Consider the following 72,089-nt stretch of genomic DNA (forward strand, 5'->3'; position numbering starts at 1 on the left):
ATTGGAAATTTTAAATGATGTCATACCTTTAAAAATAGAATTGGCGGAGCACTGAACACTCAAGCCAACGGGTTGGAGACAGGAACGTAGTATTACAATGTACGGGGCCCAGTTTTCTCCAGACATATTTTTTTACGATAGGAAATGTTCACTGAAAGACTGGTTGATCCACTTCCCCTTTTTGTCGTATTATAGTCAAATAAGGGTAATGTAGTCTGTATGAGAAGTTGAATGAAAAAAAAGGTACTCAAAGTTAAAACATACCCCCACCCCAACCATGCTGCCCCATCCCAACTACCACCAACACCAGCAAATTGGGTTTTGGAGATACTAGTAAGCCAATTTTCTTGTCTTTTTTTCTTCTTTTTTTCCTCTGGCTTGTCAATTAAAAAAAAAAATCTCAGGCTCCCCCCTCCCCTTTCAAAAGCGATGCTACTATACTTGCCTGGGAGATGGGATTTATTTATCTAGTATCGCAACAAAAAATGACTGTGTTCCCCTGGAAACAAGGACCACTCTAAAGTTAATATGTAGATAGTGGATTCCTGATCCCCCATATTGTCCTTCTTGTTTCAAACAGTTTTTATTACATCTGTGATTTGCTCGTAGGCATCTCCATTCATTATACTTATACTGAGTATTAATGTAGGTCTTATCCATCTAAACTAGTAGTTAAAAGAATATTGCAGATTATTATTAGATTTGTCAGTTTGCACAATTAGCATAAAGGTAAAAAAAGAGACTATGAATGGTACTCACCAGTAAAAGGGTTTTTATCATCATTTTCTAAAATAAGTGAATTGGGGAGGGGGAGGGGATTAGGAAGGTTAACATATCTCAGAGAGTAAAATATTATACAAATATGGACTCAATGCACGGTCAATATGCATTTATTATGACCCAGGCTGACAGATATTGACCTCAGATACATTGAGTATTGACCGAGGGCGCATATTGCATATTGACCGTGCATTGAGTCCATATTTATTTTATTACATAAATAATATTTTCCCAAATTTATTTATACAATGTATATCTTCCTAATGTTTACAGAGATAGTACTAACCATTAATAAGTTGAATGTAAATGTCTCAGAATTTATTGAATTTTACTCAGAGGAACTTGCTTCGGTAATAGATTTTAACCCATAGCATGATAATAACGCAAGATATCTATCTCCGAATAACAATGAGTACCCCCCCCCCTCCCCCGATTGAGAATCGCACTCGTTTACACTTGCAGAGGAAAATATATGCACTGACAAAATATAAAATATTTATGTCGTCTACGATAAGATACAATCATACATGACACGATCGTATTTATTTTCTTTAGTCTCCGTAATCGCGAAAACAGTGTCAAAACACTGCTCGCCGAGTGGAAAAGTCGAATTCAACCATAAAATGTTATGTGCTTAGTATTCCCGAAAAATGTTCACAGATATCCTTGTAATTGTTTTGTATTCCCAGTCTCAGAGTTCTTCACTATATCTTTTAAATTTTCCTCACCTACAACTTGCAATCTTGCGAACTTCCATGTCAATCGCAACTTCTCGGGCCTTTCCGACTAGCGGAAAAACGACCTCGACGCCATGACAACCCTCCCTTTTCACAATCGTTGAAATCAATGCATGGATACCTTTTATTTGTGGAATATGGACTTGAACTTTATACAATGTAATGATATTACTTAAAATATACTCTAACTCTGTCTATCCTATATTTGAATAAACAGGAAATGTATAAAATTTTTACATCCGGTGATGTCATTACATTCGAGGTTGTTTTTCCGACCTCTGACGGAAAGACCCAAGATGATGCGATTGCTTCCATGTGTGTCTAAAGCGAAAGTGAAAACGAGGCAGCTTGTGCGAGTCATTATTCGCTTTCAGCGGTCGTTATTAAAAGAGAATTACTTCGTATTGACCAATCAGATTACCGGATTTCACAAAGTTATACAATATATGATATAACAGTATAAAAGAATGATTTGTGGTCGCACAATCGATTGCGATTTTCTTAAAATATTTCTGCATATCACCAAAAAAGAGTTTAAACAAAATATTAAATGTGGAAGCTACTTTTCATGCATTGATTTTTAAAAATCCACTAAGTTTATATTTTGGGACATTCAGTTCAATTACGGACAAAACTCAGAAACGGTTCAAGGATATTTCGCCTATTAAATGTAACACCCTCTTCCAGTCATTACTATATGTCTTAGAAATTATTTTAAAGATCTCAGATGACGAATGTTTGTCTAAATTCCAGAAATATTGGATCGATACGCAAACGTAAAAAAAAAAAAATTAAAATTAAAGATTAAAAGCTGAAAATTAAAATAAGATTGAAATTTTAAACATTTTTGAAAACATGAAAACATAGGGCCTAATTTGTTTGGATCAGTAATATTAATCAAGAAAGATAAATGTATATGACATCCTATATTTTAACCTTCCAGTCAGGTGCTGGCAAGCTCCGCCATTTCTTATTTTCTGGATTCTTATTTGGACATACATAAATTGGTATTGCCTATTATAATGTATTGTTATACATGTGAAATCATTTGATTTAACTTAAGTTATTGTATAATTTACAATGAATAACATTGCTAGTGCTATGAAATAAACTAGACAGGTAAGATTATTTAGATACTGTATAGGTGAAAAGGTACATGTACATGGGTGTATCCTTTAACACACTCAGGTTGAAATTAAACTTTTAAATAAAAATCGGTATCACTATAAGCAATTTAAGTTTTAAGGTCACAATTTTAATAAATCAAGACATATTGATTTGTGAGAATATGGAATATATTAAATAATGAGTAGATGTAATATTTACTTTCGTTTTCGACCAAAGATATTTAGGCTTTGAGATGTTCTATATACATTTAATCAATGTCATATCATTCAAATTTTAGATTTCGACATGGATCCCAGCAGCAGTGCCCAGGATGTGATCAGATGTGACCTATGTGAGACAGCTATAGTACAGATGTACTGTGATTTCTGTCATGTCAACCTTTGTAAACCCTGTATTGGAGAACATATTTCTGATGAATATGACAAACATAAAATTGTCCCATTTCAACAAAGGAAATCCACCTTAATTTATCCACAGTGCAAAACACATGAAACAGAAAGATGTAAATTTCAGTGTGAAGAATGCAACACATCTGTGTGTTCTTTATGCATTATAACTGATACACATAAGGTGCATACCATTACAACTCTTTTGGAAATCTTTAATTCAAAGAGAGAAATCATAGGGAAAGATACTGAAGAATTAGAACAAATAATCTCTCCGACCTATGAAGAAATTGCCACTGATATAGAAATTCAGATTGCTAATCTGGATGGAGAATCAAATGAAGTGCTCATGACTATGGAATACAGCTCTAAAATCGAAGAATTAAGCAAACTTCCCCCTAAAGTTAAGATATCACTGCCTGTGTTCAGTCCAAAGTCAAAAGATACCGAACATTTTTATGCATTGTTTGGATCTTTAACACAATTATCCACCAGAAAAGAAGAAAATGGCTATACACTAAAAAAGCCAGAGACACTAACAAGAGAACTGCTGGAAGAACCAGACTGAGAGCTGATCACTTCTATAGATACTGGGTATGAAAACATCCTCAATGTTGCCTGTCTTGGTGAAGAAGAAATCTGGACAAGTGCACTAGTCAGTGATATGAAGTGCGTCAACATTCAAGGCTCAGTCATAAAGATAATCAAAACAAAATCAGGGGAATGTCCAAATGACATAGCAGTGACAGGTGATGGAGATCTAGTATACTCTGACTGGAAAACAAGGACTGTGAATAAAGTAAAGAATGGACAAACAGAGGTGGTGATCAGACTACAGGGTTGGAAACCTGTAAATCTTTGTGTCACCTCCTCTGGTGATCTCCTGGTTACCATGCAAAGTGAAAATAAAATACAATCCAAAGTTGTCCGTTATTCAGGCTCCAAAATGAAACAAACAATCTAGTTTGATGAAGAGAGTAAACCTCTGTATTCAGGATGTTACAAAGTCAGGTACATCAGTGAGAACAGAAACCTGGATATCTCTGTGGCTGACTGTGAAGCTGGTGCTGTAGTGGTGGTCAATCAGGCAGGAAAACTCCGATTTAGATACACTGGTCATCCTTCTACTACAAGGTACAAACCATTTAGACCCCGTGGTCTCACAACAGATTGCCAGAGTCAGATCCTGACAGCCGACTATAACAACCACTGTATCCACATCCTAGACAAAGACGGACAGTTCCTCCGTTATCTAGATAACTGTGATCTGAAGGATCCATGGGGAATATGTGTGGACAAAAATAACTGTTTGTATGTTGTTGAGAGGAGAGGAGAGCTTAAGAAAATTAAATATCTTGGATAGATTTATTCTATTTTGGTATATATATTGTGTTCAAAGATATACCTTTATGTTCATTACAAAAAAAGTCATTAAAATGCATTTCATACTTTTGAAACATGTACCACATATTTTAATATACATGTACATACCTAAGCATACTTGGGAAAAAATAATTATAACCATGGTGAAACAAGACTATTCGAGCTAGTGGAAAAAAGATAAATACCTCCGAAGAAACATGTACAAAACGGACGACTTCTTGGTGACTACATCAAAGATGAACTGTTAAGATTAAATATTTACTGTAAGATGACACCTCCTGGTCTGTCCAATAAATTTTCCATTGTTGTCAAAGCTGTTCTCTGGTTCTGCTTAAGAAAAGGCTGGATATTCTCCATATACTACAAAATCAGAGACTGGAGTTCATGGGGCAGAATGAAAATAAATTGTGCCAAAAGCAAAGCAAAAAAAAAAACAACATAAAATGTATCATTATATAAAAAAGCGCGATTTTAGATAATTGTAACATTAAATACTAGAACTTGAAGGTTAAGCGCCTCACCCACTGATAAGCTATACATGTGTTTCCTTTCCTTCATGGATTGATTTTTTTTATTGTTTAACGTCCTTTTGGAGATTTTTTCACACATTTGGAGACACCATCACTTGCTGGTTGAGATCGAGCTGCAAATTGTAACCTATACTCAGCACTCAGGGCCATTGAGCAGGGAGGGATCTTTTTCGTGTCAGCACATAATGCGACACGGGACCTTGGTTTATACTGTCTCATCTGAAGGACCGGTCTCCATGTCCCCCAGTGAGATTCGAACCCGCGACATGAGAATTGACTTCTTACTACACGACCCTTGAGCAGATGCTCTAACCGCTGCATCACGTGGGCGACCCTTGATGGATGACAGCTGTAAACACTATTTTTCTTCAAGTTCAATAAATGTCGACTTCTTTAGTCACACCGTTGTCCACTGTGGTAATTCCAAGGAGCTAATAGAACTAGGAAGCCTCACTCTGGTCATCAAAACTCGAGGTCCTCGCTTATAATTATACATGTATATAAATTGAAATATAGTTAATACAAATTTAGATCTAAATCTATCGTGGACCTCTCGCCTTAGAGACAATCAGTACCCAGGAAGTGTTCAGATATAATGTATATTCCATAGCTTTTGAAATATCTGCAAAAGGATCTACTTATCCAATTACACTTTAACTTAAAATTTGATACAATTGTATTTAATTGATATATTTTATTATAATGTCATATCCATAATTTACCTTTAAGATTTTGTTTCAGCAGTTTTCACGAACTGTCATTGCATGATAATTTTCTTTTGAATATAGAAATATGAACCATAATGATCGATGCAAATGACTTTTTTAATAGAAAAAAATCAATTATTTTGCACTGTCTTTATCTTTTCTTTAAGAGTTATCTGATATTGTATTCAGGAATTTAGAGATATTTAATTTCACACAAGGAAGTACGTCATTCAATATCTCATATTTTAAAATACATACTCTGATTAAAGTAAGCCTTTGAGTCAGATTTTTGCTGATAATCATAACATGGTATTTAATAGAAAGCAATATTAAAGTTTAATTTACAGATTTTCACACAGACTAAGCTGCATGTTTTTCATAGAACAGGTTACCTTGAACATGGTTGACCTTTTCTTTAAAAAAATACAATAAAGTGCTAAATCAAATGCCATCTTTGAGATTGAGCTTAGCATAAAGTTCGAATGACTTATGTATTTTCAATACACACGTAATTCACCATGAATTATTATTTGATTTTAATTTTAGTATTTGAAGTCATTTTGCTATTAAGGACCTTCAAAAATTAATCATCGCATTAAGTTTAAAACAATGTGAGTGTGCAAAGATTCTTTTATCATTCAAATAAGCCGTTACATAAGATAAATGGTTCTTCAAAATCATCCATTTATGTGAATTTTGTAAGTACATGATTTAAAGTGCTCTTACCGAACAAACTCTGTCAGCCAGATGTTTCATGATGTTTCAAAAAGCATTCTTTAATTTCCCTTTGCATTTTCAATATTTAATTCAAATTCTCAAATTAATTTATTTTAGATCATACATCAAAATCAATGATTTTAATTTCCACATGCTGTATTAACACCAATATATTGTTTCATTGCACTATATATCCTCATTATATACAATTATTGAACTTTCAATCGACATAACAATATCATATATTCTTTTGTATCCATCTATATGCTTTCATTATATAATAACATAGCAAATTTGTTTAGTCATACACCCTCTTGGATCCATCTCTCAAGTTATAATTCAAACACACCACTGATGTCATACACCCTCTTGGATCCACCTCTAAAGCTGTAATTCAAACACCCCACTGGCTCTCCTCTGACTCTTTATAATTTCTAATTAGATCCTCCTCTAGTTTGTCAAAGTGTTCTGAGATCCGGGGATGATTTAGAGTCTTGTCCAGACTGTATCGTCCATATCTCCACACACTGACATCAAAATCGTTTACCGAGTCCCTCAAAGACTCACTGACCTCAGGGTCGAACATAGAATCCCTCACACTGACCTCAGTGTCATGCATTGAGTCCCTTAAAGAATTCTTCGCCATGATGCCAACTTCCTCATTAGAATCAAACATGGGTCATGGAAGCAGGTTCACAACATCTGGAGAAAGAGTTTGATCTGCCTCTGTTCCATTTACTAAACTCTCAAGGTATCTGTCAAACTTTTGAGACTTCAGTTTTTCTTCTTCAATAGACAGAAGTTCAAATGTTTGCTTGGACTCATGAACAGTCTGAGGTAAAGGATACACAGTGTTAGACTTTTCCTTCTGTGCTACACTGGAGGGTCCAATTCAAGTTGGTATTTTTAATGCATGTTTACATGTTAATGACAAATATGCATCCTAACTGATTTCTGCGGTGGACAAATTCAACGTCTCATGATCCAGGATTTCCTTCAGAATATTACTGTTCAGGTACACAGATAACTAAGTTATTGTAACGGGAGATGAGTAAATGCAGAGAACCAGACCGGAATCGAACCCGGGCCCCCTGAAACTCCGCCACTGGCGATCGAATCCGGCTGACCGCAACATTCTTCCTTCCTTAAAGGTCTTTGGCCCCCATTCCTGGCAGGCCTCACACCCGTCAGTTCCAGCATGGTACCAAATGTAACGGGGAAGGAGAAAATGCAGCGGACCAGACCGGGATTTGATCCCCCCCCGACACTCCGCCACATTATCATGGCTTCTCTCTTAGCTTTCTGTTATGTCCGTCTTAATATCTCTGCTCAATTTTGCCTCAGCTTGCTTGTCCAGGGTCCTTCAAGAAAATAAGAATTCAATCACTTAAAAGAAGGCACTATATATTATTTATGGCAAGCCAAATTCACAAAAATGAGCTAAACCTAGTTTCACAATCGATAAACTAGGTTTATCGACTGTAAACTATAGTTTACAAACTGTAAACTATAGTTAACGATTCGTTAAGTATGGTTTTCATCTGTAAAACTATATTTAACGGTTGTGAACTATAGTTTACGAATGCTAATCTAAGTTTATATGTCTGTAATAAAACGTTAAAAATAGATTTTGTTGAAAAACATAGATGCATGTCTGTAAACTATAATTTACAATCGTTAACTATATTTAAGAGTAATAAACCATAGTTTACAAATCGTGAAACTGTATTTATCAGATTATCTATGTTTTGCGATCGTAAATGATTGTTTTTGGTGTTAAGTATAGTTTACAGTTGTGAAACATAGATTATCGCGTTAACTATGGTTTACAGATGTAAAATGTAGATTAACGTTGCTAACTATAGGTAACAGTCCGTAAACTATAGTTTACAACCGATAAACCTAGTTTATCGACTGTGAAGCTATGATTAGCTCATTTTTCTGAATTTGGCGCGCTAAACCTTTTTTCACAATTCATAAACTAGGTTTATCGACTGTAAACTATAGTTTACAAACCGTGAACTATAATTTACAATTCGTTAATTATAGTTTCCATCTGTAAAACTATATTTAACGGTTGTTAACTATAGTTTATGAATGCTAATCTAAGTTTATCTGTCCGTAATAAAACGTTAAAGATAGATTTTGTTGATAAACATAGATTCGCATCTGTAAACTATAATTTGCGATCGTTAACTATAGTTAAGAATTGTAAACCATAGTTTACAAATCATGAAACTGTATTTATCAGATTTTCTATGTTTTGCGATCGTAAATGATTGTTTTTGGTGTTAAGTATAGTTTACGGTTGTGAAACATAGATTATCGCGTTAACTATGATTTACAGATGTAAAATATAGATTAACGCTGTTAACTATAGTTTACAGTCCGTAAACTATAGTTTACAACCGATAAACCTAGTTTATCGACTGTGAAACTATGATTAACTCATTTTTGTGAATTTGGCGTGCCATAATTATTGTTGGGAATATAATAGACAAAATATTGAGATGGGAAATTAAGAAACACTGCATGAGGTCTAGAAGGTGTTTCACCCTCATCATGTGATGAGCTAATGATCAAAGCAATGAAGAATTCGATCATAAAGAAGGAAAAATAATTAATTGCCATCAAAAAAATAAAGTCCTTTTCTCTGCGACCGTTTGTGTCATGAAAAAAATTAATCAGTCAATTTTTTCAGATTGACATACTTTAAATTATTCTTAAGCTTTGTCTAAAATATTTTTAATCAAATGGAATCTAAAAGCGTGTAGGTTTCTTTTTAATTATGATTTTTTTATCCCATGTATTTCTAAAAATATTGGTTTCTATTATATGTCCAAATTTGCAATCCATTATTAAAATATTTAATTCTTTGTTTCGTTTCTTTCTGTGGTTCTCATTTAAATGAATCAAGAGAGATAACTCTAAATGACACCAGACCAGGAAGTGTTTACCTATGTTTACCTGACGACCATCTATAAATAACAATGTCCGCCATTACTAGAGTTTAATTTTGAAGAGAGATTCCCTGAATATTTTGTAATAAGGTACTCTTTTCTTTGTCTTCAATGTAAATAACCATGCATTTTATTATTTGATTACATCTGCATATGACAGAAGAACAGAGCTCTCTTGAGTTCTCCTTAAGCAAGGTTTTAGAACGAGTGTTTTCAAAATAATTCAATTGATGTCTTTTTAAAAATTAACATGTAATTCCCCCCCCCCCCCCCAAAAAAAAAACAAAAAAAAACTTGAATTTTCTATTAAAAGAAACCAATAAGAAATACAGTGTATTATACTTAAAGTTTCATGTACTTTAATATATATGAGAACACACATACAGTAAAAATAGTATAATACAAAATATGATACTTTATAGCTTTAGATCAAAAGCCATCATGGACCCCCACCACAGTGCCCAAGATATCATCAGATGTGACCTTTGTGAGACAGCTATAGTACAGATGTACTGTGATTTCTGTCATGTCAACCTTTGTAAACCCTGTATTGGAGAACACATTGCTGATGACTACAACAAACATCAAGTTGTCCCATTCCAGCAAAGAAAATCCACCTTGATTTATCCAAAGTGTGCAACACACCCAACGAAAGCCTGTGAATTACAATGCAAAGAATGTGACATTCCTATTTGTGCTATATGCTCAGTATCTAAAAGCCATAAGAGACACACATTGTCAACAGTATTGGAATTTTACAATTCAAAGAGACAAAACATTGAAAAAGATTTAGAGGAAATAGAAAACATAATTTCCCCAACATATGAAGAAATTGCCACTGATACAGAAACCCTGATAGAAGGCTTAGACAGAAAATATGAGAAACTTGCTATAGCCGTGAAACACCATGGAGAAGAATGGCACAAAGAAATTGACAACATTGTCAACAAACTAACAACGGAAATTACACAGATGAAAACCAAACACCAGGACATTCTGAAGAAACATCTTGATGAAATCAAACAGATACAATCAGATATTGAACAAACATTGTACAGCCTGAAAAAAGTTGAAGAATCAAATGAAATGGTTATAGCTATCGAATACAGCTCTAAAAATAAAGAGTTCAGCAATCTTCCTCCTAAAGTTCAGGTATCAATGCCCGCATTTAGTCCATGGACAACAGACAGAGAACAGCTTTACAAGTTGTTTGGATCTTTGATGCCATTATTCGTCACAACAGAAGAAAATGGCTACAAACAGAAGACGCAGGGGAAATCAACTAGAAAACTGCTGGAAGAACCAGAACTTATCACAACTATACATACTGGGCTTAAAACACTCCGCAGTGTGATCTGTCTCGGTGAAGAAGCAATCTGGACAAGTGAAGAAGTCAGTGATATGAAATGCTTTAACATTCAAGGCTCACTTACCAAGACAATCAGGACAAAATCAAGGGAATGGCCAAATGATTTGGCAGTGACAGGTGATGGGGATCTAGTGTCCTCTGATGGGACAGTGAATGAAGTGAAGAATGGACAGACAGAGGAGATGATCAGATTACAGGGCTGGACACCTCTCAGTCTCTGTGTCACCTCCTCTGGTGATCTCCTGGTTACCATGCACAGTGATGATAAAACTCAGTCTAAAGTTGTTCGTTACTCAGGCTCCAAAGAGAAACAAACAATACAGTTTGATGAAGGTACACCTCTGTATTCAGGAAATTATTTCATTAAGTACATTAGTGAGAACAGAAACCTCGATATTTGTGTGGCTGACTTCAAAGCTGGTGCTGTAGTGGTGGTCAACCAGACTGGTAAACTCCGATTTAGATACACTGGTCATCCTTCTGCTACAAAGAACGAAAAGTTTGTACCCTATGGCATCACAACAGACAGTCAGAGTCAGATCCTTACAGCAGTCTGTCTTAATAATTGTATCCACATCCTAGACAAGGACGGCCAGTTCCTCCGTTATATAGATAAATGTGATCTGAAGAATCCATTTGGTTTATGTGTGGACAAAAAAGATAACTTGTTTGTGGCTGAACAAAGAGGAAATGTTAAAAAGATTAAATACGTTCTGTAATGTGACACCACATGAAAATATTTATAGCCATGAATTTTTTTAAAAATGTTTGTTGGTCTGTCGACAAATTATCCTTGACCATAAAAATTATATAAGATGAAATCTTTTTTATTAAAACAATGGAAAGGATGATGTGACATGACTGCTATCTGGGGCCCCTATTTCTAACGACGAATTATATTTAATCTACAACGATTTTGATAGTTTTCAAACATGAGTGAATAAATACGACGCCTTTTGAATAGTTTCTAGTTCTGACACATTTTTATTATAAGGACTACTGCATTATCTATGATTTTCAGACCCTTTGACAGCAACATTCGGCCTGGTTTGTGACAGTTTGTTCTTTTTTGAAAAGAGAATAGGCGGGTGTTAGTACAATAGAGTGGTATGCATGCCCGAGGATTCTTCCTTATACAGCTATTGTTATTATTTCGTTTATAGAGAACAATTGTCCAATCAGATAACAGAACTTAAAACACACTGGTTTACTATATGTTTACATTTTATCATAGACACGTGGTTTAGGTCAATTTACAGATAATCTCTACCTTATTTCGAACTTTAATGGTCAGCCCAGACTGTTTATTCACAATAATATGCGTTGAATCACAACGTTTACCGTCTTGGGTCAAGAAATGAATTTATTCTTACATCAGAAAAAAAAAATTTTGTCGATCTGTTTATAATGGAAAAGGCCAGGTAGATTTTACCGATTTAAAAAAAAAAAAATCATGGGAGCACAGTTAGGTACAATTTTCTCCTTTCACATATAGGTAGATATCAATAAGATACAGTGACCAGCTAAAGAGAAAAATTAACCTACTTACGCTCGTATATTTAAAGAGCTTCAAAGAGTGGGGCGGGGTTAAAATTCAATGGGAATTGAATGTAACCATGGTACCCCTTCCCAAATGAAAGATATACATCTTCCAAATTACGCTTCGATTTCTGTTAAAAGTAGTATTTCATTAGGGTACACATATCAGTGATTATTGCATAAAAAAAAGTAAGTGTAAAAAGTTGGACATTTAATTTTTGTCATTTACCGGGGGCCGTAAGTCACATCATCATTTAAAAATTATGTAGTTGAAGAAGAGGCTGACCATAATCTTCACCCCAAGAAGCAAGCACCTGCAGTAAGGGGAGAATATGCATGCATTCTCCCCTTACTGCAGGTGCTAACTTCAAAGATTATGGTCAGCCTCGAGAAAACCAGCCTCTTCACTAAGCTGAAATATAAACTCAAGAGTATTACAGATTTAAAATCTCATTGCAATTTAAATTAATTCTTAGAATGTATTGTTTTTAAAGAAGTGGTATTTTCCATCATTAAACTACACTTTTTATGTAATATGGTTTTTGAAACAATGGCACATTAAGATTGCCTTTTTAATTTGAATGAAGAATATAATTCAAATAATAATCTTCTTTTAAATAAAATTTATTTTAAGTAAAAAATTGTGTAAATAATTCTTGATTTTGTTCATATAAACATATTCTGATTAAAGTAAGATTTTTTGCCAGATAGGCACTTACAAAGAAAACATGGTATTTTAAAGAAACCAATATTTTTTTCGTTTACAGATTATCATTCAGACCTAACTGCATATTTTTCATATCAGTACCAAAAACTTGATTGACCGTTTTTTAAAAATATTGATGTAAAAATCTAGATGCTATCTTGAAGTTTGAGCTTAACTTTAACTTCCGATGTGTTTTTAATACACATATCATTTACTGTGAATACCTTTTAAATTGACATTTGAAAAGACCATTTTACAGATAAGCAGTTTGCAAGGTTTTTGATTGTACATGAGAAGGAAAATATGAAACAACTGTGTAAAATTTCTTATCTCCTCCTCAAAAATTTTAAATTCAGAAAAGGGGAATTCCTAGTTGAATTTGTATGACTGATTCAGAAAGGTAAGTATCCAGTAATTTTCACTTCATTATTTCAAAGTTCAGTAAAACCGGGAGAATGTACATGTACAATGTCATAAAACAATTTAATTAATACACTGCATTTTTGTCGAAAAAAAAATCTTATCACTTTATGTACTTAAAATTATATATATATTTAAGCATGGTTTATGTCGGTGAGTTTTGGAAATGTACTAGTATACTATACTTTATGGCAATATTCCTTGCGTAAAACTTTGGAATTAAATATTTCAATGAAATAAATAAAAAGTACATTTTCTTAATTGCGAAATGTATAAAATGTGAAAGGGAAGATTTTTAAATTTCGTTTTAAAGTTCGTTAACGAACAGTAATCGACTGAAAAAAATATACACAATAAAAATATGTGAAGAGGGTATCAAACATGGATCCCTAGAAATATTCCAGAAGTGGGATCGGGTGTCTAGGAGGAGTAAACATCCCCTGTTGTCCAGTCACACCCACCGTTAGCCCTATGTATTGATCAAGGATATAATGCGTAGTCGGCAAATCTAGGCGTATACATCTACCCGTATAAACACAAAGGCCTAACATTTTAGTATGAAACAATTCAGCCAAAATAAGACTTGGTGATAACTTATATTTGCTGAAAAGGTCATTATTATATGATCATTCCTGTAAATACAATACAATGTATACATGAGCCTTAATAAACACAAACGCAATGTTTTATATTTTTAAAATTTAGATTTATTTAACTTAACATTTACGTTTTTGCGATTACGTACGGTACATTTCCACTTTCACAATCTCTCTCTCTCTCTCTCTCTCTCTCTCTCTCTCTCTCTCTCTCTGTGGAGGTATAAAATAAAATAAAAAACATCCTTGAAATCAATTGTTAACTTAAGATACTTAAGTTTTTACTAATAATGATGACTTAAGAGTCCTTGTACAAAAACATAAAAACAAAATGAAAATTTTATGATAATCTCAAACGCAAAATTAATTATCATAAATTTGTCTTCAGTAACATGCTCTTGGTCATTTGCACAAAAATACAACCCCTCAAAATCACATTCACGTTTGATATTAGAAAGGCTGTGTTAATTTCTTCATGATCAATAATTTCAGAAAGACTTTAACCGTATCAAGTTACTTGTCTCTGCAGCTGTACGAGTGTACATATTGTTCATGTCTGTACACATAAAAATACAAATGGTAGACATTTTTTTCCCATATTCGGTTATGATTTTAAATCTAGTCCCAACCAACTGCAAACTGTTTGATCACATTAACCTACTGTGAATCAGCGCCCTCTATGCAGAGAAAATCGTCCTAGTTTGACGAAATGGGGCATTGCTTTCCCACGACATCCATATTCGGTATTTCCAATTTTGGTTATATGATTTTAAATCTAGTCCCAGCCAACTGCAAACTCTTTGATCACATTAACCACCTGTGAATCAGCGCCCTCTATGGGGAGGAAATCGTCCTCGAATGACGAAACGGGGGATTGCTTTCCCATGACGTCCACAACAACAACTTTGGGCTCCCTGCCCGCCCAGGGCTGTGATTTGTAGCGATCCATGGCTTCCTTCAGACGATAATGCCCCTGTTCATCGTAGATCTTTGAAGTAAATAAAACGAACACGTTTACATCTAACTGTTTCCTAATTGCGTAATCTAAAGGTTTTGTCAAGTCTGAACTTTCAACGTCATGGATGAAAAGCGAATTTTCGACATTTTCAAGTCTGTCGTCTGGCGATATCGGTAGATAACTACGAATATCGGAAGACCCAAACGGTAAAACATGACAAAAATAAACATATCTGACGAGTTCTAACAGAATACCCGTAACTGCCTGGCGTGAGGTTATTTTAGCAGAAACTACGTAATCAGATGGTGATATAGTCATATCTATACCGAAAACCATTCGAACACCCCTTGCCTCAAAAATGTCGTTCTGTGGTTTCAATGACTTGTAAAAGGCTTCTTCAAGAGCACAAAGAATTGTTTCCGATGGTGTAAATATATTTCCGCGAGCATTCCTTTCTCCCGATTTGTGCTGGAAATATGCTGTAAGAATTTCAAAAGGATGCACTCGAACCTTATTCAGCAACCCAACATCGTTCAATTTTTGCGAAACTAAGTTTTCTTCTCCATTGTGCCTTTCGAATACCCTATTTGATGCCAAGGTATTCAAGTTGTGGATGACTGCATGAATTGGTGTATGTTGAAGCAGAGCATGCCATACATCAGGTTTGTTCAGGAATTCTTTCTTTACATGTTCATGGCAAAGTTGGTGTCTTCCAATTAAGTGAATGAGGCGAGCCTCGTCATTTCTTGCCCTGCGTCTTCGAGCTTCTTCCACTCCTTGTATGTAAGTCTGGACTGTTTCTAATTCAGGGGACCGATGATGGATGTTTAAATCGACGCCATTTGAACTATGGACGATGTATCCAAGTATATACTGCATTTCTTGATTGAAAGGTTTGACATGCGCAAGGCGTATGACATCTTTATGACTCATATTTCTCCTTTTGCGATATTTGGTCACGTGATATGCTAATTTCATCGGGCCGCCTGGGTAATTATTGTAGAGGTTAGCAATAGCTTTTCGCCTTGCACGTCCCCACTTCCTACCCCCAGCATCTTCTTGGGAAAATTTGATGAATTTTATGAGGTAGTCAAATATTCTGCATACATCTGGGATGATCTTGTTTGCCTCGCGCTTCGTCACTAAATCGATGGATGTCGAACAGACGGCTAGGGCACGAAGTATCCCATCCTGCTTTGCAGCTCTTCCCTCCAAACTGTACTGTTTGATAATACCAACAACATCTTTTCCTCTACCGCCAACAATTAACCTGAAAATGTTCAACCTAGTCAAATTGATTGGCACTTATTATTATAATATCGAGGAATACCATGCAGGCGATGGGTTCTTGCCAATTACTATCTACTTGGACTTGGCTAACACACTCCCTTTAACCAAGTTATGTATCCCCCCAACGCACCCACCCGCCAATGGATTTTTGTGTTTGGACTATGGACATATCCCTTCCCCCCTCTCTTTTTTTTTGTTTTCAATTTTTTTTTATTGGAACTTTTTTCTCTTTCAATTACCCCCCCCCCCCCCCCCAATTTTCAATTGGCTTCTGACGCCATTGCAATACATGATAAAGAGCATGGTTTGTTTTCTCCAAGAATTCAGTATATAATATACATGTAATGAATAACATGTTAAACTTTCTAGTTTTCACTTTAAGGATTTCATTTTTTCTTGCCTTTACAAATAACGTGTAACAGTCGCCAGCTTGGCGCAGTGGTTGGAGCGTCTGCTCGGTAGAGTCGCGAAGCAAGGATTTGATCCTTACTTCTAATCTCACTGTGGGACGTGTAGTCCGCAAAATCTGACATTTCCTGGCTTTTTTACGATTTTGATATTTTACATGCCAGGAAAACATGTAAAATATCAAATTCGTAAAAAAGCCAGGAAAAGTAAGATTTTTCGGACTATGGACGTGGAGACCGGTCTTTCGGATGAGACCATGTATAACGAAGTCCCCTGTCGCAGTAGGTGCTGGTACGAAAAAGATCCCTCCCTGCTCAATAGTCCTTAATGCCGAGTATAGGACTTAATTTGAAGCTCCATCGGCAAGTGGTGTCGTCTCCACATGAGTGAAAAAATCCTCGAGAGGGACGTTAACAACAAACAAACAAACAAAACAAACGTGTACATAATGATATTGAGGAGATGCGTTTTTCACTGATCAATATTTAGGCTATGTTTCAAGAGAGGCAACTCTAGCTGAGATCTTTTGTTTACCTTTACCTCCTAAAAATACATATTTTAAAAAAAATTCGAAAGATACATATGTAAAACGACTGTATTTTTTAAAGGAATAATTTTATATATCCAAAGTCACCCCTACTAATGTTATTGTGATTTAAATTCGAGACACGTGGTTTAGGTTGATCTATTCAAAGGTTATAGGGTAGAACCGGTTCTATAAATAAAATTGGCAGTAAACATAATATTGCTATAGCCAGTTTCTTTTGAAAACAAGTCCTGTAATAAATGTTTCCAGACCTATCTGAAAGACTTGCATGATTTTCAACAGAAAAGGGTGGCTAAAGGAGGGGGTTGTTAAAATAACAATATATCTTATACTTTTCGGCGAAAATTATAACTCACTAATGACCGATTCGCTGGTAAAAAATGTGCATTATCATTTACACTGACAAACCTTTGTTTGCCTTATATGGCTATTGTTATAAATGCAGAGGATCTTATCACGAGCAACTGACCAATCGTTGAATGAATAGCAACGTTTATGTCAAATACATGTTTACATTTTACTTCGAACACGTAGTTCAGGTCAATCTACGATCATGTTAATGGACTACAAAATTTAAAAAAAAATGTTCTTTACTAACAATATACAAAAATAAGAAACTATGAAAGATGTGACGGGCGTTTTTAATTTGTAGTTAAATGGAAAAAATGTTTAATAAAATTTAGTTTGTGTCTAGTTTAGAACACCAGCGCTTCGAGGGTAAGGAAAACAAGAAGCATCTCTTATGCATTTAAATGGACAAAACTTGTTTACGTTCGTGATCACGTGTTCGGCCAGGGAATTCACCTGGCAATTGTATTCACCGATAGTACAACAAAAGAATTAATACAGACGCAAATCGCTTTTGCAGTATGACTTTTATCAGAAACCTAGATTTCCGCCGTTTATTTAACAAATGAATTGTTTGTCATTACGAGCATGAAAATAATATTTTTATTTACCATAAGATTTTCCTTTTTTCAAGCGTACAATTCCTGTAGTATTCGTAGTAACCCATAATGCAATACTCATTCAGCTGATTGGTCAGTTAAAATCATGCTGGTGCCTCATTTGCTAATCTGACGCCAAAAAATATAGTCCCGGTTCCCATGCAAAAATATTTGTCCAAAAAGAAATTTTAATTCATGACTGCAGAAAATTGAATCATAGAGAATACTTATTTAAGTTTGAATGAATGTAAAAGAGATCGATTGATTAAAATACATTTCTGCAGACATTATCAGCTGATTCTAGGGTGGTGAAAACTGAAACGCAACATAACTTTTCTGTTTACCATAACTCCACGTGCTAGTCACTTCCTAGCCACATTTCGGTGAATAATATACCCTATCTCGCTGAAGTCTCGCTAACTCTCGCCAGAGCCACTGCCAGAGCTACTCTGAACTCATCGGGTTTTATAATTGGCAGAACACCGAAAAATAAAAGGTTCCGAACACATTAGTAGGGGTGAAAGTGTTGCAAGAATACTCGAAGAATGGACGATTCTCATAACAGCATGTAAAGTACTTTCGTTTTCAGTATCAACGAAAAACTACACATGATGCACCTTGAAATCTGCATGAATATCTCTTCCTTGTAATGGTATCTATTTAATCTTGAAAATGAACACAAAGAAAGCAACTTATTTTTAACTTTACCTTCGGAGGAAGCTGACATCGATTTTTGAAGTAGTGTGTGATACAGAATGGGGGCGATACACTGAGTTGGATCCTCCCAGAATTAGAAGCTGTTTAAGTCTCCGAAAATCCGACTCCGGTGGAATTCCTGAACGTTCCTCCATGTTCCATTACAATAAGATAAAAAATATACAAGAGAACTGCATGTTGTGATTTTATGTGTTGCACATTGTTGCTAAAAATATACTATTGGAAATTTTAAATGATGTCATATCTTTAAAAATAGAATTGGAGTAGCACATCTAGATCACCTGTACTTTATAAAAAGTCAAGCCAACGAATTGGAGACAGGCACGTAGTATTACAATGTACAGGGCCCATTTTTCTCCAGACATATTTTTTACTAGTATAGGAAATGTTCATTAAAAGACTGGTTGATCCTCCCCCACTTTTTGTCGAATTATAGTCAAATAAGGGTAATGTACTATGTATGAGCAGTTGAATTATAAAAAAAAAAAATAGTACTCAAAGTTAAAACATACCCCACCCACGCTGCCCCCACCACACTACCACTAACACCAGCAAATTGGGTTTTTGAGATAAGCCAATTTTCTTTTCTTTTTTCTTTTTCTTCTTTTTTTCTTTGGCTTGTCATTTTTTTTTTCAGTAAATTAAAAATAATCTCAGGCTCCCCCTCCCCTTTCAAAAGCGATACTACGTGCCTGGGAGATGGGGCTTATTTAACTAGTTACGCAACAAAAAATGACTGTGTTCCCCTGGAAACAAGGAAAACTTTAAAGTTAATGTAGATTTGGATTCCTGACCCCATGTTATCCCGTCTTGTTTCAAACAGTTTTTATTATAGCTCTGAGTTGCTCATAGGCATCTCAATACATAATAGATACTATTATACTGAATATTCAAGTAGGTCTTATCCATGTAAACTAGTATTTAAAAGAATATTGCAGATTATTATTAGATTTGTCAGTCTGTACAATTAGCATAAATATATAAAGATTTTTTTTAAACAGACTGTCAAATTTTGAGTTTTACTCATCAGTAAAAGGGTTTTAACATCCTTTTCTAAAATAATTAGTGCATTGGGGAGGGGGAGGAGGTTAGGAAGGTCAAAATATCCCAGAGAATAAAAAATAATGATGTAACAGTATATTAAAAGATTGATTTGTGGTCGCACGATAGACTACGTTTTGTTAAAATATTTCTGCATATCACCAAAAACTGAGTTAAACAAAATATTTAATGCGGAAGCTACTTTTCATGCATTGAATTTCAAAAATCCATTACGTTTATATTTTGGGACATTCAGTTCAATTACGGACAAAACTCAGAAACGGTTCAAGGATATTTCCCCTATTAATTGTAACACCCTTTTCAAGTCATTACTATATGTCTTAGAATTTATTTTAAAGATCTCAGATGACGAATATTCGTCTAAATTCCAAAAATATTTGATGGATACGCAAACGTTTTCCTTTCAGTGAAATTTATAATTAAAAAAATAATTATTATTATAACAAAAAAAATGAAAATTAAAATCAAAGATTAAAAGCTGAAAATTGAAATAAGATTGAAATTTTGTACATTTTTGTACGGATCAGTAATATTACTCAAGAAAGATAACTTTATCTATGACACCCTATATTCTATATTTTAACCTTCCTGTCAGGTGATAGCAAGCTTCCGCCATTTCATGCTTTCTGGATTCTTATTTGGACATACATAAATTGGTATTGCCTATTATAATGTATTGTTTTACATCTGAAATTATTTGATTTAACTTAAGTTATTGTATAATTTACAATGCATAACATTCCTATAAAATAAACTAGGCAGGTACATATAGATTATTTAGATACTGGGTGAAAAGGTACATGGGTTTATCCAGAAACACCCTTAGGTTGAAATTAAACTTTTAAATAAAAATCGGTATCAGCAATTTAAGTTTTAAGGTAACAATTTCAATAAATCACGACATTTTGATTTGTGAGAATATGGAATATAAATAATGAGTAGGTGTAATATTTACTTTCGTTTTCGACCAAAGATATTTAGGCAATGAGATCTATAATCAATGTCATATCATTCAAATTTTAGATTTCGACATGGATCCCAGCAGCAGTGCCCAGGATGTGATCAGATGTGACCTATGTGAGACAGCTGTAGTACAGATGTACTGTGATTTCTGTCATGTCAGCCTCTGTAAACCCTGTATTGGAGAACACATTGCTGATGACTATAGCAAACACCAAATTGTCCCATTTCAGCAAAGGAAATCCACCTTAATTAATCCACTGTGCAAAATACATGAAACAGAAAGATGTAAATTTCATTGCAAAGAATGCAACACCTGTGTTTGTTCTTTATGCATTACATCTGATACACATAAGGGACATACCATTAGAACCCTTTCGGATATTTTTAATTCAAAGAAAGAAATCATAGGGAAAGATACTGAAGAGTTGAAACAAATGATTTCTCCAACCTATGAAGAAATTGCCATAGATATAGAAGCTCAGATTGCTAACCTGGATGGAGAATATGATAAACTTTCAACAGCAGTGACAGAACATGGAAAACAATGGCACAAAGAAATTGACAACATTGTCAACAAACTGAAAAGAGAAATTGAAGAGATGAAAAGTAAACATATGAGCATTCTGATGAAACATTTAGATGAAATTAAACAGATAACAAGTCTTATTGAACAAACACTTCTTGAATTAAATAGAATAGATGAATCAAATAAAATATCTATGACTATGGAATACAGCTCCAAAGTCAAAGAATTAAGCAAACTTCCTCCCAGATTAAGAGTATTATTTCCAATGTTCAATACAAAGTCAAAAGATACAGGACATATTCATGATTTGTTTGGATCTTTAACACCATTAACCACCAAAACAGATGAAAATGGCTACACACTGAAGAAACCAGTGACGTCAACCGGACAACTGCAGAAAGAACCAGAACTCATCACTACTATAAATACTGGGTATGAGAAACTCCGTAGTATTTCATGGCTCAGTGAGGAAGACTTTTGGACATGTGCACATAAAGTCAGTAAAATGAAATGTTTTAACAGTGACGGATCACTCATTAAGACAATCGGAACAAAATCGGGGCAGTGGCCAAGTGATATAGCAGTGACATGTGATGGTGATCTAGTGTACTCTGATGCTAAAACAAGGACTGTTAATAAAGTAAAGAATGGACGAACAGAAGAGGTTATCAAGCAACAAGATTGGATACCTTTCAATCTCTGTGTCACCTCTTCTGGTGATCTCCTGGTTGGCATGTTCAGTGATGATGAAACACAGTCCAAAGTTGTTCGTTACTCAGGCTCCACAGAGAAACAAACAATCCAGTTTGATGAGGAGGGTAATACCTAACAAAAAAATACTATAGTTAACTATACTTAACTATAGTTTACTATAGTTAACTATAGTTAACTATAGTTAACTATAGTAAATCAAAGTGTCAAAGTTTTCGACAAAGTTTTTCAAAGTGTCAAAGTTTTCGTCAAAGTTTTTCAAAGTGTCAAAGTTTTCGCCAAAGTTTTTCATAGTGTCAAAGTTTTCGCCAAAGTTTTTCAAAGTGTCAAAGTTTTCGCCAAAGTTTTTCAAAGTGTCAAAGTTTTCGCCAAAGTTTTTCAAAGTGTCAAAGTTTTCGCCAAAGTTTTTCAAAGTGTCAAAGTTTTCGCCAAAGTTTTTCAAAGTGTCAAAGTTTTCGCCAAAGTTTTTCATAGTGTCAAAGTTTTCGCCAAAGTTTTTCAAAGTGTCAAAGTTTTCGATAAAGTTTTTCAAAGTTTCAAAGTTTTCGATTAAGTTTTTTGAAGTGTTAAATTATCCAAGTTTTCGATAAAGTTTTTAAAAGTGTCAAAGTTTTGATAAAGTTTTTAATAGTGTCAAAGTTTTCTATAAAGTTTTTCAAAGTTTCAAAGGTTTCGATTAAGTTTTTCAAAGTTTCAAAGTTTTCGATTAAGTTTTTCAAAGTATCAAATTTTTTGATAAAGTTTTTGATTCAAAGTTTCAATGTTTTCGATAAATTTTTTGAAAGTATCAAAGTTTTCGAAAAACTTTTTCAAAGTGTCAAAGTTTTTGATAAAGTTTTTCAAAGTGTCAAAGTTTTCAGCAAATTTTTTCAAAGTGTTAAAGTTTTCGCCAAAGTTTTTCAAAGTGTCAAAGTTTTTGCCAAAGTTTTTCAAAGTGTCAAAGTTTTTGCCAAAGTTTTTCAAAGTGTCAAAGTTTTCGTCAAAGTTTTTCAAAGTGTCAAAGTTTTTCAAAGTGTCAAAGTTTTCGTCAAAGTTTTTCAAAGTGTCAAAGTTTTCGTCAAAGTTTTTCAAAGTGTCAAAGTTTTTGTCAAAGTTTTTCAAAGTGTCAAAGTTATCACTATAGTAAATCAAAGTTTTCAAAGTGTCAAAGTTATAACTATAGTTAACTATAGTAAACTATAGTTAACTATAGTATTTTTTTGTTAGGGAACCTCTGTATTCAGGAAATAATAAAATTAGATACATCAGTGAGAACAGAAACCTGGATATCTGTGTGGCTGACTGTGAAGCTGGTGTTGTAGTTGTGGTCAATCAGACTGGAAAACTCCGATTTAGATACACTGGTCATCCTTCTGTTACAAAGAACAAATCATTCAAACCCTGCGGAATCACAACAGACAGCCAGAGTCAGATCCTGACAGCAGACGTAGAGAACCTTTGTATCCACATCCTAAACCAGAACGGACACTTCCTTCGGTATATAGATAACTGTGATCTGAAGAAACCAATGGGAGTTTGTGTTGACAAAAAAGACAACTTGTTTGTAGCCGAGTATAAAGGAAATGTTAAAAAGATTAAATATGTTGTTAACAATGGAGAAGATGAAAGCTTTATGCCATGTTAGTGTCAGTTAAGAAAGTCAATTCAATTCTTAGAAACTCTCATAAACAATGCTGTTCATCAACACATTTCTTTGTATTCAAGTAAAATTGATCATTAAAGAGAATAAAATGAACTTACGACAAAAATTCAGCGACCACCTCTCCTGTGATAGAATCATACAGGGATTGTGAGATTTCCATTAGCTTATCCACCTCAAGTTTTGATTCCTGTCTAATCTCTACAGTAGATTCATGATCATGTTGTCAATACCTTCCCAGAACTACGATGGCCGATATGAGCCTGTCTACAATACAATTACACGACCTAGAATTGATGAGTAACTTTCACTAGGTATCTAAGTATCTATACGACCCCGCTCCACAACTCACTATCTTAACCACTAAACTGAAAGTTTACTAATCACGACCAACGCTTTACGAAACACACTAGTTAAATTCACTAGGTTTTTCTTTCAGTGATTAACAAACGCAATGTTTTATATTTATTAAAATTAAAATTTATTTAATTTAACATGTAATACAATGTAAATCTTCGACCTTTTTGCGATTGCGTATGGTACACTTCCACAAATACAAAAATACAACTAATTTTATACATCCAAAGTGTTGCAAGAATTATACTTTAAGATTTATGGACAATTCTCTTAACAGCATGTAAAGTACTTTCGTTTTCGACATCAACAACAAGGTGTACATAGAAATCTGCACATCTAGCTGTTCTTTGTATTGATACTTATTTAGCTCTGAAGATGAATAAAGCAAGCAACTTATTTTGATTCAATATTTACCTGCCAATGAAACTGACATCGATTTTTGAAGTAGTGTGTGGTACAGATTCATTCTGAGAATGGGGGCGATAAACTGAGTTAGACCCTCCCAGAATCAGAAACTGTTTAAGTCTCCGAAAATCCGACTCTGGTGGAATTTCTGAACGTTGCTCCATGTTCCATTACAATAAGTTCAAGAATATAAAAGGGAACTGTTGTGGTTTATGTGTTCGTTGAGAGAATGCATGTTGCTAAAAATATTATTGGAAATTTTAAATGATGTCATAGTTTAGTTTAGTCCAAAAATAGATTTGGAGTAGCACATCTAGATCACCTGTACTTGATAAAATGGTTTGAGACAGGCACGTAGTATTACAATGTACGGGGCCCACTTTTCTCCAGACATTTTTTTTACTATAGGAAATGTTCAATGAAAGACTCGGTTGATCCACTTCCACTTATTATATTATATTACTTGTATTATAGTCAAAAAAGGGTAGTGTAGTATATGTATGAGCAGTTGAATTAAAAGGTACTCAAAGTAAAAACATACTACACCCCACCCACGCTGCCCCCACCCCAACTATCACCGACACCAGCAAATTGGGTTTTTGAGATAAGTCAATTTTTTTTTCTTTTTTCTTTTTCTTCTTTTTTTCCTTTGGCTTGTCAATTTTTTTTTCAGTAAATAAAAGGCAAATATCAGTTTCCCCTCCCTTTTCAAAAGCGATGCTACGTGCCTGGGAGATGGGGTTTATTTATCTAGTATCGCAACCAAAATGACCGTGTTCCCCTGGAAACAAGGACCACTCTAAAGTTAAATGTAGATTTGGATTCAAGATCCCCCTTATGTTATTCCATCTTTTTTCAAACAGTTTTTATTATAGCTCTGAGCTGCTCATACATTTCCATACATAATACATACTAGTATACTGAGTATTCAAGTAGGTATTATCCATCTAAACTAGTACTTAAAAGAATATTGCAGATTATTATTAGATTTGTCAGTTTGTACAATTAGCATAAATGTATAAAGACTTTTTTTAAACAGACTGTCAGTGGTACTCATCAGTAAAAGGGTTTTAACATCCTTTTCTAAAATAAGTGCATTGGGGAGGGGGAGGGGTTAGGAAGGTCTAAATATCTCAGAGAGTAAAAAATAATGATATAATAGTATAAAAGAATGATTTGTGGTCGCACAATCGACTACGTTTTGTTAAAATATTTCTGCATATCACCAAAAAAGAGTTAAAATATTAAATGCGGAAGCTACTTACTTTCATGCATTGATTTCTAAAAATATATTCAGTTTACATTTTGGGACATTCAGTTCAATTACGGACAAAACTCAGAAGCGGTTCAAGGATATTTCCCCTATTAATTGTAACACCCTTTTCCAGTCTTTACTATATGTCTTAGAATTTATTTTAAAGATCTCAGATGACGAATATTTGTCTAAATTCCAAAAATATTTGATCGATACGCAAACGTTTAATTTTCCTTTCAGTGAAATTTATAATTAAAAAAAAAATAATTATTATAACAAAAAAAAAAATGAAAATTAAAATCAAAGATTAAAAGCTGAAAATTGAAATAAGATTGAAATTTTGTACATTTTTGTACGGATCAGTAATATTACTCAAGAAAGATAACTTTATCTATGACACCCTATATTCTATATTTTAACCTTCCTGTCAGGTGATAGCAAGCTTCCGCCATTTCATGTTTTCTGGATTCTTATTTGGACATACATAAATTGGTATTGCCTATTATAATGTATTGTTTTACATCTGAAATTATTTGATTTAACTTAAGTTATTGTATAATTTACAATGCATAACATTCCTATAAAATAAACTAGGCAGGTACATATGGATTATTTAGATACTGGGTGAAAAGGTACATGGGTTTATCCAGAAACACCCTTAGGTTGAAATTAAACTTTTAAATAAAAATCGGTATCAGCAATTTAAGTTTTAAGGTAACAATTTCAATAAATCACGACATTTTGATTTGTGAGAATATGGAATATAAATAATGAGTAGATGTAATATTTACTTTCGTTTTCGACCAAAGATATTTAGGCAATGAGATCTATAATCAATGTCATATCATTCAAATTTTAGATTTCGACATGGATCCCAGCAGCAGTGCCCAGGATGTGATCAGATGTGACCTATGTGAGACAGCTGTAGTACAGATGTACTGTGATTTCTGTCATGTCAGCCTCTGTAAACCCTGTATTGGAGAACACATTGCTGATGACTATAGCAAACACCAAATTGTCCAATTTCAGCAAAGGAAATCCACCTTAATTTATCCACTGTGCAAAATACATGAAACAGAAAGATGTAAATTTCATTGCAAAGAATGCAACACCTGTGTTTGTTCTTTATGCATTACATCTGATACACATAAGGGACATACCATTAGAACCCTTTCGGATATTTTTAATTCAAAGAAAGAAATCATAGGGAAAGATACTGAAGAGTTGAAACAAATGATTTCTCCAACCTATGAAGAAATTGCCATAGATATAGAAGCTCAGATTGCTAACCTGAATGAAGAATATGATAAACTTTCAACAGCAGTGACAGAACATGGAAAACAATGGCACAAAGAAATTGACAACATTGTCAACAAACTAAAAAGAGAAATTGAAGAGATGAAAAGTAAACATATGAGCATTCTGATGAAACATTTAGATGAAATTAAACAGATAACAAGTCTTATTGAACAAACACTTCTTGAATTAAATAGAATAGATGAATCAAATAAAATATCTATGACTATGGAATACAGCTCCAAAGTCAAAGAATTAAGCAAACTTCCTCCCAGATTAGAGTATCATTTCGAATGTTCAATACAAAGACAAAAGATACAGGACATATTTATGATTTGTTTGGATCTTTAACACCATTAACCACCAAAACAGATGAAAATGGCTACACACTGAAGAAACCAGTGACGTCAACCGGACAACTGCAGAAAGAACCAGAACTCATCACTACTATAAATACTGGGTATGGGAAACTCCGTAGTATTTCATGGCTCAGTGAGGAAGACTTTTGGACATGTGCACATAAAGTCAGTAAAATGAAATGTTTTAACAGTGACGGATCACTCATTAAGACAATCGGAACAAAATCGGGGCAGTGGCCAAGTGATATAGCAGTGACATGTGATGGTGATCTAGTGTACTCTGATGCTAAAACAAAGACTGTTAATAAAGTAAAGAATGGACGAACAGAAGAGGTTATCAAACAACAAAATTGGTTACCTTTCAATCTCTGCGTCACCTCTTCTGGTGATCTCCTGGTTGGCATGTTCAGTGATGATGAAACACAGTCCAAAGTTGTTCGTTACTCAGGCTCCACAGAGAAACAAACAATCCAGTTTAATGAGAAGGGTACACCTCTGTATTCAGGAAATAATAAAATTAAATACATCAGTGAGAACAGAAACTTGGATATCTGTGTGGCTGACTGTGAAGCTGGTGTTGTAGTTGTGGTCAATCAGACTGGAAAACTCCGATTTAGATACACTGGTCATCCTTCTGTTACAAAGAACAAATCATTCAAACCCTGCGGAATCACAACAGACAGCCAGAGTCAGATCCTGACAGCAGACGTAGAGAACCTTTGTATCCACATCCTAAACCAGAACGGACACTTCCTTCGGTATATAGATAACTGTGATCTGAAGAAACCAGTGGGAGTTTGTGTTGACAAAAAAGACAACTTGTTTGTAGCCGAGTATAAAGGAAATGTTAAAAAGATTAAATATGTTGTTAACAATGGAGAAGATGAAAGCTTTATGCCATGTTAGTGTCAGTAAAGAAAGTCAATTCAATTCTTAGAAACTCTCATAAACAATGCTGTTCACCAACACATTTCTTTGTATTCAAGTAAAATTGATCATTAAAGAGAATAAAATGAACTTACGACAAAAATTCAGCGACCACCTCTCCTGTGATAGAATCATACAGGGATTGTGAGATTTCCATTAGCTTATCCACCTCAAGTTTTGCTTCCTGTCTAATCTCTACAGTAGATTCATGATCATGTTGTCAATACCTTTCCAGAACTACGATGGCCGATATCAGCCTGTCTACAATACAATTACACGACCTATAATTTTGTCTTTTTTCTTAAAAGTCTGTAGCGGTATATATATAAGTTTTTGTCACTATTTTTTACAATTACAATTCTTTTATTTAAAATTATAATTAGCATAAGTTACCTCTACCTGACGTTATCAAAATTTGCAGCTCTCCACCACTTTCATTAAATACCACAACCTTGATCTTTTGACTTTGTAGATTTCTATACCTATAAAAACTTTAACCTTGGCCATAACCTTTAAACGGTAAGGGCTAGGGCTTTCATATTTCACATATGTAATTCTTGTGATAAGACGCTTCATTGAATACCAAGAACTTTGACAATTTGACCTTGACCTCGGAGTTTGACCTACTTTTAAAGCCCGAGATAATAAGCACCGCCTTCATATTTACCTGGTCTGTGTTCCCTTGTCAATCAAATGAATTATGGTCCATCATTGGGTACTTAAAATTGATTGACATTTAGCTACTAGTACCTGTGTATAACTCTTTCACCTTGTTTGATACTCGTGGTCACCATCGAAATAACTTTCAGTCTTCTGATGTTTACCTCTAAATTACCAGCACAAGTAGGAAGCCATTTGATGCAAGCAATTTTAGTTTGATAATTATTTACAAACACGTCATTGAAAAATGAAAATTTTCCCATTGTGTTTTTATAAAATAAATCAAGATTGTGTAAAAATTTTCATTAATGAAAAGTGCATAGGTGATTGAAATCTTATCTTCACTCGTAAAAGATTTTTGTTTTGATGTTTTGCAAATATCATTTATTACTAATGACATTTTTTATTTACGATATCGAGATCTACATATTTCATGATGAAAAGAAGGCCAAACAGGCTGTACAGGTAATACTCATGGACTTCCTGTGTATACTGTTTGGGTATAGGGATTAGCGTTCTCTGTGGTCTGCACGACCGTCAATGCCTCGGGGTGCCAAGCATGTAAAATTTAGTCCCTCCCCTTACCTGAGAAAATCGTACGGTAAAAAATTTCGGCCTTTAAGATACAACCTTGACCATAATTTTTTGAAGGGTTAGGACTATGGCTGTCATACTTCACATATAAACTTCTTGTGACAAGACCTTTCATTTGATATCAAGAACTTTGACCCTTTGACTTTGGAGTTTGACCTACTTTTTAAAAACTTTATAACCTTGGCAATAACTTTCGAACGTTAAAGGCTTTGACCTTGACCCCGGAGTTTGTCCAACCTGTAAAAACGTAAACCTTGATCATAACCTTTGAACAGGTGGTGCAAGAGTTTTATATTTTACATTTGTATTTCTTGTGAAGAACTTTGACCCTTTGAAATTCGAGTTTGACCAAATTAATTTAGTCCCTCCTGTGGTGACACGGAAATTGTCCGTGTTGGTTTTAGATTTTATGTTCTGTTTTATACCTGTACTGTATTTCCGGAAAGACTTCACGTTTTGTTTCGGAGGCATATTTGCCCCTTTTATATTGTTTTGAAGGCCCAAAGAGTAAGTTTTTCCTTTGCATATTTGTAATCACATTATAATTATTGCATACGATAAGTCTTAACTGTTGTCTATACTTGATTTTTGCATATTTTTGTTATAAATCCTAAGTGCACAAACGCACATGGCATTGGCGTTAGGGAAAATCTGGATATGTATATTTATGTATCGATACTTTATCACTTTACTTTATGAATTATTTGGTTTGTATCAAGTTTGTATTAAGTTGAAAGGTCAAACAATGTAATACAGTATTGACTCTAGTATTTAGAAAGTCATAAAACAGATTTTTTATGTATTTTTCAAATTTGGCATAATGTATGTCATGGATTGTCATGGTGTTATCTCACTGATTTAATAACTGTTTATATAATTGTTTGTTTATGAATTTATTTGTAAGACGGCTGTTTTGTTTTGTAGTCTCTTACCCTCATGAGGAGGAGGCCAATAAACATCTTAAACACAATTAAGCTTGTTTGTGCACAGTAAGAGATCTGGACTCATCACCAAACAATGATGACTGACCTGTACACCGAGCGAGCGGAAGCAGGTGAAACATTGGAGTTAAAGAGAAGAAGACACTTAAGAACGCCAGCCCAAGAGGAATATGAACGTAGAGTGGCCAAATTTACAACAGAGTTACACAACATTAAGGATGATATGGATGCAGGTGCAGCGCACATTGATCAGATAAAGGATGATCCAAGCTCTCTGAAATCCGTTAGAGATTTAATACAGTCGTGTGAACAAGCATATACAGAACTTTCGTGCAAGTATGTTGAGTACCTCAGAACAGTAAGAACCGACGAAAGTGATAACGAAGAATCCTCTCACAACCTGATAAGACAAACAGTACTCTGTAAAGCAAGTTTGATGTCAAAAAGAATAGACTCTTTATTGAATCCCCCACCACCTTCCACTTCACATAGTCGTTCCTCTAGCAGGAATTCTGTGAAATCAAACATTAGCCTTTTAGAACGGAAGGAAGCAGAGCTACGTGCAGCTGTCGTGAAGAAGAAATTTCTTGCGGAAGAAGCTGACATTATTCGCCAGAAAGCGGAACTAGAAACAAAGCTGAAGGCGATCAAAATTGAAGAGGAGATAGAATCCAAACAGGCGGAAGTTAGTGCTCTTAAAGAGCACAGTCCTGAACTCAACCTCCCATCAGACGACGCTTTCTCACGCACACAGCAATACGTGGAAAGTTTGTCGAAAGGACAGCGTCGGGGGTCATATCTTCCGACCTTCCCACAGACTATCACCCCACTTATGCAAGTGCAACCTACCAGACTGTTCAATGAACCACAAAGACAGCCAAATACTCAGACTGCATACTCTCTGCCAGAGCTGCCAGAGTTCTCTTTGTCACCTCTACCTGTGATACTACCAAATGAAACTACTCAACATGTTTATGTGAACAGTGACAATCAGCCTAGCACTCCGATTGAGACCCACATTGAAAACACTCCTATGAACCCAACACATAGGGAACCAATTATGGACATAACAAAGTTCCTTCTGAAAAAGGATCTCATCCTATCAAGAATTACAAAGTATGATGACAATCCAAGTTTATTCCTTACCTGGAAACTTACCTTTAGGAACATCATGGAGGACCTGAGTGTAACCCCGTCGGAGGAACTTGACATGCTTGTACGATATCTCGGCAATGAATCCTCAAGACAGGCAGCAACCATAAGGAAATGTAATGCCAACGACCCGAAAACCGCCCTGAGATTAGTGTGGGAAAGGCTTGAAGAGAGATATGGGGCACCCGAGTTGATAGAAAGTTCTCTCAGACGTCAGATTTCATCGTTTCCAAAGATTGGGAATCAGGACATGAAAAGACTCTACAATCTTTTGGATTTAGTGGAAGAAATAGCTTCAGTTAAACGGCAGTCCCAGTATGCATCCCTTTTTGGATACTTTGATTCTCCCACTGGCATAAATCCGATTGTTACAAAACTTCCTACATCACTACAAGACAAATGGACTGCCGAAGCGACAAAGTACAAGAAGCGTGAGTCAGCCATATATCCGCCATTCACCTTCTTTATCAACTTCTTGAAGGACATGGCTCGGATGAAGAATGATCCAAGTTTTAACTACTCATGTTCTGATGGTGAGAAGCCCTATGTGAACCATCCAAAGAATTTCCAGAAAACAACAGTAGTTGCTGCCAGGAAAACTGAAACACAGAGTTCTTCTAATCATGTTTTGACTGAAAACAATGACTTGGCTCGATGCCCTCTTCACAACTCGAATCATACCTTGAATGAATGTAACAAGTTCCGGTCCAAGACTTTTGAAGAAAGAAAGAAGTTTATCATGGCTAATGGAATATGTCTCAAGTGTTGTAAAAACAAACATTATGCTAAAAACTGCACGACTTTGGAAAGGTGTGGCTTGTGTAATCAGTCCTCTCATCCCACGGCACTTCATACTGAAAATCCGAGTCCTCAAGATCACAGGAGAAGAGAAGACCATGGAGGGGAGAAAAACCATGAAGGGGAGCAACGTCGGCAAACAGTCACAATTTCTTGCACCAAAATATGTGGAACAGTAAGAGGAACAAGTAAATCTTGTGCAAAAATTCTGCCAGTGAAAATATACCGTAAAAACTCTGCCAGTCACTTCAGAATTGTTTATGCTATGTTGGATGATCAGAGCAATCATTCCCTAGCAGCACCCTCACTCCTTGATGCATTCAATGTTGGCGGACCCGAGTATGAGTACACTTTGACATCTTGTTCAGGTTCAGTTATGTCAGCAGGAAGAAGGGCTCAAGGACTCGTCGTGGAATCCCTTGATGGCAGCAGTTCCTTCGATCTACCCACATTAATCGAATGCTCGGATTTACCTAACAACAGGGAGGAGATACCTTCACCTCGTATAGCTGAACAATATTCCCATCTAACAGATATCAAAGACAGCATTCCAGAGTTGATTGAGACTGCTGAGATCGAGCTACTGATTGGACGAGATCTCACTTCAGCTCATATAGTAGAGGATCAAAGACATGTGACAGGATGGTCTGTTCCCTTTGCTCAGAAACTTCCCCTAGGCTGGGTAATTATTGGGCCTGTGTGTTTAGATGCCATTCATATGCCTGATAAAGTGACAGTACATAAAACATATGTGTTAAGCAGTGGCCGTCTCTCAGTATTCCAGCCTTGTGATAGCAAGCTACTGGTTAAGGACAATATCTTCTTAAAGACAGATCATGATGAGAAAGTTGCCCCCTCCAAAGAAGACACTGCCTTTCTTGACATTATGGACAAAGAATTCCAAAGAGACTCAGATGGTTATTGGGAGGCACCTATTCCGTTCCGAAACCGAAGGCAGCCATTACCAAACAATAAACCACAGGCCATCAATCGAGCGCTGTCTCTTGATCGAAGTTTGAAACGGAACCCTACCAAGAGAGAACATGTGTCAAAGTTCATGGACAAAATATTTGAGAAGGGACATGCAGAGGAAGCGCCACCTTTACCCGATACCAAAGAAAGATGGTACCTTCCTATGTTCGGTGTTTATCACCCGCAGAAAAGAGATTCCTTACGAATGGTGTTTGACTCGTCTGCGAAGTTCAACAACATCTCGCTCAATGATGTCCTTCTCAAAGGTCCAGACATTACGAACAATCTCGAAGGCATCTTACTACGTTTTCGACGTGAGAGGGTGGCAGTAATACGGGATGTGGAGCAAATGTTTCACAATTTTAAGGTGAAAGTAGATCACAGAGACTACTTGCGGTTTTTATGGCACCCAGAGAATAATTTAGACCTACCCTTAAAAGAGTACAGAATGACTGTCCACGTCTTTGGGAATCGCCCATCTCCGGCAGTCGCAACATATGGACTACGTCGCTGTGTTGCTCACTCTGACCCTGATGTGATTGACTTTATAACAAAAGACTTTTACGTGGATGATGGACTCTTAAGTTGTCCAAGTGAAGATATGGCCATTGACCTGATGAAGAGAACTCAGCTTGCCCTGAAGGAAGGAGGACAGCTTAAACTTCATAAAATCTCCTCAAACTCAAAGTCTGTGTTGTTGAAGTTTCCAGCAGATGATCTGGCCAAAGACCTAAAGGATTTAGATATTGGTGGAGACGATTTACCTGTACAGAGAAGCCTTGGTATGTCGTGGGATATCAATGCTGATGTCTTCACCTTCAAGATATCAACTGACCAGAAGCCCTTCACTCGCAGGGGAGTCTTGTCAAACATCAATAGTCTGTTCGACCCCCTTGGTTTTGCATCTCCAGTAACTGTGCAAGGGAAGATGTTATTCCGACAGATGCTATCAACCTCCAGTGAAGTTGATTGGGACGATCCCCTAGATGACTCGTTCCGCTTGAAATGGTCTAATTGGGTCAACTCCGTCAGTCATCTTGAAGATGTCAGGATACCAAGGATGTGCAGCAAGAATTCTGTTTGTGAGTCAAAACGCAAGGAAGTGCACATTTTTACGGACGCCTCCAAAGATGCGATAGCTGCAGTGGTTTTTCTGAAAGTATGGAAGGACGAGGGTAACAGTGATGTAGGTTTCCTTATTGGCGAGGCCAAAGTGGCTCCAGCACATGGCCACACAATCCCCAGGCTGGAACTGTGTGCAGCGGTTCTTGGGATAGAGATAGCAGAAATCATCAAAGAACAGATGGATTTAGAAAAGAATACTTTCAGATTTTACAGTGACAGTCAGATTGCTCTTGGTTATATAACCAACGACGCCAGACGTTTTTATGTCTACGTTGCGAATAGAGTGAGTAGGATTAGGTCATTTAGTGAACCTGACCAATGGCGGCACATTACTACCGATCAAAATCCAGCAGATTTGGGTACTCGATCGTTCGATGCTCAAGAACTCCCTCAAAGTATGTGGCTGCGAGGACCAGCATTCCTTAGGGAAGACAACCTCTCCACTACCTTTGTGGGAGCACGTGAGGACTTTGCTCTCATATCAGATGATGATAAGGAAGTTCGACCTATTGTTGAAGTCAACATAACGACCATCGAGGGGAAGACCCATAGTTCTTTCAATTCTCGCTTAGAAAGGTACTCACAATGGACTAAACTAGTTCGCAGTATAGCTATTTTGAAGCATGTCTTACTTGCAAAGGACTCCTGTAAACATTCAACGAGACGATGGCATTGCTGTCCACAGTCTTTGAATTTGGACACCCTGAAATCAGCTGAGATTCATATTTTGAGAGAGGTACAAAGGTCTGAATTCAGTGAAGAGGTAGAATGTCTCATCAAGGAGAAGCCCATACCTAAAGGTAGCAGCATCATTTCCTTGGCCCCATTTCTGGACTCCAATGGCTTACTGCGTGTTGGTGGTAGGATTTCTGCTGTACAGAAGTTAGTTAACTTGGACATACATCCAATAATCATACCTAAGAAATCCCACATAGCTACCTTATTGACTAGGCATTTTCATGAGAAGGTGTCCCACCAAGGACATAAGATTACAGAAGGCAAGATCAGGTCATCTGGATTCTGGATAATTGGAGCCAAACGTCTGATAGCATCGGAGATTCACCACTGTGTCACATGTCGCAAATTGCGAGGAGCCTTCTGCGGTCAGAAAATGGCTAACCTTCCAAAGGATCGTTTGACCCCAGGACCTCCATTTACGTTCGTCGGCCTCGATACGTTCGGACCTTGGGATGTAACAGCACGGCGTACACGGGGAGGATTAGCCACAAGCAAGAGATGGGCAATTATGTTTACGTGCCTGGTATCAAGGGGTATCCACATTGAGCTCGTTGAGGAATTGAGCACTTCCTCTTTTATCAATGCGTTAAGGCGTTTCCTCTCTATACGAGGACCTGTCCATCAATTCCGTTCTGACAGAGGAACCAACTTTGTTGGAGCTGCAAAGGAACTACAGATGGTTCATCAGTTCGTGGAAAAACCCATGGTACAGAGATTCTTGCAGGACAATGAGTGCTCATGGATATTCAACCCTCCACATGCATCCCACTTTGGTGGAGCCTGGGAGCGCATGATCGGTGTGACGCGCAGAATCTTGGACAGCATGCTTTTACGAAATGGAATGAAAGGTTTAACCCATGACACACTTTCTACATTTCTGGCAGAAGTTTGTGCTATAGTGAATTCACGACCACTTACCACCATTACAGAGGATGCCAGTGATCCATCCTTCCTTACACCTGCAATGATACTCACTCAGAAGATAGGACACTTACCAGAATCATTGCCGGACATTGACCCCAAGGAATTATACAAGTCTCAGTGGCGTTACGTTCAAACTCTTGCGGCTGAGTTTTGGAGAAAATGGGAATGTGAGTACTTATCTGCCCTACAAATTCGACGAAAGTGGACGTCAGACAAACCCAGTTTAAAGGAAGGAGACGTGGTGATGCTAGAAGAGTTTGAGAGTCCAAGGAATCAGTGGCCGGTTGCACGTGTAAATAGAACCATTCCTTCTGCTGATGGACATGTACGTGAAGTTGAAGTGTGTGTGGTTAGGGGGACACTGTATCTCATTATGTTAGACCCATTCACAAACTTGTGCCACTAGTCTTGTCTTAGTTGTTGTGTATGAAACATTGTAAGATACGTAAGATACATTTGTGAATTTGTGATACATTTGTTAGGTTTATTTTCCTAAGAGACGTGTAATTGATATAGTGATTTCTTGTACAGAAATCAGAAGGGGAGTGTGGTGACACGGAAATTGTCCGTGTTGGTTTTAGATTTTATGTTCTGTTTTATACCTGTACTGTATTTCCGGGAAGACTTCACGTTTTGTTTCGGAGGCATATTTGCCCCTTTTATATTGTTTTGAAGGCCCAAAGAGTAAGTTTTTCCTTTGCATATTTGTAATCACATTATAATTATTGCATACGATAAGTCTTAACTGTTGTCTATACTTGATTTTTGCATATTTTTGTTATAAATCCTAAGTGCACAAACGCACATGGCATTGGCGTTAGGGAAAATCTGGATATGTATATTTATGTATCGATACTTTATCACTTTACTTTATGAATTATTTGGTTTGTATCAAGTTTGTATTAAGTTGAAAGGTCAAACAATGTAATACAGTATTGACTCTAGTATTTAGAAAGTCATAAAACAGATTTTTTATGTATTTTTCAAATTTGGCATAATGTATGTCATGGATTGTCATGGTGTTATCTCACTTATTTAATAACTGTTTATATAATTGTTTGTTTATGAATTTATTTGTAAGACGGCTGTTTTGTTTTGTAGTCTCTTACCCTCATGACGAGGAGGCCAATAAACATCTTAAACACAATTAAGCTTGTTTGTGCACACCTCCCCTTACCTGAGAAAACTGTACGGTTAAAAATCTCGACCTTTAAGATACAACCTTGACCATAATTTTTGAAGGGTTAGGACTATGGCTGTCATACTTCAAATATAAAATTCTTGTGAAAAGACCTTTCATTTGATATCAAGAACTTTGATCTTAGACTTTGACCTACTTTTTAAAAACTTTAACCTTGGCCATAACTTTCGAACGGTAAAGGCTTTGACCTTGACCCCGGAGTTTGTCCTACCTGTAGAAACGTAAACCTTGGCCATAACCTTTGAACAGGTGGTGCAAGAGTTTTATATTCTACATTTGTATTTCTTGTGGAAAAAACCTTACTTTAGGTACTAATATATTATTATAGTTGATCTAGATCTGCATTTAAGAAAGCTTAACTTTCGCTATGTTGCCATACGGGGGCATCAGTGTTTCAGAAACACATCTTGTTTTTATTGTCTAGAATTTGGGCAGTTGTAGTTCCATACTGATAATTTTTTTTCTAATTTCCTTCTAATGCATTTTTATAATTTTGGTACCAGTACCTGGGGCATTTTACGTATTTTGTAAATCAATAAAGGTTTTTGACAAGAACTTTAAGGAGACTACTTCCTGAAGGGGGAGGGGGGGGGTTTAAAATGTTCTTAAATGCAATTTTGTTATATTGGTACCTAAAGAAGGGTATTCTCACTCGAAATACAATGTGAAATATAAAAGTAGGCCAAGGTTAAAGTTTTTTTTATAAGTACGGAAATCTCCCAGGTCAAGGTAAAAAAAGTCAAGTTAATTGGTATCCAATTAACGGCCTTCCCACAAAGAATACATAAGACATATGTGAATTCCTAGCCACTATCCTTCAAAAGTTATAGCTAAGGTTAAAATTTTAAAAAGTAGGTCAAGATCAAAAATCACCATTCTTGATATTAAATGAAAGGTCTTGTCACAAGGATTAAATATGAAAAGTATGAAAGCACTAGCCCTAATCCTTCAAAAGTTATAGTCAATGTTTGTTTTTTTAAAGCAAGTCAAACTACAAGGTCAGGGTCAAAGGAGCAAAGTTCTTGGTATCCAGTGAAGGGTCTTCTCACAAATATTACATCTGTGAAGTATGAGAGCACTAGCTCTCAGCGTTTAGAAGTTATGACCAAGATTAAAGTTTCTTCATAAGTACGAACATCTCCAAGGTCAAGGTAACTGGTATCCAATGAAAGGTCTAGCCACAAAGAATACATGTGTAAAGAATGAAAGACATAGCCCTTACACTTCAAAATGTATAGACAGGATTAAACAATTCAAAAAGTAAGTCAAACTTCGAGGTCAAGGTCAAAGTTCTTGATATCAAATAAAAGGTCCTGTAACAATAATTAAATATATGAAGTATAAAGTACTTTCCCGAACCATTAAAGAGTTATGGTCAAGGTTTATTTTTAAAAGTAGGTCAAACTACATGGTCAAGGCCGAGGATCTTGATATCTTATGAAGGCCTCCTCACAAGAATTACATATGTGAAGAATGAAAGTACTACCCTTTAGCGTTTAAAAGTTATGGCTACGGTTAAAGTTTTTTCATAGGTACGAAAATCTCCAAGATCAAGGTCAAAAGGTCATTGTTGTTGGTATCCGATGAAAGGTCTTTCCACAAAGAATACATCTAATATGAAATATAAAAGTCCTGGTATCTACTGTTCAAAAGATTTAGCCAGATTAAAAGTTTGGAATTTGTGTGTAAAGGTGGGTCAAACTCCAAGGTCAGGGTCAAAGGATCAAATTTGGTGGGTCCCATAGAAAGGTCTTGTCACAAGGAATACACAGGTAAAATATGAAAACTCCACTTAATCAAAAGTAATGGACAAGGTTAAAGTTTTTGCGGACAGACAGACAGATGAACGGACACGACAAAAACTATATACCCTCGAAACGTCGTTTGCGGGGGCATATAAAGATGTAAATTTCAATGTAAAGAATGCAACACATCAGTGTGTTCTTTATGTACTATATCTGACATAGGGGACATACCATTACACCTGTTTAGGACATTTTTAATTCAAAGAGAGATGTCATAAGAAAAGATGCTAAAGAGTTAGAAAAAAAATAACTTCTCCAACCTATGAAGAAATTGCCACTGATATAGAAACTAAGATTGAGTTATCATGGCTTAAAACATTTTTCTTATGTAATCCTGTGTGTTTTTAGTACATTATATAGCATGATAGATTTGGATTTTTAAAAACTGTACATTAAGTCACCTGTAACCGTACATTAAGTTGACAAAACTCTCAATTCATAACTTAATCGACAGTTTTTTTGTTAACTTAATGTACAATTACAGGTAACTTAATGTACAGGAAACGTTGAAAATAATACATAAAATGCACAATATTTTCTGAACTTCATTAGTAATGAAATATATAGAACACAGGTAAATAATTTTTTTATTTAGTAAACAATTATGCATGAATATCAAAAAATTGTATGAATTACTTTATTCAATCTCTGCTGCTATTCATTGTTGGTTCAATTGTAGGATCAAACTGTAAAAGATTTTTGGACCGTTTTTCTCTGTTTTAAGCTTTTCTTCAATTTCAACTTCATACAAGCGGGTCGCCGCTGTTGTTCTCAAAGAATGTTTCATATAGTGTTCCTCAAATCCTGATTGTTCACAAAGATATACGAAATTTTTTGCCAAAATGTAAACACCACCTTCAGAAACTACATTACTTGCAAGTTTCTGCTTGTTTCTCTAGCTACCTACTTTAGAGTATGTACCATCCTTTGGTCTGTATTTTGGAGAAATATGTATTACTTTCTCCATCCGATGAGGACATCTTCACTCATTAAGCTTTACATGGGAAGTAATCAGAAAGCAAATGAGCTATCATTTAAACTGGCACTGCCCATTAAGTTAAACAATACAGTAATTGTTTCCATCCCTCACTCTCTTGACAATCAAGTGTGTTTCGTAATAATAGCAAATACATAACCATCAACTTGGACAGTTAATTTGTTAACAATAAAGAAAATGTATTAAGTAGGATAAAGTCCATTCTGTGTGAGAGAAAGAAACTATTCTAGGCCCTTCGGGCCTCAGAGAATGGACAGTTTTTGGACTTTCTCCTTTTCTTCTCTCTCGGCTAGCTTTCTGTTGCTTTTGTCTCAAGATTTCTACTTCTGCCTCAGCTTGCTTGGCCAGGGTCCTTAAAGTGAAAACAAGAGGCCCATAACCACATCGCTCACCTGAGCACATCGACTAGGCAAAAATGCAAACTGAAAAGATAACTGAGGGGGGGGGGGGTGAATTTTATTATTTCTGTGTATAATGCCTTCATATAAATATAGTATATAGATTTGCTGTTGTTGATAAAAAAAATTAAAAACATTTTGTTCCTTTATATTACTTCATAATAATTTGAATTTGATTCCCCATTGTATCCCTCCCTACCTCAAAGGGCCATGATCTGAACAAATTTAAATCTTCAACACCTGAGAATGTTTACATGTCAATATGAATAAACATAGCTTTTCTGTTGGGATTTGTCCCTTTATTTTTCTTTGTAAAACTTTGATCCATCATTGTGACACCACACTGCCCTTGGGGGTTATGATTTGAACAAATTTAATTCTATACTACCTGAGAATTCTTCCATATAAATACTGGTATCACTAATCATGGTTTTGCTATTCGTGAGAAGAAGATTTTTTAAATATATTTTAATGTAAAACTTGGATTCCCCATCGTGGCCCCCACCCTATTTCTGTGGGTTATGATTTGAACAAACTAGAATTTACACTACCTGAGGATGATTCCATATAAACATAACTAATCCTGGCTTTGAAGTACTTGAGAAGAAAATTTAAGGAATAACTGTCTATAGTTATTGTAGAATGCCAGGGCATAAACGTTAGTGGGAAATATGGGATAATTTGAAGAAGCCCGTTATGCATAATTTATCCCATGTTTCCTACTATCGTTGATGTCACTGGCATACTCTACTAATTAGACAACGATTTCTTACATTTCCATTTCATTGTAAAATAAAATTTAGAATTTAAAAATGTTGACATAGATTTAAATTATAAGAAGACTCCTATGCCAAATTCAATAGTCCTCGCCCACTGACTGCACACTAGGCCTCTTTAGCTCCTGACCTATCGACCTGCCTAATTTACATACCGGTAGAATTATCAAGAAATTAACTCTGCTATATTTCAGAGAGTTATCACAGAGTTAAAAAAATAGAAATCGGAATATGTTAAAACATTTAAGGAATCACTATCCAGTTAGTATAGTATGCCAGGGCATCAACAATAGTGAGAAACATAGGATAATTTGCATAACGGGCAAAGGCTGTTATGCATAAATTATCCCATGTTTCCCACTATTGTTGATATCCCTGGCATACTATACTAACTAGACAGTGATTCCTTATATTTCCATTTCATTGTGAAATAAAATTGTAGATTTAGACATTAAACATGTAGACATAGATTTAAATTACACAAGGATTCCCATCCAAATTTCAATAGTCCTCTCCCACTGACGTCAAACACAACGGCAAATACATGCCTATTTGGCCTCCATAGCGTCAGACTCAGAGACAGATGCGCACGAGATTTGCATGCATATTAGGCCACCTTAGCTCCTGACTTATTGACCTGCCTAATTTACATTCCGGTAGAATTATCAAGAAATTAACTCCGCTAACTTTCAAAGAGTTATCACTGGGAGAAAAATTAGAAATGGAAATATTTCCCTATATATTCCTATGTAAGACTTTAATCGGCAATTTTGGTCCCACCCTATCCCCGGGAGTCTTGGTTTGAACAAACTTGAATCTACACTACCTGAGGATGATTTCACATGAGTTTCATCTTTCCTGGCATAGGAAACTGGTTCTTGAGAAGAAGATATTTGAAGATTTTCCCTATTTATTCCAATATAAAACTTTGATCGGCCATTGTTGCCCCACCCTATACCCAAGGGTCATGATTTGAACAAACTTTAATCTGCACTATTTGCGGATGATTTCTCATGAGTTTCACCTTTCCCGGCCCAGTGGTTATTAAGAAGATTTTTTTTAATTTCCTATATACTCCTATGTAAAACTTTGATCAGCCATTGTGGCACCACCCTACCCCCGGGGGTAATGATTTGAACAAACTTGAATCTACACTACCTTAAGATGATTCCATGCACATGAGTTTGATCTTTCCTGGCCCAGTGGTTCTTGAGAAGAAGATTTTTCCTATATATTACAATGTAAAAATTTGATCGGCCATTGTGGCGCCACCCTATCCCCGGGAGTCCTGGTTTGAACAAACTTGAATCTACAATACCTGAGGATGATTTCACATGAGTTTTATCTTTCCTGACTCAATGGTTCTTAAAAATAAGATTTTTCAAGATTTTCCCTATATATTCCTATGTTAAACTTTGTTCGGCCATTGTGTCCCCACCCTACCCTCGGGGGTCACTTCAGAGGTGGCATTATTATTAGACCAGGTGTGAATGTAATAGACAAAACGTCAGGATAGGAGATGTAAAGTAAGGGCCTCAGTATCAGAATTTGATAAATGAGCTCACAATATTTTGATATGAAATATTTTTTACTGTTTAATATAAGCATATGGAATGTAATCTTAAAGCAGTATTTTTTTAATTAAATATCAGTTTCCAATAATAATAATAACTAGATGAGATCTCGTTGCGAGCAACGAGTAGGTCTTCCGTTGAATTTCTCGATAAGATGAGATATGATTTTGACTGAGATATTCGTTAAAAGAGAATGACATTAAGTTTTCCTTCATTACTTTTAAAGTTTCTGTTTTATCACCATATTCTGATCATCTTTTGTTCAATATGGCTTTTAGAGATACTCCCTCTTTTCAAAACGTAAAGCATAAAAAATATATCATTTTGGCCCTTTGCAACCACTTATTACGTAAGATATGATCAAAATTTTATAATATATTGTTGCAAATCGTTAAGATAAAAATCTTTGCTTCTCATAATGGATACTTATCAAAAAATATTTATCATGAAAGAGTTGAAGATGAAAGACTTTTGACCCCTCTAAGCCCCTAATTTAAGGAGTCAGCCCCATATTTTCTCGATATCAAATGAAAGTTCTTGTGATTTCAAAGACTTTTTGTTCAACACCTATCCAGAGATTTCTTTTCCTTGTGGAGATATGCTTCATATACATACATGCAGTAGATATAGTCATGTACTAAATATACAAAAATAACGAAAATTAAACGACAGGAATTTTTGGAGGTAGGTGTGTTGTACATCCTTAATTGGACCATTTTACAAAAATTCAAAGTATGCATATTGTTCAAAACATTTTTCTGACAATCTTTTGTTCAATATTGCTTATCAAAATATCCCCTCTTTTCGAGATATGAAGTTTCAAAGATTTGACATTCTGACCCCTTGTGACCCCTAATTACGTAACATATGATCAAAATTGTATCATATATTGTTGCAAATCGTTATGATAAATACTTTTGCTTCAGTAATGTATAACAAATATTGATCATTAGAGTGTTATAGATAAAAGACTTTTGGCCCTTCTGAGCACCTAATTTGAGGGGTCAGCCCCATTTTCTTGGTATCAAATGAAAGGTCCTGTAATTTTAAAGATTTTTTGTTTAACACTTATTCAGAGATTTCTATGCGTTGTGAAGATATGCTAAATGGAAATATTTAGAGGCCACTCCTACAAGTCCTTAATGGGGCCGTTTTACAAAAAATCAAAGTATGCATATTGTTTAGAACATTATTCTGACCATCTTTTGTTCAATATTGCTTATCAAAATATCCCCCCTTTTCGAGATATAAAGCATCAAAGATTTGACATTCTGGCCCCTTGTGACCCCTAATTACCTAACATATGATCAAAATTGTATCATATATTGTTGCAAATCGTTAAGATAAATACTTTTGCTTCAGTAATGTATAACAAAATATTGATCATTAGAGAGTTATAGATAAAAGACTTTTGGCCCCTCTGAGCCCCTATTTTGAGGGGTCAGCCCCATTTTATTGATATCAAATGAAAGGTCTTGTGATTTTGAAGTTTTTTTGTTCAACACTTATTCAGAGATTTCTATGCGTTGTGGAGATATGCTAAATGGAAATATTTAGGGGCAACTCCTACAAGTCCTTAATGGGGCCGTTTTACAAAAATTCGAAATATGCATATTGTTTAGAACATTATTCTGACCATCTTTAGTTCAATATTGCTTAACAAAATATTCCCCCTTTTCGAGATATAAGGCGTCAAAGATTTGACATTCTGGCCCCTTGTGACCCCTAATTACGTAACATATGATCAACATTGTATCATATGTTGTTGCAAATCATTAAGATAAATACTTTTGCTTCAGTAATGTATAACAAAATATTGGTCATGAGATAGTTATAGAGAAAAGACTTTTGGCCCCTCTGAGCCCCTAATTTGAGGGATCAGCCCTATTTTTTTGACATTAAATGAAAGGTCTTGTGATGTTGCACATTTTTCCTTCAATATGCTTTAACAAATTATGAATAGGTGTGAAGATATGAAACAATATGTGTCAAATTTTGTGAGATATTTCTGAGACATTTTTTCGGGCCCTACTGAGCTGCGGCGCCTTTTGCGCTAGAAAGATTTGGAGGCCCAACTACAACTCACCAAACCTTCCTCTATTTTCACTGAAAATCTTAAGTCGATATCTTTAGTCGTTTCGGAGGAGTTTCCAGGACAAGCTGACCCTCTGAAAAGCAGAAAATCGTCCATATCTCACGACCTATCAAGATCAATTGAATATCTTTCAGATCTGAAAGTTTGGTATAAATCGGACGAGCCATCTCTGAGAAATCGCTTGCACAAAATCGGTTGGAAGAAAAATAATAATAACTAGAGCAAAGCTCGTTGCAAAGCAACGAGTAGGTCTTCCGTCCGGTTTTGACCGGAAGTGACATCAACATAAGAAAGCAATGAGCTAAGTAATCTCCAGCGACTTTATAATTTCAATTTGGCATCAAAACCTTCAAAATAAACTATTTTTGGCTACTTCCGGTTTGACCGGAAGTGACGTCGACGGACGGAAAATTAAGATTTAAGCATCCAGTGACATATGTTACCCCAAAACCTTTCAAAAAAGGCAAAAATATGCATTTTTTACTACTTCCGGTTTGACCGGAAGTGACGTCGCCGGACGTATTTTGACGACGCCATTAGATTAAGCTTGATATTTTGAACAACTTTGCTTCTTTGACATATTACAAATTCTCAATACTTTTTGAGATATCAAGGAAAAACTTTCGGCCCCTTTTGGCCCTTTATTATAGGGGCCAGCCCCTTATTGTTGATATCCTTTGAAAGATCTTCACATTCTCTACAACTTTTGTTCTATATGTTTTAACAAAATATTTGTAGGTGAACAGATATCGAAGAAAAAGTGTTAGAAATTTTAAAATTCTCGACATGCCCTTTATCGGACCATAGCGAACGTCGGCGTGCAGCACTTCCGGTGAAAATGAAATACGTATGTCACATCTACATATATTACTCTATCATTGCTGAAAAACTCAAGTTTCTATCCTAAGCCGTTTTTGAGAAAACTCGCGGACAAACTGACCCCCTGAAAATCACTAAATCGCGAAAATCTCAAAACCGGGAGTGACGTCATCAAAATAAAAAATTATATATCAGGTTTGTTCGATGTTCTATCAGTCCTGAAAGTTTCATGAAAATCGAGCGAGCCGTTTCCGAGAAATCGTGTACACAAAATCGGTAAGAAAAAAAAAACAATAATAACTAGATACGATCTCGTTGCGAGCAACGAGAGGTCTTCCGTCCGTTTTAGGAAAAGAAACCCACGTAAAATCGAGCTGAAAAGAGATTCAAAATTTTGGTCACAAGGAGGATTGAAACCATGTCGCCAACGTGAATGCGCTTTTTTTTTTACTTTTATATCCCCAACGCGTTAACCATTAAGCTATTGAGAGTACTGCTCTAAATATACTTGTGTATACCACGGTACTTTTGCAACAGTCTGTCTAAGAATTATAAAAAGCATTCATAATTTCGCGCCAAACGCCACGAGTAAATATTCGCGCCTTTTCTTTGGACTGATCTATTAGATAGGTATGATAGCATCAATTAAATTTTAAAAATAAAACATTCTTAGCGCCTTTATTTTATTTCGACGTTAAGAAAGTATATGTAACACATTATACACATTACATATCGTATCTAGCCCAGTTACACTAAAGCAGTGAAACGGAAATTAAGTTTTAAGATTGACACTCAATTGCAACGTACTACTGTAACGTGTCGGATCTGAGCGGTCAGTAGGTCCGTGCTCGGATTACCGAGTTTTACTAGGGATATGATTGAATGCAATATATACAGATAATAATATGACACCTGCCTGGTGTCTTTAAATCAAATGACGTAAGTGCTTTGTATAATTATATATCTTCAGTTAATACCGGCACCTGCCTTGTGCCATCTGATAATTGCCTCACTATACTCGTAAAACTGACTATATAAGTCAACATCTATCTGCCTGGTGCCTCTTGATTTAGCCTTTAACACCTGCCTGGTGTATTACTGCTTACCAAGTTGCCTATATAACTCTAGCCAAATGGCTACAATATACTTACACAGTATGATTTAACTTTGTAAGAGCTTCTCTGTCCTAATGACAAACCTATAGCTAATGTCACGCAACTATATTTTAACTATTCACTAACTACAGCAACTTTACACAATCCGATTTGATCGTTACACCGATTGGATTCTGTACCAAAGTGAAGACACAAACCAGTTGGCTGCACTGCCCCCTTGTACCTCAACTTAATCAATGATCATAAGTTATCAGATATCATATTGATAAAATACTGCCTTTCTTTTGGCAACACTATTATCATTTTCTAACAGAACATCATTTATCAATAATACTTGTATAATTCTTTTGTCAATTGACCAATTAATTACAATATTTTTATTGATTAGCTATTATAATATAAACAAGTAACGGGACGTAACTCCTCGAACCATTTCACTACTACGTGAGAGTCGAAGTAGTTTTTTACATTTCATGTATCCTTATGTCAGAATGGTTTAATCAAACGCTCAGCTGCCTCCATAAACCCCTACTCGCGAAATGGCGGAGTTGACAGAGGCAGCCGCCATCTTGGGCCCGCTTCAGATTTTCAAATATTAATATCTAGAGTTCAGATTAACCAATAATCAAACAACTTATATAGTAAGCATCAATAGAAAGGTCTAGATCAATATTCCAAAAATAAATAAAAAATATTGAAAAACAAAAAAGTTAGAAAATACGCTTTTTTCAATTCGCATCTCCTAACGACAGGAAGTATTGACGACGAACGAAAGGTCGCGTCCTGGATAGTATCTATCACGATCTATAATCCCTGAAAGTTTCACATTGATATCTTTTACCGTTCTTGAGATTAACCACAGACAAAATGTCATTTTTAAAATCAGGAAATGTCCCGTAGCTTGGCATCAGATAAGAATTTTCAAAAAAAATCGCTCAGATAGATCAAGTTCATGTTACGATACATCGTTTCTGAAAATTTCATGTAATTCCATCCAGCAGTCTTCGAGAAATCGCGTGCACAAAATTTTGGGAAAAAAATAAAAAGAATAATAATAAGAAACAGTAGAATAACTAGAAAAGAAACTCGTTGCGAGCAACGAGAGGTCTTCCGTCCGATTCTGAAAGAAAAACGTGAAATCGAAATGAAAAAGTGATAAAAAAAATTTCGGACATACGGGGGATGGAACCCGGGTCGCCAGCGTGAAAATCCAACGTGCTAACCATTACACCATTGGGGACCATCGCTTCAAATTTTTAAATGCGAATATCTCGAAGTAGGCATTTTCGATTCTAAATCAAATTACATATTTATCATTCTCAAAAAAAGTCTCTATTATCCTTATTACTATCAATGAAAAATATCAAAAAACAAAAAAGTTCAAAAAATTGCCCTTTTTCAATCACTTCCTGTGACGACCGGAAGTGGCGACGACACACGAAATGTTCTTATCACACATCTACAAACCAACCTCTATCATATCTGAAAGTTTGAGAATCCTACCTTTTATAGTTTCTGAGAACATTCACGGAATAGATTTTTAGTGGAAAAAATGAAAATTTGCAATAATTCCTGACCGGAAGTGAATTTTTCAAATTTCTTTTCATATTTAAAAATGGCATGGTACAACACATAATTCCTGAAATTTGGCTGAAATTCATTGAGTAGTTTTCGAGAAAACGCGATTTGAAAAGGTCAAAAAAATAAAAATGAAAAATAATAATAACTAGTGCTAATTGTAACGGGGACCGTTACAGATGTTCCCCAAACGCTCCCCAACTCCCTTTTGGTGCCATATTCCCTGTAAGCTTCATTAAATAAGACAAACTCGATGCATTTGAGACTTTAACAACGTTTACCCAGAAGTGTACAAAGTTCATTCAAATTTTAGCATTGCACGCGTGTGCATGTGAATGCATGTGCGTAATGACCATATCATCTTGTCTACACAATCTATATATTTAAATATACTAAATATTAAAGTATTTAATCCAAAAGTATTAAAAAGATACGCTCATTCAAGTGTTTTTTTTTATTTTGCTGATTTCACATGCACGCACGTGCATACATGAGCATGGTAACCATATCTTCTTGTAGATGTCCGTTACATCTATCTATAACCCCGTTTGGTTGAAAACGAAGGGAGTTATAGCTGTTAAAGTTTCAGCCAATCAGATTGCCGCGCACGAACATGCACGTGTGTGCATGTGCATGGTGACCGTATTTTCTTGTAGTAGTCCAGTATATCTATCTATGTTCCAAATCCCATCCTGTTTGGTTGAAAATCAAGGGAGTTATAGCTATTTAAAGTTTAAGCCAATCAGATTGCAGCGCACGTGCATGCACGTGTTTTCATGATAATTGCTATATATCATGTTGTAGGATATACTAATGCATGGCTATTTTCAAAATTTCAAAGGATTTCGTCAAAAAACAAGAAAGATATTGAGACTTTAGTTTCAGCCAATCAGAACGAAGCGCACGTGCATGCGCGTGAGATCTTGCTATTTTGACCATGTCATATTGTCTTTGCTTCTAATATATCCTTATATTATAAGTTTCAAAGCATTTCATCAAAAATTTTAAAAGTTACGCCTATATCAATTAAATCGGTCATTTCACATGTTACACGTGCACGCTCTTGCAAGCACGTGCGCGCAAAATGACCTTCGTTCCGCAAATCTACATAACATGTCTACTGACCCTAAAAACATTTCACCTTAGTCGGATGTATAGTTTACGAGATCATTCCCGGACAAAAAAGTACCCAGGAAGAAGAAGAAAAATAATAATAACTAGAAAAGAAACTCGTTGCGAGCAACGAGAGGTCTTCCGTCCAATTCAGAAAAAAAAAACGTAAAATCAAACTGAAAAATTGATTTTAAAAATCGGAAACACGGGGGATCGAACCCGGGTCGCCAGCGTAAAAATTCATTTCGGTACCCATTACAACCTTGGGAACCCGTTTCAAATTTAACATTCGAATATCGCGAGATTGCTTTTTTTGATTCGAGCATACTTTACATTTTCTTTAGAACTCAGTTTGAAATTATAAAATGAGAGCTAGCTTTCCAAACTTTGCTCAAGATGATCACATCGGAATTTGTTACTTGAGTTTTAACAGTAATTTTTAGGATAGATATATAGATATTCTATTAGTGATGAACAGGTGATACTGTTTTCTTTTCTTTTTTCAATATGCACTCAACATTTTATTCCATGCAACTCCATATACAGGCATGCCAATGTTATATATTTCTGCACTATTGTCGCCATTTGTCTACTACTTAAGTCGGGTCACGATACATTATTTCGTGCCAAACGTCACAAGTAGCTTTTAACGCTATTCCTTTGAAATGTTTGATCTATTGAATGGATGTGATAACGTCAATGAAAATTAGAAATGCATGTTCTTATGACCGGAATTTCGAGCATTAGAAAGTATATTTATCACATTGTACAAATATAATATCGTATACGGCCAAGTGACACTAAAGCAGTGTATTCGGTAAGATTTTCCTCGAATTTTGTATCCTGTTTACCCCCAAAGTAGAGATGAGTTACACGTTCATGAAAAGACTGGAATGTTTCACTGAAAAAAAAAATCACTAGCCTTCCGACGGTCTAGAAATCTGAAACTATTTATATGTTCAATAACTTGCATTTGATTACAAGAATATTTATGTAACCCTTAATAAACAATCTTTTTAAAAAAATTGTTTTCTTTTTTATTTCTGTCTTTTCTATTCATTTAATATGTCACAAGCCTGAAAAATAAACAGAACGCAAGTAAATTCAGAAACAGTGAATATGAAGAAGGCAAGTTTCTTGAAAAGCTATTTCTTATAACCATGGTTTAGGATAAGTTTTCCCTGGTGCAAAACCAAAGGTTGAAGTATTTCCACTTGTAGTCATGTTGTATTCTACTTTGAGATGTAAACAAAAGCAATTTCAATAGACGTTTGAGGAATCAATATATTAAAACTATACTCAATGCAATGTAATTGCGACGTGGCAATGCAAAGAATCCTTTACATTTCATAAATCTTTTTGGTAGAAGTTTCGTTCATCTAAACGCTCAGCTGACCTTCTAGAACCCGATTAGCTTAATGGCGGAGTTTACGGAGACGCCCCGCCATCTTGGACACGCTTCAGATTTTTAAATGCGAATATCTAGTGTGTGGATTGATCAATTCTAAAATAAATTATATATTAGGCCTTTCCAGTAGGGTGTCCATTCACATTAATTATACCAAAGAAAAATATTGAAAAACAAAAAAGTTTAAAAAGTGCACATTTTGAATTCACTTCCTGTAGCGACCGGAAGTATTGACGACGCAAACGAGGGCAAAATTGCACATCTATAATTCATGGTCTATCATCTCTAACAAGTCTTCAGTTAATATCTTTAGCCGTTTTCGAGAACATTCGAAGACAAAATTGCATTTTAAAATCAGGAAATTGCCCATAACTTGGCACTGGTAGAGAATTTTCCAACAAACGGAATTTTATATAAAATTCATATAGTGACCTATTATTCCTGAAATTTTCATTGAAATCCTCCGAATAGTTTACGAGAAATCGCCTGCACAAAATTTTGTCTAAAAAAAAAAGAATAATAATAATAACTAGATGCGTTCTTGTTGCTAAAGCAACAAGCAGGTCTTCCGACCCACTTTTCTTTAGAGTTCTATGCTGTGTCATCACAAGAAATAGATTTCAGAATGTATTTTTTTAGTTTACGTTCATTTACAGTAGTCTCTCAACACAGATCATAATTATTATAGATATTTCACAAAATATCTCAAAATATAGCTTTTAAAATTCGGTAAAATCTTCCATACATGTAATAAAAGAGAAAAAAGTAATTTGCAAAAGAAAAAATACAAAAACAAAGAAAAAATTTTTGCAACGCCCCCAGCGGGATTCGAACCCCCGACAGTGGGAAAAAGTTTGGTTCGGTCATATCGTTTCAATATATGCACGCATCAAGATACTGAACACATATTTAGAATTCTCATAAGACACACTATAAACCCTGTAAATCCTAAAGAAAAATATTGAAAAATAAAAAAGTTGAAAAATTGGACTTTTTGAATTCACTTCCGTTTGCGACCGGAAGTGCCGACGACGAAAAATAAAGGTCGTTGCCCATAACGGAGTTCGATGTTCTATTACCTCAGTGAGTTTCACTTTCATGTCTTTAGCCGTTCTCGAGAAAACTGCTGGACAAAATGCCTTTTAAAAAATACAAAAATCCCCAAAAATCGCGAACAAAAGTGATTTTCGAAAAAATGAAAAACACGTCTGGAGATATTCTCATGATGCATCTTCCTTGAGAAAATCTTTGAAATCTGTCCACGCATAGCTGAGATATCGGCTGTACTATGAAAAAAGAATAATAATAATAATAATAATAATAATAAAAAACAGAAGGAAAACAATAAGGTCTTCCGAAGGAAGTCGGAAGACCTTAATAAGAAACAATAGAATCACTATAAGGTCTTCCGTGAAGACGGAAGACCTTAATAAGAAACAGAGTAAAAACAATATGTTCCCCAACTTCGTTTGGGGAACATAATAATAATAATAAGAAACAGTAGAATCACTATAAGGTCTTCCGTGAAGACGGAAGACCTTAATAATAGGGAAAAAGAAACCGAACGAAAACAAGAAGGTCTTCCGTTGGAGACGGAAGACCTTAATACTAGATACGATCTCGTTGCGAGCAACGAGAGGTCTTCCGTCCGTTTTAGGAAAAGAAACCCACGTGAAATCGAGCTGAAAAGAGATTCAAAATTTTGGTCACAAGGAGGATTGAACCCATGTCGCCAACGTAAATGCGCTTTTTTTTTTTTACTTTTTTATCCTCAGCGCGCTAACCATTAAGCTATTGGGTGTACTGCTCTAAACATACCATTGTGTATACTTTTGCAACAGTTCACCTGTCTAAGAATTATAAAAAGCATTCATAATTTCGCGCCAAACGCCACGAGTAAATATTCGCGCCTTTTCTTTGGACTGATGTATTAAATAGGTATCATAGCTTTAATTAAATTTTAAAAATAAAACATTCTTAGCGCCTTTATTTTATTTCGACGTTAAGAAAGCATATGTAACACATTATACACATTACATATTGTATCTAGCCCAGTTACACTAAAGCAGTGAAAAGGAAATTAAGTTTTAAGATTGACACTCATTTCCAACTTACTACTGTAACGTGTCGGACCTGAGCGGTCAGTAGGTCCGTGCTCGGATTACCGAGTTTTACTGGGGATATGATTGAATGCAATATTTACAGATAATAATATGACACCTGCCTGGTGTCTTTAAATCAAATGACCTAAGTGCTTTGAACACTTATATACATGTATCTTAAGTTAATACCGGCACCTGGCTGGTGCCATATGACAATTGCCTCACCATACAACTGACTATATAAGTCAACAGCCACCTGCATGGTGCCTATTGATTTAGCCTTTAACACCTGCCTGGTGTCTTACTGCTTACCAAGTTGCCTGTATAACTCTAGCCAAGTAGCTACAATATACTTACACAGTATTTAACTTTGTGAGAGCTTCTCTGTCCTAATGACAAACCTATAGCTAACGTCACACAGCTATATTTTAACTTGTCACTGACTACGGCAACTTTGCAGAGTTCGATTTGATCGATACACTAATTGGTTTCTGTACCAAAGTGAAGACACAAGCCAGTTGGCTGTACTGCCCCCTTGTACCTCAACATAATCAATGATCATAAGTTATCAGATATCATATTGATAAAATACTACAGATTGCCTTTCTTTTGGCAACACTATTATTATTTTCTAACAGAACATCATTTATCAATATTACTTGTATAATTCTTTTGTCAATTGACCAATTAATTACAATATTTACATTGATTATCTATTATGATATAACCAAGTAACGGGAGGTAACTCCTCGAACCATTTCACTACTACGTGAGAGTCGAAGTAGTTTTTTACATTTCATGTATCCTTATGTCAGAATGGTTTAATCAAACGCTCAGCTGCCTCCATCAACCCCTACTCGCGAAATGGCGGAGTTGACAGAGAGAGCCGCCATCTTGGCCCCGCTTCAGATTTTCAAATGTTAATATCTAGAGTTCAGACAAATAAATATCCAAACAACTTATATAGTAAGCATGAATCAAAGAGTTTCTATTATCATTCCAAAAATAAATAAAAAATATTGAAAAACAAAAAAGTTAGAAAATGCGATTTTTTCAATTCGCTTCTCCTAACGACAGGAAGTACTGACGACGAACGAGGAGTCGCGTCCTGGATGGTATATATCACGATCTATAATCCTTGAAAGTTTCATGTTGATATCTTTTACCGTTTTTAAGTTTAATCGCGGACAAAATGTCATTTTAATTTCAGGAAATTGTCCGTAACTTGGCACCGGAAGCGAATTTCCAAAAAATCTCCCGGATATATAAAATTCATGTTACGACACATCATTTCTAAAAATTTCACGTCATTTCATCCAGTAGTCTTTGAGAAATCGCGTGCACAAAATTAAAAAGTCAAAAAAATAATAAAAAGAACTAGATACGATCTCGTTGCTAGCAACGAGAGGTCTTCCGTCTGATTCCGAAAAAAAAAACCTTTGTAAAATCTAGATGAAAAGGTAAAAAAAAATATTACACGCAAGGGGGATTGAATCCAAGTCGGCAGCATGAAAATCCAACGCGCTAAATATTACGTAATCTGTCGGGACGTCTGCTCTAAATCTTCTTGTATATACCTCTGTATAACAGTGCTTTTGTCTTAGAATTATGAAAGCTAGTCACTTTTCATAAATTCGCGCCAAACGCCACGAGTTAATCCTCGCGCCTTTTCCTTGGAATGTTCTATTTAATAGGTGTGATAGCTTTAATGAAATTAAAAAACTGTTCATTTAGCATAAAACTTGATGATTAGAAAGTATATTTAATACATTTCACAAACTCCATTTAGTATATAAGAAAGTAACACTAAAACAGTGAAACGGCTATGAATTTTAACTTTTTAAAAATTTCATTTTAAAGTGAACTCGCTAAAGTGAACTATCCCGATTAGTTAAAAGCATTCATGAAGAGATTGAAATGTTTCACAAAAAAAAAATGACTCGCCTTACGACGGTCAAGGAATTGGATATTGTTTGTGCTCAATAACTTGAATAAAATCTTTGAGACAATAATGTTAATATAAACTCTATTAAGCGATCTTTAAAAAAATAAGGTTATCTTATTTTGTCTTTTTTATTAGTTTAATATGGCACAAGTGTGCATGGGAAAAACAGTGAGTAAGTTTTATACTTACTGTATTCATTGATATCCTTCTTGAAAAACTATTACTTATAACAATGATTAATGAGTTGCTTTTCCGTGGTGCAATCATAGATATTAGGTATCGAATTTCATTTGCACATTTAGTCTTTTCTTTTTCTACTCTGAGAATCAACCAAAACCAATTATAGAAGACGTTTACTTAGAAGAATTTAGTTTGACACAGAATTGTTACGTTACTACAACGTGAAAATCCAAGTATTCCTTTACATTCCATTTGTCCTTATGTTACTTTCGTTCAAGCAAATGCTCGACTGCCTCAGTAAACCCCTATTGCGAAATGTCGGAGTTGACAGAGAGAGCGGCCATTTTGAAACGCTTCAAATTTTTAAATGCTAATATCTAGAGTTTAGATTTATCAATATTCAAACAAAATATATAGTAAGCATTATAAGAAAGGTTTCTATTAACATACAAAAAATAAACGAAAAATATTGAAAAACAAAAAAATCTAAAAAATTAGACTTTTTAAATTAGCTTCCGGTAGCAAGCGGAAGTAATGACGACAAACGAAAAGTCGCGTCCTGGATAGTATTTATTATCATCTATAATATCTGAAATTTTCACATTGATATCTTTTACCGTTCTTGAGAAAATCCGTGGACAAAAGAAATCAAAAAAAGGTCTGTAACTTGGCACCGGAAGCGAATTTCAAAAAAATCTCTCAGATGTATCAAATTCATTTAACAAAACATCTGTCCTGAAAATTTCATGTAATTCCATCCAGTAGTCTTTGAGAAATCGCATTAGAAAAATAATAATAAGAAGAAACAATAGAATCGCTATAAGGTCTTCCGTTAAGACGGAAGACCTTAACTAGATACGATCTCGTTGCGAGCAACGAGAGGTCTTCCGTCCGATTCAGGAAAAAAACCCTCGTAAAATCGAGCTGAAAAGTGATTCAAAAGTTTGGTCACAAGGAGGATTGAACCCTGGTCGCAATGAATATACACTTTCTTTTTCAATGGGTGGCACTGTAGCTCTCCGGTCTGTCAATATATTTTACCGGGGAGCTACAGTTCTCTCTAGTCCTGGTCTCTCAAGTATGTGTCCAAAATATATATAGATTTAATAAATAATATTTTTGGTATGGCTGTGGGCCCCTATCCTGACCACAAACTAGTCCTTTTTTTCTCAAGAATCCTGAATCCGCCACTGGTGTAGAATTATCGAATGGGGCTGGCTTTTACTTCATTTATTCTATATGAACTTAACTCTTTCCCATGCGATTTCATATTAAGGCATGTTGATATAATCTTTCTCTGCACTTCTATTTACTTCTATTTACTTCTGCACTCGTCAATCTCCATTGGCGTCGGAAAAAAAGAAATTATATAGGTATTGAAATAGGGATTTACTTTTTTTTTATTGGTTTAGCCCCCTCACTTTCGATTAGCCCCCCTTTCAATTTGCTTCCTACGCCCATGTGCAGGCCATTCACAATTTCCCGCATAACGTCACGAGTAAATCGTGGCGCCTTTTTTTCTTTCGCTATCGGGAGTACTGCTCTAAATGTACTTGTCTATACTTTTGCAACAGTACACCTGTCTAAAAATTATAGAAGGCACCAAACGCCATGACTAAATCTTCGTGCCTTTTCTTTGGACTGATCTATTAAATAGGTGTGATAGCTTCAATGAAATTAAGAAAAAAGAATGTTCTTCTAGCCTTAATTCGAGGTTTAGAAAATATATTTAACTCATTGTAAACATTGTATAGGTAAGTAACACAAAAGCAGTGAAGTGACTATAATTTTAAACTTTTTTTTATTTCTCGTTTATCCCCAAAGTGAACTATGCTGATTAGTTACACTTTCACGAAAAGGTTGAAATGGTTCGCCGAAAAACATGATTCACCCTACGTCAAGGTATCAGGTACCATTTATGTTCAATAACTTGAATCAGATTATTGAGAAAAGAATGTTAATATAAACTCCATTAATCGATCTTATTTAAAAAAGGTTTTCTTATTTCTTTCTTTTGTATTGTGTATTATGACACAAGTGTGCATGGGAAACACAGTGGTTACGTTTCTTGAAAAACTAATAAATTTTGAATACTGCTCTAAATATAGTTGTGTATACAGTACACCTGCAACAGTACACCTGTCTACTTAAGAATCATAAAAGGCGGGTCACTATTCATAATCTGGCGCCAAAAAGCACGAGTAAATATTCGTGCCTTTCCTTTGAACTGATCTATCAAATAGGTGTGATAGCTTCAATGAAATTATTAAATATTAAATAAAACAACTTTTTATCGCCTTTATTTTATTTCGACTTTAAGAAAGTATATTTAACACATTGTACACACGTATCTAGCCCAGTTACACTAAAGCAGTGAAACGGAAATTAAGCTTTAAGATTGAAACTGAATTGCAGCGTACTACTACGTGAAAGTCCACGTAGTTTTTTTACTTTTCATGTATCATTTAGTCAAACGCTCAGCTGCCTCCATAAACCCCTACTCGCGAAATGGCGGAGTTGAAAGAGACAGCCGCCATCTTGTGTCCGCTTCAGATTTTCAAATATTAATATCTAGAGTTCTGATTTACCAATATTCAAACAACTTATATAGTAAGCATCAATCAAAGGGTCTCTATTATCATTCCAAAAATAAATAAAAAATATTGAAAAACAAAAAAGTTAGAAAATACGATTTTTTCAATTCACTTCTCCTCACGACAGGAAGTACCGACGACGAACAAAGTGTCGCGTCCTGGATGGTATATATCACGATCTATAATCCCTGAAAGTTTCATGTTGATATGTTTTACCGATTTTGAGTTTAATCGCGGATAAAATGTCATTTTAATTTCAGGAAACTGTCCGTAACTTGGCACCGGAAGTGAGTTTCCAAATTTTCTCTCGGATATACAAAATTCATGTTACGACACATCTTTGCTGAAATTATCACGTCATTCCATCCAGTAGTCTTCGAGAAATCGCGTGCACAAAATTAGAAAGTCAAAAAAATAATAAAAAGAATAATAATAATAATAATAATAATAAGAAACAGTAGAATCACTATAAGGTCTTCCGTGAAGACGGAAGACCTTAATAATAATAATAATAATAAGAAACAGTAGAATCACTAGAAGGTCTTCCGTGAAGACGGAAGACCTTAACTATAAGGTCTTCCGTGAAGACGGAAAACCTTAATAATAAAAATAGTGGAAAAGAAACCTAAGAATAACAAGAAGGTCTTCCGCTGAAGACGGAAGACCTTAACTAGAAACAATCTCGTTGCGAGCAACGAGAGGTCTTCCGTCCGATTCAGGAAAAAAAACCCTCGAAAATCGAGCTGAAAAGTGATAGAAATAAATTGCCACAAAGAGGATTGAATCCAGGTCGCAAGCGTGAAAATCCAACGCGCTTTTTTCTCTTTTATTCCCAACGCGCTTAAATTACGCTACTGGGTCAACTGCTCAGAATGTTTTTGTATATACTTCTTCAACAATACACCTGTCTAAGAACTTTGAAAGGCGCGCCACTATCCATAATTTCGCGCCAAACGCCACGAGTGAATCTTCGCGCCTTTTCTTTGGAATGTTCCATTAAATAGATGTGACAGCTTCGATGAAATTAAGAAAAAAAGAACGTTCTTATAGCCTAAATGTCGAGGTTTAGACAGTATATTTAACACATTGTACATATTCTATATCGTAGGTAAGTAACACTAAAGACGTGAAATAGTTATCATTTTTAACTATTTTAAATTTCCCGTTTATCCCCAAAGTGAACTATCCCGATTAGTTACACCTTACTGAAAAGGTAGAAATGGTTCGCTGAAAAACCTCAAATGTCTCGCTCTACGACGGTCAAGGAACCAGATACCATTTATGTTCAATAGCTTTAAATATCTTTGAGAAAAGAATGTAAATATAAACTCCATTAAACGATCTATTAAAATATGATTTTCTTATTTTTCTCTTCTGTTTGTATAATCTGACACAAATGTGCATGGGAAAACAATAGTTAAGCTTTATACTTCAGATATACATCGATATTGTTTCTTGAAAAACTATTTCATATAACTATGATATACGATCTGTTTTTCCGTCGTGCAAAACAAAAATTTCGTATTTCATTTGCACTTTTAGTCCTTTCTTTCTTTGACAACTAACCAAAACCAATTATAGAAGATGTTTGAGTAGACCTTGGATTAAATTTAAGTTTGTTACGTAAGTACGACGTGACAATCAAAGTATACCTTTATATTTCATTTATCCTTATGTTACTTTCGTTCAAGTAAACGCTCGGCTGCCTCCATAAACCCCTATTGCGAAATGTCGGAGTGGACAGAGACTGCCGCCATATTGGACTCGCTTCAGATTTTCAAATGCTAATATCTAGAGTTTATATTTATAAATATTCAAAAAAATTATATAGTAAGCATCAATGGAAGGGTCTCTATTAAGATTCCAAAAATAAATGAAAAATATTGAAAAACAAAAAAGTTAGAAAATACATTTTTTTTTAATTCGCTTGTCCTAACGACCGGAAGTACTGACGACGAACGAAAGGTCGCGTCCTGGATAGCAAATATGACGATCCATAATCCCTGAAAGTTTCACATTTACATCTTCTACCGTTCTTGAGATTAACCGTAGACAAAATGTCATTTTAAAATCAGAAAATGTCCCGTAACTTGGCACCAGAAGCGAATTTTCAAAAAATCTCTCGGAAAAAATAACTTTAGATAACAATACATAATTTCTGTAAATTTCATGAAAATCCACCAAGTAGTCTTCGAGAAATCGCGTGCACAAAATTTGATGTACGGAAAAATAATAATAATAACTAGAAAAGAAACTCGTTGCGAGCAACGAGAGGTCTTCCGTTCGATTCTAAAAAAAAAAAATCGCAAAATCGAGCTGAAAAAAGTAATAAACCTTGATATGAAAACAAACGGGATTGAAGCCGGGTCGCCGGTGTGAAAATCCAAACCGTTTACTATCACGCTGTAGGGATCAAAACTCTAAATGTGCTTGTATATACTTCTGCAACAGTACAAATAAACCTTCAAATAATGAAAGGCGGGTCATTATTCATAATTTTGCGTCAAACGCCACGAATATATCTTCGCGCCTTTTCTTTGGAATGTTTCATTAAATAGGTTTGATAGCTTCAATGGAAATGAAACAAGAACGCTTTTTTCAAGGTTAAGAAAGTATATTTAGCATATTTACATATTCCATATCGTATAAAGATAAATAACACTAAAAAAGTGAAACTGCTGTAATTTTTAATTTTTTTAAATGTCCTGTTTATCCCCAGAGTGAACTATCCAGATTAGTTTAACTTTCATGAAAAGGTTGAACTGTTTCGCCGAAAAACATGCCTACGACGGTCAAGGAATCAGATACCATTTGTGTTCAATAATTTAAATCAGATCTTTGAGACAAGAATGTTAATATTAACCCAATTCAACGATCGTTTGGAAAACGGTTTTCTTATTTTTTTTTTTCCTTTTGTATTAGTCTAATATGACACAAGTCTGCATAAGGAAAACAGTGGTTACGTGTAATTCTTACTATATACCTCAATATTGTTTCTTAAAAATCATTACTTATAACTAAACCAATTATAGAAGTCGTTTCAGACGACCTGGGATTAAACCTTAGTTTGACACAGAATTACAACGTAACAACGACGTGACAATCCAAGTATTCTTTTATATTTCATTTATCCTATGTTACTTTCGTTCAAGCAAACGCTCGGCTGACTCCGTAAACCCTGAATTGCGCAATGTCGGAGTTGACAGGGACAGCCGCCATTTTGGACCCGCTTCAGATTTTTAAATGTTAATATCTAGAGTTTGGATTTATTAATATTCAAACAAATTATACAGTAAGCATTAAAAGGAGGGTTTCTATTCACACACCAAAATTAAATGAAAAATATTGAAAAACAAAAAAGTTAGAAAATACGGACTTTTTAATTTCGCTTCCGATAGCAACCGGAAGTAATAACGACGCACAAAGAGGTGATTCCGCACATCTAGAAGTCATCATCTATCATCTCTAATAAGTCTCCAGTTAATATCTTTAGCCATTTTTGAAAAAAAGGGGGAACAAAAATACATTTTAAAATCAGAAAACTGTCAATATCTTGGAACCAAAGGTGAGTATTCCAAATTTTCCTTGTCATGCCACAACTTCATATAATGACGCATAATTCCTGAAAGCTTCATTGAAATCCACTGGATAGTTTTCGAGAAATCGCCTGCACAAAAATTTCGGGAAAATAATAATAATAATAATAATAACTAGATGAGATCTCGTTGCGAGCAACGAGTATGTCTTCCGTTGAATTTCTCGATAAGATGAGATGTGATTTTGACTGAGATATTCGTGAAAAGAGAATGACATAAAGTCTTCCTTCATTTCTTCTTAAGTTTCTGATTTTTATCACAATATTCTGAACATCTTTTGTTCAGTATGGCTTATAAAAATACCCCCTCTTTTCGAGATATAAAGCATGAAAGATGTAGAATTTTGCAACCACTTATTACGTAACATATGATCAAAACTTTATAATGTATTGTTGCAAATCATTAAGATGAATATCTTTGCTTCTCATAATGGATACTTATAAAAAAAACATCGATCATGAAAGAGTTGAAGATGAAATACTTTTGACCCCTCTAAGCCCCTAATCTAAGAAGTCAGCCCCTTTTTCTTCAGATCAAATGAAAGGTCTTGTGATTTTGAAGATTTTTTGTTCAGGACTTATTCAGAATCTTCTATTTGTTGTGGAGATATGTTAAATAAAAATATTTTTAAGGGTCACTCCTACAAGTCCTCAATGGGGCCGTTTTACCCAAATTCAAAGTATACATATTGCTTAGAACATTATTCTTGCCATCTTTTTTTCAATATTGCTTATCAAAATATTTCCGCTTTTTGAGATATAAAGCAACAAAGATTTTACATTCTGGCCCCTTCTGACCCCATAATTACATCACATATCAAAATTTTATCATATATTGTTGCAAATCCTTAAAGATAAATACTTTTGCTTCAGTAATGTTTAACAGAATATTGATCATTAGAGAGTTATAGATAAAAGACTTTTGGCCCCTCTGAGCCCCTAATTTGAGGGGTCAGGCCCATTTTCTTGATATCAAACGAAAGGTCTTGTGATTTCAAAGACTTTTTGTTCTAAAACTATTCAGAGATTTCTTTTCGTATAGGAGATGTGCTTTATATAAATATTTAGGGGCCACACCTACAAGTCCTTAATGGGGCCATTTTACAAAAATTCAAAGTTTGCATATTGTTTAGATCATTATTCTGACCATCTTTTGTTCAATATTGCTTATCAAATTTTTCCCCCTTTTCGAGATATGAAGCGTCAAAGAATTAGCATTCTGGCCCCTTGTGACCCCTAATTACGTAACATATGACCAAAATATTGTAATATATTGTTGCAAATCATTAATATGAGCAACTTTACTTCTGTAATGTATCACAAAATAATGAACATTAAAGAGTTAAAGATGAAATACTTCTGGCCCCTCTGAGCCCCTAATTTGAGGAGTCAGCCCCTTTTTCTTGATATCAAAGGAAAGGTCTTGTGATTTCAAAGACTTTTTGTTCTACAACTATTCAGAGATTTCTTTTTGTTTAGAAGATATACTTAATATTAATATTTAGGGGCCACCCCTACAAGTCCCTAATGGGACCATTTTACAGAAATTCAAAGTATGCATATTGTTTAGATCATTATTCTGACCATCTTTTTTTTGTTCAATATTGCTTATCAAAATTTTCCCCCTGTTTGAGATATGAAGCGTCAAAGATTTAGCATTCTGGCCCCTCGTGACCCAAATTACGTAACATATGACCAAAATTTTGGTCAAAAAAAGAATAAAATTTTGTAATATATTGTTGCAAATCGTTAATATGAACAACTTTGCTTCTGTAATGTATCACAAAATATTGATCATTAAAGAGTTAAAGATGAAAGACTTCTGGCCCCTCTGAGCCCCTAATTTGAGGAGTCAGCCCCTTTTTCTTGATATCAAACGAAAGGTCTTGTGATTTTAAAGACTTTTTATTCAACAACTATTCAGAGATTTCTTTTTGTTTAGAAGATATACTTAATATTAATAGGGACACCCCTACAAGTCCCTAATGGGGCCATTTTACAGAAATTCAAAGTATGCATATTGTTTAGATCATTATTCTGACCATCTTTTGTTCAATATTGCTTATCAAAATTTTCCCCCTGTTTGAGATATGAAGCGTTAAAGATTTAGCATTCTGGCCCCTCGTGACCCCTAATTACGTAACAAATGACTAAAATATTGTAATATATTGTTGCAAATCGTTAATATGAACAACTTTGCTTCTGTAATGTGTCACAAAATATTGATCATTAAAGAGTTAAAGATGAAAGACTTCTGGCCCCTCTGAGCCCCTAATTTGAGGAGTCAGCCCCTTTTTCTTGATATCAAACGAAAGGTCTTGTGATTTCAAAGACTTTTTGTTCTACAACTCTTCAGAGATTTCTTTTTGTTTAGAAGATATACTTAATATTAATATTTAGGGGCCACCCCTACAAGTCCTTAATGGGGCCATTTTACAAAAATTCAAAGTTTGCATATTGTTTAGATCATTATTCTGACCATCTTTTGTTCAATATTGCTTATCAAATTTTTCCCCCTTTTCGAGATATGAAGCGTCAAAGAATTAGCATTCTGGCCCCTTGTGACCCCTAATTACGTAACATATGACCAAAATATTGTAATATATTGTTGCAAATCATTAATATGAGCAACTTTACTTCTGTAATGTATCACAAAATAATGAACATTAAAGAGTTAAAGATGAAATACTTCTGGCCCCTCTGAGCCCCTAATTTGAGGAGTCAGCCCCTTTTTCTTGATATCAAAGGAAAGGTCTTGTGATTTCAAAGACTTTTTGTTCTACAACTATTCAGAGATTTCTTTTTGTTTAGAAGATATACTTAATATTAATATTTAGGGGCCACCCCTACAAGTCCCTAATGGGACCATTTTACAGAAATTCAAAGTATGCATATTGTTTAGATCATTATTCTGACCATCTTTTTTTTGTTCAATATTGCTTATCAAAATTTTCCCCCTGTTTGAGATATGAAGCGTCAAAGATTTAGCATTCTGGCCCCTCGTGACCCAAATTACGTAACATATGACTAAAATTTTGTAATATATTGTTGCAAATCGTTAATATGAACAACTTTGCTTCTGTAATGTATCACAAAATATTGATCATTAAAGAGTTAAAGATGAAAGACTTCTGGCCCCTCTGAGCCCCTAATTTGAGGAGTCAGCCCCTTTTTCTTGATATCAAAGGAAAGGTCTTGTGATTTTAAAGACTTTTTGTTCTACAACTATTCAGAGATTTCTTTTTGTTTAGAAGATATACTTAATATTAATATTTAGGGGACACCCCTACAAGTCCCTAATGGGGCCATTTTACAGAAATTCAAAGTATGCATATTGTTTAGATCATTATTCTGACCATCTTTTGTTCAATATTGCTTATCAAAATTTTCCCCCTTTTCGAGATATGAAGCGTTAAAGATTTAGCATTCTGGCCCCTCGTGACCCCTAATTACGTAACATATGACTAAAATATTGTAATATATTGTTGCAAATCGTTAATATGAACAACTTTGCTTCTGTAATGTGTCACAAAATATTGATCATTAAAGAGTTAAAGATGAAAGACTTCTGGCCCCTCTGAGCCCCTAATTTGAGGAGTCAGCCCCTTTTTCTTGATATCAAACGAAAGGTCTTGTGATTTCAAAGACTTTTTGTTCTACAACTCTTCAGAGATTTCTTTTTGTTTAGAAGATATACTTAATATAAATATTTAGGGGCCACCCCTACAAGTACTTAATGGGGCCATTTTACAAATATTCAAAGTATGCATATTGTTTAGATCATTATTCTGACCAACTTTTGTTCAATATTGCTTATCAAAATATTCCCTCTTTTCAAGATATGAAGTGTCAAAGATTTAGCATTCTGGCCCCTTGTGACCCCTTATTACGTAAGATATACTTAACAGTTGAAAATATGTTTTTGCAAATAGTCTAAAATTAATAAAAATCGAAAAATCGAGCAGAAAAAGTGATAAAATTTTTTGGTCACAAGCGGGATCGAACCCGGGTCGCCCGCGTGACAATCCAACGCGCTAACCATTCGGCCATCGGGATCGCCGCTTCGCGTTTTCAAATGCAAATATCTCGAGATTGGCTCGGTCGATTTTCAAACAAATTACATATTTGGATTCAGAAAAGGGGTCTTTATTCAATTCTAATAAAAAAATATTAAAAAAGAAAAGTTGAAAAATTGCGTTTTTTAAATTCGCTTCCGGTTTCGACCGGAAGTATTGACGACGCACGAAAAGGCGATTCTACAACGCTATAAATCATGAACTATCATCTCCAATTATTCTTAGCTTCATATCTTAAGCAGTTTTCGCTAAGTAATCAAGACAAAATTGCATTTTAAAATCAGAAAATTGTCCATATCTCACGACCGGAAGTGACGTCATCGACGAAAAAAATTTCCAATAAGGTTCAGATCAGTACCTATCAGATGTGAAAGATTCATGAGAATCGGTCCAGTAGTTTACGAGAAATCGCGTGCACAAAATCGGTAAGAATAATAATAATAATAATAATAATAATAGGGAAAAAGAAACCGAAGAATAACAAGAAGGTCTTCCGTTGGAGACGGAAGACCTTAATAAGAAACAATAGAATCACTATAAGGTCTTCCGTGAAGACGGAAGACCTTAATAAGAAGAAACAATAGAATCACTATAAGGTCTTCCGTGAAGACGGAAGACCTTAATAATAGGGAAAAAGAAACCGAAGAATAACAAGAAGGTCTTCCGTTGGAGACGGAAGACCTTAATAATGTCAGTTTTTACATTCCTTAATGTATGGTAAGTTTGTTTCTGCGTTTCTGATTACAATGAATCAAGAGAGATAACTCTAAGTGACAGACTAGACCAGGACTAGTATGGAACACCGTAACTGCCTTATGTGGAGATTTTTCATTATATGCTGATACTTTGTCATTATATGCTGGTACTTCGTTATTATATGCTGGTACTTCATTATATGCTGGTACTTTGTAATTATATACAGGTACTTCGTCAACATATGCTGGTACTTTGTCATGATATGCTGCTACATTTTGATCGTTGTTCACATTAATTATTTCACGGAAACAGACGTTGTGCATTCAAAACTTCGTGTAATTATATGGGCTTGTCTTTCGAATTGTTCGAATTTTGAATCTACCTTAAAACACTTAAAAGTTACCGGTATTAAAACAAGCGGGGGGTATAATAAAGATTCTGACATTTCAGTCAAGAAAGTTTTAAAAAGACGTTCCACATCTATAGATATCTTAAAGGTACTTGGACACAGATTTGAAGTTAATTTTTTTTCTATAATATTACGACTAATATATTTTAATAGCATTTCACACAAAAATTAATTAAAAATCTTATTTCGTTTGAAAGTTATTAAAATTTTAATTTTATTGGCGCGTTTGATTGACACATCTTTGCACTTTCACAAATTTTAACTTTATTCTTAATCCTTAGGAAAATTGACATCTTGTTGTTTATTAATGAGAAATATTATTACTATAATCCAGAAAATTCAGAGTAGACATGTTCGAAAGCAAAACAAACACACAATATATTGTCAGTCCGTGTAGTTGTTGTGAGCAGACTTTGGCGATTAAACGCACCCGGTGAATCAAAACACCAAACAATAACAAAGCTTTCGCGCTGTTTACAAAAACTGTGTACATAACACGAGTGTGCTCGATTTGCTAAACTTTGTACACAACGGAATGACGATACTTGTGAAGGAGTTTTGCTTTCTAACATTTTTACTCTAAATAAAATTATTTTCCGGATTTAAGTTTTAATGTTTCTCATTAATACACAACAAGATTGCCACTTTTCCTAAGGATTAAGAATAAAGTTAAAAATTGTGAAAGTGAAAGAATGAGTCAATCAAACCCGCCAAAAAATTAAAAGTTTTAATAACTTTTAAATGAAATAAGATTTTTAATTAATTTTTGTGTGAAATGCTATCAAAATATATAATTCGTGGTATTATATAGAAAAAATTAACTTCAAATCTGTGTCCAAGTACCTTTAACATAAAGTAAATAGGTGTGACATACACACGTCTTTTAAATGATGAAGAAAAAAGGAAGAGGTTGAAAAAAGTTTTTAAAAACTTTTATGTTCTTGATATTCAGTAGAAAAAACCAGAATCTCGAGAAAGTCTTTGCTCTTGCAATTTTATACTCATTTTTTAGTTTTCAGGTATTTTGAGTTTATGTTGTCATTTTGTCATTAATAGCAACGCCCACCCCATTGTCGCCCGTGTGGCGCAAGGGTTAGAGCCTCTGCTCAAAAGATTCTGTAACGGTGTTTATATATATATATATATATATATATATATATATATATATATATATATATATATATATATATATATATATATATATATATATATATATATATATATATATATATATATATAATGTTAAAGTAGCAGCATATAATGACAAAGTAGCAGCATATAATTACAAAGTAGCAGCATATAATGACAAAGTACCAGTATGTAATGACAAAGTACCAGCATATAATGAAAGCTCTCGATATAAGGCAGTTACGGCTTTCCATAAGGAGGAGTAACCTATATTATTTGTTTACCTGACATTTAAACCCAGATGATAGCAATGACCGCCATTACTGGATTTAATGTTGCAGACAAATAATACCATGATTTTTCTTTTACAAGATACTCTTTCCTTAAGTTTGTCTTCAATATATATAAGCATATTGCGTGCATTTTATTTTTTGATTACATCTGCATCGGACAGGATACATTTACTAGCTTGCTCTAGTCTAATCCAAGATTCATCTGACTCTAACCTCTGCTTTTATATTGTGACTTGTACAGGGGAGAGTCAGAAAATGAGAACACACATACAGTAAAAATAGTAATATACGAAATATAATACTTTTTAGTTTTAGATCAAAAGTTATCATAGACCCCCACATCAGTGCCCAAGATGTGATCAGATGTGACCTTTGTGAGACAGCTATAGTACAGATGTACTGTGATTTCTGTCATGTCAACCTCTGTAATCCCTGTATTGGAGAACACATTTCAGATGGCTACAGTAATCATCAAATTGCCCCATTCCAACAAAGAAAATCAACCTTAATTTATCCTAAGTGTACAACACATTTAACCAAACTCTGTGAATTACAATGCAATTAATGTGACATCCCTGTTTGTTCTTTATGCACAGTATCTAAAAGCCATGAGAGACACACAATGTCAAACTTTTTTGAAATTTGTAACACAAAGATACAAACAATAAAGAAAGATTTACAAGAAATAGAAAGCATAATTTCCCCAACATATGAAGAAATTGTCACTGATACGGAAACCCAGATAGAAGGCTTAGACAGAGAATATGACAAACTTATGAAAGCAGCGAAACACCATGGAGAATTCCATAAAGAAATTGACAACAATGTCAAAAAACTGACAACAGAAATTAAAGAGATGAAAATCAAACACCGGGACATTCTGAAGAAACAGCTTAATGAAAAGAAACAGATACAGATAGTTATTGAACAAGCATGGCTCAATCTGAAAAAAAGTGGAAGAATCAAACGAAATATCTCTGACTACAGAATATAGATCTAAAAACCAAGAATTCAGCAAACTTCCTCCAAAAGTCTTAGTATCACTGCCAATAAATAGCCCAAAGACAATAGATACTGAACAGCTTTACAAGTTGTTTGGTTTTTTGACACCACTATCCACTAGAACAGAAGAAAAGGGCTACATAATGAAAACAACAAATACACAAACTAAAGAAATTCTGATAGAACAACTCATCACTACTATAAATACTGTTTATGAAGAACTCTACAGTGTTACCTGTCTCGGTGAAGAAGAAATTTAGAAAAATGGAAAAGTCAGTGATATGAAAATCTTCAACATTCAAGGCTCGCTTATCAGCACAATCAGAACAAAATCAGGGGAATGGCCAATTGACATAGCAGTGACAAGTGATGGAGATTTAGTGTACTCTGATTGGGAAAGAAAGACCATAAATAATGTAACGAATGGACAAACAGAGGAGATAAACAGACTACAGGGCTGGAAACCTGTAAATCTCTGTGTCACCTCCTCTGGTGATCTCCTGGTTACCATGTACAGTGATGGTCATCCCTTACTAACTATGTTCAGTAAAACAGAATCCAAAGTTGTTCGCTACTCAGGGTCCACAGAGAAATAAACAATCCAGTTTGATGATGAGGTACACCTCTGTATTCAGGAAATAACTTCATTTAGTCCATAAGTGAGAACAGGAACCTGGATATCTGTGTGCCTGACCGTAAAACAGGTGCTGTAGTGGTAGTCAATCTAGCTGGGAAACTCCGATTTAGGTAGTGGGTCATCATCTACTACAAAGAACGAACCATTTATACCCCCATGGCATCACAACAGACAGCCAGAGTCAGATCCTGACAACAGACAGTGATAACCACTGTATCCACATCGAATGTCAGACTGCTCGGCCCAACGACTCCTCGGCCCACTGATATCTCGGCCCATTCACACCTCGGCTCCGACGGCTCGGCCTAAATTTGAAGACACCTCGGCTCACATAAAAGACACCTCGTCTAATTTTGCTAAGTCATCAATATTTTACCATTTCTTGGTGACTTCAAAAGGGGGGGGGGGCTAAAGGCTTCTTGACCACCTCTGACAAAACAACCTCGACTGTGTTCTACAAGTGTCCAAGAGACCTCTCTTTTTCACGGTCGGTTAAACTTGGTTATATTTTTAATTGTAGGGAAGATTTATTCATCAAATAAAAATCATATAGGTAAACAAAAAGCAACCTGTTATTTTCTAACACAATATGAGACTGCAAGTAACTAGAATTCATGTTTATTTTTTTAAACATTTTTTTCATTATAGATGAGTATTAGGAAAAGTTATTGCCATGAGTAATTAGTATCATAGATAGAATAACTGAAAGAAAACCTTGACATATTGTCTAGAACCTATCAGATAGTGCGTTGTATTAGCATATTATAATGAGGTATAAGATAGCGATATAAAAATATAGAAGGTAAAGAGGTAAAATTTACCTTGTCTATCAAATAGTATAATAAAGAAGGGAAGTGGCTACAATTTTTATGAATTTTTAATGTCCGATGAGGAATTATATTCCCAAAAAGTATGACAAGAGTTTCCAAGGCAATTGAACACTCCATTATTTCAGTTTGTTCATTAACATATTCATAAAGGTAAAAACTATAAGGAATGTGAAATTTTGACTATGTAATTCATATTTCACTATGACTATACCTCGATCTATATTGAGAAATTCAATGTATTATAAGCTCATGAAAAGATGTACACATTTGACTTTTACTTATAACCCCCCCCCCCCCCAAAAAAAAAAAAACAAAAAAAAAAAAAAAAAAAACAAAACAAAACAAAACAAGAAAATCCTGTTCATATGACTTCTCGCTCTCAATTTTCACACAAATGCATAAGATAAAGGAAAAATAGCATATCTTGTCTCGATTAAAATGCAACCAAAAATTTTACGATGTCTTTGAATAAAAATTTCCATGCTAAATTGACATAAAAAAGATACACACCTTCAATTAACTATTTTCAACCTGTTTTCCCGTGGGTATTTATTTAATCTTATTTTATTTTCTTCTTTATAATAATGTTGGTATTCTATTATGGCAGATATATACAATTATGACTCGCTTATACTGTACTCTCTAACTGTTAGGAATAATGTAAATTTCACCTGAAAGGGACGCCATATATTTTTCAGTAAAAATACATTACACGGCGTTAGTCGTTTAATTATGTTCCCCAAACGGAGTTTGGGAACATATTGTTTTTACTCGGTTTCTTATTATCATTATTATTATTATTATGTTCCCCAAACGAAGTTGGGGAACATATTGTTTTTACTCGGTTTCTTATTATTATTAAGGTCTTCCGTCTTCACGGAAGACCTTCTAGTGATTCTACTGTTTCTTATTAAGGTCTTCCGTCTTCAACGGAAGACCTTCTAGTGATTCTACTGTTTCTTATTATTATTATTCTTATTTTTTTTCCCCAAAATTTTGTGCACGCGATTTCTCGAAAACTATTCGGTGCTTTTCAATGAAACTTTCAGGAAACATGCGTCATTATATGAACTTTGTTCATCAGAAGGAAAATTTGGAATACTCACCTTTGGTTCCAAGTTACTGACAATTTTCTGATTTTAAAATGGATTTTTGTCCCCCCTTTTTTACGAAAATGGTCTAAGATATTAACTGGAGACTTGTTAGAGATGATAGATGATGACTTCTAGATATGTGAAATCACTTTTTCGTGTGTCGTCAGTACTTCCGGTCGCTAGCGGAAGCGAATTTAAAAAGTCCGTATTTTCTAACCTTTTTGTTTTTCAATATTTTTCATTTGTTTTTGGAATGTTAATAGAAACCGTTCTTATAATGCTTATTATATAATTTGTTTGAACATTGATAAATCCAAACTCTAGATATTAGCATTTAAAAATCTGAAGCGGGTCCAAAATGGCGGCTCTCTCTGTCAACGCCGACATTTCGCAATAGGGG

At 34.9% G+C, this 72,089-nt stretch overlaps 3 protein-coding genes and 2 pseudogenes across 3 annotated transcripts; 4 read left to right on the forward strand and 1 right to left on the reverse strand.

The window, feature by feature from the left end:
• Window positions 1-2,448: 2,448 nt before the first annotated feature.
• On the forward strand, window positions 2,449-5,252 carry LOC134246290 (tripartite motif-containing protein 3-like; annotated as a pseudogene).
• A 4,505-nt stretch (window positions 5,253-9,757) lies between these two features.
• LOC134246286 (uncharacterized) lies at window positions 9,758-23,711 on the forward strand. The gene is made up of 3 exons (XM_062728614.1): window positions 9,758-11,381; window positions 20,917-22,197; window positions 23,296-23,711. Exons 1-3 carry the CDS (start codon window positions 9,770-9,772, stop codon window positions 23,709-23,711), a joined length of 3,309 nt encoding a protein of 1,102 aa, XP_062584598.1. The 5' UTR covers window positions 9,758-9,769.
• LOC134246289 (RNA-binding protein RO60-like) lies at window positions 14,391-18,992 on the reverse strand. Its single transcript, XM_062728616.1, has 2 exons — window positions 18,817-18,992; window positions 14,391-16,186 (listed from the first exon to the last, which is right to left on the reverse strand). The coding sequence occupies exons 1-2, from the start codon at window positions 18,957-18,959 to the stop codon at window positions 14,734-14,736; spliced, it is 1,596 nt and encodes a 531-aa protein (XP_062584600.1). The 5' UTR covers window positions 18,960-18,992; the 3' UTR covers window positions 14,391-14,733.
• A 2,447-nt stretch (window positions 23,712-26,158) lies between the features above and the next one.
• On the forward strand, window positions 26,159-28,304 carry LOC134246287 (uncharacterized; annotated as a pseudogene).
• A 2,295-nt stretch (window positions 28,305-30,599) lies between these two features.
• LOC134246288 (uncharacterized) lies at window positions 30,600-36,635 on the forward strand. Its single transcript, XM_062728615.1, has one exon. The coding sequence runs from the start codon at window positions 30,600-30,602 to the stop codon at window positions 36,633-36,635; it is 6,036 nt and encodes a 2,011-aa protein (XP_062584599.1).
• The last annotated feature ends 35,454 nt before the right edge of the window (window positions 36,636-72,089 follow it).

Source organism: Saccostrea cucullata, unplaced genomic scaffold, assembly GCF_032062105.1.
Source record: "Saccostrea cucullata isolate Sc308-1 unplaced genomic scaffold, CSIRO_AGI_Scuc_v1 ctg9786, whole genome shotgun sequence".
In the NCBI taxonomy this organism is placed as follows: domain Eukaryota; kingdom Metazoa; phylum Mollusca; class Bivalvia; order Ostreida; family Ostreidae; genus Saccostrea; species Saccostrea cuccullata.

What these genes read in the sequence shown, in the direction of transcription:
- LOC134246286 (XM_062728614.1), top strand. Translation starts at nt 9,770, where the DNA reads ATGGACCCCCACCACAGTGCCCAAGATATCATCAGATGTGACCTTTGT. An exon ending in CTTGTTTGTGGCTGAACAAA is followed by an intron (nt 11,382 to 20,916) that starts GAGGAAATGTTA and finishes TTTTAGATTTCG; the next exon opens with ACATGGATCCCAGCAGCAGT. An exon ending in CCAGTTTGATGAGGAGGGTA is followed by an intron (nt 22,198 to 23,295) that starts ATACCTAACAAA and finishes TTTTTGTTAGGG; the next exon opens with AACCTCTGTATTCAGGAAAT.
- LOC134246288 (XM_062728615.1), top strand. Translation starts at nt 30,600, where the DNA reads ATGACTGACCTGTACACCGAGCGAGCGGAAGCAGGTGAAACATTGGAG.
- LOC134246289 (XM_062728616.1), bottom strand. Translation starts at nt 18,959, where the DNA reads ATGGAGGAACGTTCAGGAATTCCACCGGAGTCGGATTTTCGGAGACTT. An exon ending in GATGTCAGCTTCCTCCGAAG is followed by an intron (nt 16,187 to 18,816) that starts GTAAAGTTAAAA and finishes GAACATTTTCAG; the next exon opens with GTTAATTGTTGGCGGTAGAG.